General features: G+C 40.2%; 4 protein-coding genes across 4 annotated transcripts in view; 3 read left to right on the plus strand and 1 right to left on the minus strand.

Moving 5' to 3' along the window:
* The first annotated feature begins 8,085 nt into the window (after window positions 1-8,085).
* Window positions 8,086-16,445, plus strand: LOC139460880 (uncharacterized). The gene is made up of 4 exons (XM_071242354.1): window positions 8,086-8,159; window positions 11,838-11,947; window positions 12,769-12,925; window positions 16,349-16,445. Exons 1-4 carry the CDS (start codon window positions 8,086-8,088, stop codon window positions 16,443-16,445), a joined length of 438 nt encoding a protein of 145 aa, XP_071098455.1.
* An 11,555-nt stretch (window positions 16,446-28,000) lies between these two features.
* Window positions 28,001-29,224, plus strand: LOC139460335 (zinc finger CCHC domain-containing protein 18-like). The gene has a single exon (XM_071241828.1). The coding sequence runs from the start codon at window positions 28,001-28,003 to the stop codon at window positions 29,222-29,224; it is 1,224 nt and encodes a 407-aa protein (XP_071097929.1).
* An 8,223-nt stretch (window positions 29,225-37,447) lies between these two features.
* Window positions 37,448-46,860, minus strand: LOC139460878 (uncharacterized). The gene is made up of 4 exons (XM_071242353.1): window positions 46,787-46,860; window positions 42,175-42,284; window positions 40,902-41,058; window positions 37,448-37,544 (listed from the first exon to the last, which is right to left on the minus strand). The coding sequence occupies exons 1-4, from the start codon at window positions 46,858-46,860 to the stop codon at window positions 37,448-37,450; spliced, it is 438 nt and encodes a 145-aa protein (XP_071098454.1).
* A 25,174-nt stretch (window positions 46,861-72,034) lies between these two features.
* The window catches only part of LOC139460671 (uncharacterized), a 2,235-nt gene continuing 2,180 nt past the window's right edge, over window positions 72,035-72,089 (plus strand). The window contains exon 1 of the mRNA XM_071242151.1: window positions 72,035-72,089. This exon is cut by the window's right edge and continues 18 nt beyond it. Coding sequence (XP_071098252.1) covers window positions 72,035-72,089 — 55 coding nt within the window.

Below are 72,089 nucleotides of genomic sequence, written 5' to 3' on the forward strand. Positions count from 1 at the left end.
TACTTACATACTACACACTGAACGTTGATGTGATACTTACATACTACACACTGAACGTTGATGTGATACTTACATACTACACACTGAACGTTGATGTGATACTTACATACTACACACTGAACGTTGATGTGATACTTACATACTACACACTGAACGTTGATGTGATACTTACATACTACACACTGAACGTTGATGTGATACTTACATACTACACACTGAACGTTGATGTGATACTTACATACTACACACTGAACGTTGATGTGATACTTACATACTACACACTGAACGTTGCTGGTGTTTGTGAAGAATACGGTTTTGCAACGGGGACAGCATTCTTCACGGGTATCCAGTGCTCGGTGAGTGTCGGGATAACTGGGATCACACAGATATCTATATATCATCTATATTCAACAGCTTTTCAACAAAGTGATATCCATAACAAATTCAGTTTGTTATTGTTTTCTTTTTTGTTATTTTGGTGTTCAATGAAATATGTGTTCACGTTACATCCTAAGAAACTGCGCGTACGTGAGTTTCATGTACCCTGAACCACAAATAGTTCAACAGCTTGCACACGAACTATAGGCTGAGTAAAGATAGGATCCGTACTCTCATTTCGCCATTGGTTTGAGTATTGCCAGGCAGTAATTGACGCTTGTTTTGAGCCCACAAGATACTGCTGTTCTTGACCATTGTTATGTTCCGAGTCATGTCTTCATGTTGGACATTTGTCCATTATTTATCTGCAGTTCCGTCATTCGTCAAGTTTTCACATGATCAGTAAATGTGTGTTACAATCCGGTTTTGCGTTTCTTTCGTTAGAAGTGTACATTGTAATCAATAGTCACTTGTCTTCGTTGCCAAGCTAAAACAAGACAACGAGAACATGTTTTAAATATCTGTTTGGTATTTGTTTTGGTTACTTAGTAATTATTAATTACCGTAGACATTGAAGCTGTCATTTGCAATAAGAGGAAGACGAGCCAGCAGTTAAAATGATCAAATGCGCTTCAATATGTGTTTTTTATGTTATGTTTTCTGTTTATGCTAATATTGAGCAAAAGTATCTTTCGGTTGTGCGTGATTCTGTGAAGTGGAAAGATGGTATACACTTTTATGTAAAGAACAGGTTGATGTGTACTGTGGTTTGTTGCCAAACAGTCAGTAGCTGCGGATGTTTATTTTCTAAAGCTGGACATTGTCAGTGTCAACCTGAAACAGGAATGTTCCCTCCAAATCTGCAGGATGGCGATTATGAATTATGGATGGCACCCGTCAGCACCAGTAAGATATTTACTTTTTTCCTATTCTCTACTGTTTCTCCTTTCTTATATATTTGGTATGGAAACTAGATGTTTTCAGCTACAGCTATATAACCAGAAATTTCTTTAATTAAAACTAAGAGCCTAAATAATATTTTTTTAAACATCTTGCAACAATGTATTTTCCATTTTTTTAACAGCATGAAGAAAAATTAATTACTCCAAGCATTTCTCCCACCAAATTTATATTTGGATTAAATCTCAGGGCCAACACCAGAATATCAAATGTTCGGTCTCCTATGCTGTCAATATGGTTTTGGGGTGGTTTTGGCTATTGACTTTAAAGGATCGAATCTGCACCAGACAAACCACTCACTTATGTTATGACCAACGTCCATCGTGATCTCTACGTCTGACCACCCAATCCTCAGAAGGGTGACCGTCGTATGTCTATAATTATTACTGTGAGACTGGGTCTCGTAGACTATGTGATAGTACCTCTATAATTGTTGTAATCAAAGTTTTACTCGAATTTAATTGTTTCTCTGATGTTTAAGGTCACACTCAGCAATATTTCATTAACTGGTCAATCTTAGGTGGCATTAACTAGGGATTCAAATACGCCACTGTTATATAATTATTCAAAGAAACTTCGATACTGTTAAGTACTTGAGGATTGACTGTGTGTTTGTTTCGGTTCATTGAGGTATGAATCGAAAAACCGATGTGCAAACTGTATGAATCCGCGTAGCGGATTCTTACCAAAGTTTGCACATCGGTTTTTCGATTCATACCTCAAAGAACCGAAAAGAATACACATTCAATGCTTATAATTAAATTCGACAACCTAAAACATGTTTTATCTACAATAGTTTAACCAAAAACAGTTAAATATATCAAAGCAGACAAAAATGACAAGATTGATAAATATTCCAGGTGTATGAATACATACTGTGACGTGACATGAATCAGGTGATCGTTTAATTTATGCACATAACTTCAGTTGACAAGCCTACACAGTCAGTAGCCAATCAACGGAGAGTAGGGTCAAAACAATGTTCATTGGACCTGTCAATTAAGGCAAGAGGCGAGAAGAACTGCAACAGTCAGAATGTAACGAGACGGAGGAAATATGCCCAGGAGAAGGCGGCTGTTTCAAATGACATGGTCAGTTACCGCCAGATTCAAATATTACTTCCATGTAAACGGGAAAACACAGTTGGAAAAATGCTAGTTAGAAATGAAACCCAAAGACATGAAAGTTTAACCGAGGCGAGCGAGCCTGCACGTTTGCTGTTTCATTCATCCTCGGCTTTCGGGTTCAAAGGGTAGTTTGGACGATGAATATGCATGAGTGTCGCTAAATGGCATGTGCATGACGATACATGTGAGAAGAAAGGGAAGTCCCTCGATGGAATATTGGAATTCCCTGACATTCCGCAGTAATAAACGCAGTGCGCCTCGGTGGGCGTGGCTTATTTTTTTTACATTCATTGGGAAATGAATGCAATAACATGTGACCAATTCAGTTCATCAGAATGCAGGAATTTCAATGAACACAACCAAATTTGATTATAGCCTGATAAAATAATTTGTATCCTATCACATTGAAAATATCACATTGTGACGTCATAATATAGTAACGTCATAATAGAATCTGTAACTGTAATTACTTCTCCCTGAGAAAAAAACTGAGACATGTTGGAGAAAAATTCATGTGACTATTTTGTGTATTTCTTTGTAGATGTGCTACTGTATACCAGTGCAGCTCACCTCTTTATTCTCATATATACTAGTATATATATATGTATATATATATAGGTGTAAATACATTACGGCATGAGTGCACAAATACACATTAAGCTACATGGGGCAGTTTTGAAAATTATACTTTTGATGAAAGTTTAGGTTTCAAAAGCCTAGTAAACATCTGTTCTTTTTTTATTCGTAAATGTTTGTCATTGTTAAACAACTTATAAAACGGAAATACAGTAAAATGGCCACTCCCGCAAAATCAATGAATGTGGAACGATTGTAAATTATATCTATATCATAATCTATCTCATTATCGGTAAAAAGAATGTATTTATCAAGAGAGAAGACAACTATAAAAGTTTTATCCGAGGGACAAACAAGTTGATTAAATTGTGATATTTTCTATTTGAGACAGATATGCAGTAGACGCTATCACATCAGTAAGATATGTAGGACAATGAGATAGTAAATAAGCAGCCCTTCAAACACATGTTTTATGTTTTCTTTATTCAAATAAATGGCACTGCTGCCTAACTCCTGACCATGGTGTAACCAAAGTTAACTTTACTTGACCAATGTTAACACATGTAAATAAATTGAGTTTATAAAGCGGTTTACCGAAGCTGCACGTACCTACTAAACACCTGAGATACGGTACTCTGGTAAGGAGCCTCCAAGTGACATCATCGAAGAAGCTATTGCGTCCTTTTGATTGATTCAGTCATGAATAAGATCATGTTAATAAATAGTTTATGTATCAGGGAAATGTGATTTCCATTTGTTGATAAACATACTTTAAAATTAACATTTTGATTCTGATTCATCAAGCTACGGCGTGTCAATCACAGTGTGCAATTATTTATCCCTGATTATCACTGATTAACTCAGGTTGTTGATTTTGCGTCTCTAGTTGGTGCTCTAAGGGTTGATTTCAACTTTTGCCCGAAATGTCTTAACCTCAGTTGACTCATATACGGATGAACGTTCTTTTTTCAGAAACAGCCGATAAACCAATCCCTTGTGTTGTAGAGTTTGAAGGTAATATGTATTGGTACAAAGATGGACGATCAGACTTTGAAGCAAAAACATGGCTCACAAGTGATCATGTGGGGCACACCGAATACATTCAGTCAATGAAAACCTTCTACTGGGTTACACAACATGGTCAAAAAGGAATCCATTCTGCCCTCCTGTCATTCGGCAAGATTGGGCCAGAGAAACAGATACTGCTAAGACGTAAGTCGAAGGAGAGCATCTTCTGCAACATTTGTGGGTACCCCATAGAGAACGGATGGTTTATAGAAAATGTGATAATCTCTTTTATTACCCATGTGGTGAAGATGCAGGTGGTAAGATACTAAATCCGTACGTCACACGTGTGTCGTACAAGGTTGACCTTGTTTTATTCGTTTTGATTGGATAACCGTGACCTCTGTCACACCGGGACTACTTTTTTCATTCATAAAAAAATCGCAAGACGTCATTCATTTTGCAACTGGAAGGTAGAACTGAAGAAATTAATGAGAACGAGAGATATTTACAAACACTTTATTAAACCAGTCCCCATGAGCGTGACGCACCCGACCACTTTCGCAACTATCAATTGGATTTAACGTAAAAGGATAAGCGTGGTGAAATGAAGTCTGTTTAAACTATCTGAACAGATTTCTAGACTTACTTGGGATGATCCGATTGTGCCATCAGTGTCCCCTTCGAAGCGTATTTTGTGGCGCTGTTTCGGGAGGTGTTGTTCATGAATGAACGTACACGACTGCACGACCAGATCATTAAAAGTGAACAGTTCTGATAAAAATCATTCGAAAACTTCGTGGCAGTGTGCCTGACTTCTGATTTTGTGGCCCCAAACATCCCAAATGTGAACAATAACATTCCCTATCTCTTGCGTAAAACGCTGTGACTAGATCATGGTTGTCTTTTCTTATTCCGATGGTGACCTTGCCCTTCGATCGTTCGAAGCTGTCATTTACATGCAAGCAGACTTGAGTTTTTGTTGATTTTTACATCTTCAGTATAGGGTGGTACAGTTAACATGAATGTCTTTGGCGAACACTCTGATTTCCCTCTTCCAAAATGGTACGAACATGATATAAATACAGCTGATAGATCAAGGAAACCGAACCATTTTGATTGAACAGACGGGACACCGGCAGTGCGAGTGACCGACTGTTAGATCTAGTCCGATATTCAAAGCCCGGCGCTAATGTGACTTTTCAATTTTTCTTATAGGTGTCCTTCGTACTAACACCATGGCGCTTGAATTACCATAAGTTAAAGAATTTATTCCAAAAGTATCTTGAGCGTCGGTGCTGTTTTGTTTGCAAACACAACTGCAGGCGCATGTTGTTAATGCGTATGCATAGAAATGTCAACAATGCCCATATTTGGGCATACATCAATATTCCTGCACAACCAGATTTTGCAACCGGTTTCAGTTTGGTCTGTCGACGAACGAAAGTTGTTATGTATTTACACTTAAATATATATTAAACGTGGGTAATAAATAAAATACCACACTCATTCTCGTTAGGTACCATTTTTACGAAACTCGTGAACTTTCTATGGTATCTGACCTCGGTTTCGCTCGGTCAGATACCATTGAAACTCCACTTGTTTCGTAAAAATGGTATCTGACGAGAATGAGTGTAGTATTCTCTATTAGTGAGTGAGTATGGTTTTACGCCGCTTTTAGCAATATTCCAGCAATATCACGGCGGGGGACACCAGAAAAGTGCTTCACACATTGTATATTCTCTTTCAGCTTTATATCATCTTTCAGAAAAAATCAAAACAATGTGGTTTTGTTGGTCAGTTGAATTGTATCTCAACCACCATAGAACAAATGGCAAATTGCAGGTTCCATGCCAGTCGATAGTATTACCTGTATGATGTGATGCGTTGATAACGTGAAACGTTGTTTCTTTCTGCCAGCGGGGGCACGAGTGGCCCAGCCGTCTAACGCGCCACAATTTGGTGTGCAGAGTTGCGTCCCTTGGGCTCGCCAGAACTTTATGATTGTGGGTTCGAATCACAGTTCACCCCGATTATGTTTCTAGGTTTGTCAGCACCATATCTGTGCTCGTGGGTTTCACCAAAGTGGTAAACGTCTGAGACCTGCATCACTTCGGGCTTTCCTCCATATTAAGCTGACACAGTGTGATATAACTGGAATAATGTTAAAAGCGGCGTTAAACCCAACTCACTCACTCATTCTTTCATCCAGCTATGCAGTACCTTTTTCTGCATGATTCTTCAACAGCATGGACTAGGTCACACAAAAGCCACTGGTATTAGACAAATTTAGGAGTAAATTTAAAGCAAAATGCACAGCTATGCAGTGCATTAAATTTCTAGTTACAGCAATGTACTTTGAAACTACTTGGACTTCTATGTGCGTATATCAGGGGACAATACTTTGAAGATACTTCAAGTCCCTTAAATGACACTGCCTTCATCAAACGAGTTATCGATGAAATCACACCGAGCTAAAACATATTTATTCAAAATTTACTTGTCAAACTTAATTGCTTAAAAAAACTCATATTAAAAGTAGAATTACGCTGAAAAAAACCCTTGAAACTTGTCCAAATGAATCCCTTGTCTTTGTCTGTCTTATATTTTCAGCAAACATTCGGTGGATCAGTGTTTCATTTCTCCAACCCTATATTTTCTATTTCTGAGTGTACTTTCGTTGACTCAGAGATAAATACTCTTTTATCAAGTGGAGCTATGAACTATGTCTACACATACGTTGTCTCCGACAAGAGAAACGACAATTTGAGACTATTTCACAATTTGTAGTACTTAAATGCTTCCTGTCACTCACCGGGGCGGTCTGGTAGCCTGGTGGTTAAAGCAACTATTGTAGTTGTAGAAAAGCAACTATTCACATGCAATCAATGCTATAGGACAATGGCAGTGCTGTTATTGCTTTATTTGGCATTAAGAATGACACACAGCTCTCAGGTTTTCAAGGGAGTTTGTCACTTTCTCATGACAAGAAGCAGTGGCATGTCTCTCCATTTTTACCACACATTGATAAAACTGCTTCAGTGCACCCGGCTCTTAAAGCTGTGTTTCTAACATTATCAAAGTCCTGTGATGCCCTGGATAGCATCAGCATTTCGCTCGAGTTATTGAGGATGGTGTTCGAGATACAGGATTGTCACAGTTTTGCTACACTGCAAAATCCTGCAACCGGTGCAACTGTTGCCGTTGATAAGGGTGTTGATGCACATGGTGTACAGAAGACTGTCCCCTGGGTTGGTTAGTAATTATATTCATACAAACTTTGAACGTTATCATTGATACTTGATTATCACAGCATATGTATACATTGACAGGAACGCAGGTCAGTTCTTTTAAATTCGACCTCACCAGACGAATCCTGATTTGGACTTCAGACACGGAAGTCAGTCGATCCAATTTGCAAGGATTGAATTCAAAATCTCTGCACCATGTTGCCGTTGATAAGGGTGTTGATGCACATGTTGTACAGAAGACTGTCCGCTGGGAGTAGGCCGATGTATTTTACAAAGATTATGTACAATCCAAACTCTGTTCACATATGTGTATTGTTTGTTTTAAGATTGTATTTGTTGTTGGGCAGTTGCTAATCGTAACTGTGTCTCCACTGTCAGTTTGTTTTCACTGTGTGGCATTAATAGAACTGATGTTTCTTTGTTGTAAAAATGTTTGTTAGGGCACGTTCATGATTTTCTGCTGCTTTTTATGGTGGCACATATTTCAAATGTTTGAAATTTCCATGCATTTAATTCCAAGTGATATGTCATGATGTAATTTATCAAATATATATTGATAATGTTATGTCCTTCAGACCTGTGATCTTTGACGGAATAAAACAATAAATGATTCTGAATATTTCACAGTCAAGAGACCAACAACTAAGTTTTCAACATGATCATTGATGCTTGATTGATTGTCACAGCATATGCATACATTGACAGGAGCAAGAGTCGAGTACTTTAAGTTCGACCTTCCCGGACGCATACTGATTTCGGTTGCAAGCAAGGAACTTTCTCGCTCAACTATGAAAGGAGGGAAAATACAATCTCTACACCACCACAGTTACATTTGGCAGTTGGAAATTGATGAAAGAAACAGGTAACAAAAATACTCAACCTCTCTTGTTATTCAGAATCACCCATTTACCTTTTTTCTTTCACTGTTGTAAAGATACTTATACGCATTCAACAATACGAAAGTGTAAGCATCCGGACAGATCCCACGCAAAGTTTATGCGTCTGCACAATGTCATTAGATTTTCTACCAAATTAACAGCCCAAATTCCGGTATTTCAGTATAAAACATCAAATATATCATTATACAATCTACGCCTTATTCCTGTTTACATGAAATGTTCAATTGCCCAAAAATACCATTCCAACAACATCGACTGATTTCTGTTTCGTACACTTAGGAAAAGCCAGGGCCATTTTGGGGAATGTGACTTTTCAACACTCAAGAGCAACCTTACGTCTTGACGTGACATCAATTGCGTGGATCGATGCTCATGATGTCAATCAGTAGATTGTCTGGTCCAGACTTGATTATTTACAGACCGCTGGAATATAGCTGGAATATTGCTGAGTGCGGCGTTAAACAACAAACAAACAAACATCAATAAGAAATGTTCCAGCAATGTATGATAGCAAGAAGAAAATATAGTTGCATGTAGCAATAGCGGCTCAAAGTAACACACAAGCACAAACGTACGCACAGCCTTGGAATTTTTGTGGAACTCTCTACATATGCATACACAAATTGAACATAATAGGGCAACTGAGTAGACGAGAAGCGGTGCTTTCACAATGGTGGCCATTGACGACACAAAAAATGACGCGCTTCACGAATGCGCACCAGTGACTGAAATGAGTGAATGGAGTTTACTGCCGTACTTGCGGAAAATTAAAACGCAGCCAAAGACAGGAATCCCAGCCCCGCTTAGGACAGGAAGGGTTGAGGCGGGCGTGCCCGAGTCACGAGCACCATTTCTGCGAATATAAAACTGGTATCCAGTCTTAAGTCCCTTAGGGATAGTACATGGAAAGCAATGTTTTGTCTGATTAAAAAAAATCAAGACATTTAAATTTACCTTTGGACTGTGTATTATCAGCTTTCCATACGATGGTATTACCAATATTAACTAATGGTTCAGAAATCTGGGGCTTTAAAATTTAGAAATTATAGAAAGAATACACCTCAAATTCCTCAGACCTATCACAGGATTAAGAAATTCAACTCCTCTTTATATGATATGTGGCGAATTAGGTAGGCTTCCATTCAGAATAATAATTTGTAAACGAATGATATCTTTCTGGCAAAACTAACATATCAATCTGGTGTGTATAAACTTTCACAGCTGTTATATCAATATTGGGCACCTAATAGGAACACTATTGCATCAACAGATCCCTGGGTCAGATGTGTGCTGGATATACTAGCCAGTATTGGATTATCTTATGTATTCAACAATCCGTCAATTTGCACAACAAAGTGGCTAGTGTCAGAGAAAGAGCAAATACTTAAAGATCAATTTCTGAAAGAAGTGACGTTACTTCTATTTCTGAGAGATTATATCATTAACATTTTTAGGACACTCCGGTTCTCGATAAATATCTTCTATTGCCAAAACGAATATCAATTCCAATACTACGATTTCGAACCTGTAATCATAATTTACCTAATGAAAAATATTCCCAAGGAAAATAAAACCTGTAAATTATGTAATTCTCTATCTATTGCTAATAAGTTTCACTACATATTCAGATGTAATTTTTTTGAAAAGAGAGAGGAAAACATTTCATATTATACAGAATGGCCAAATATTATAAAATTTGTAAAACTCTTATCAACAACAAACACACAGGATCTAAATAATTTATCGAGATTTATTGTAAAAATGTCCATTATTATTAAAAATGATCGGTAATCACATGTTGTTATTAGCTGCCAACTTGTCTGCTATTTGTACATATATAGAATTATTTCTTGTAATTTGCTCTTATCCCTCCTTTTGTGTTTTTTGAGAATAAACTGATTGATTGGTGAGGCGGGCGTGCCCGAGCACATCTTCGCTTGAGATGGCCGCGCCGACTCCGCCCAAGGCTTGATCCATATTCGAATGCTCAAAGGGTTTGCCTGTGCCAATGCCGTCAAAAGTAAGGCGACAGTACAGTAGTGTTCCAGGGTGTTCTAAACCCATATCCGACCTCGTTTGTGTTCAATTTGTCAAATGGGTTGTTCTCACCAACGCTGTCGGTAACCCCAGATCTGCTAAGGGCGGGCGTTGAAACGGGCGGGGATCGCCGCTACGAACTTGGCCTGTGCCGGAGTGTCCCATTTCCGATTTCGTCAGTATTCGAATCCTCAAGGGTTTGCTTGTACCAACGCCGTCAAATAGGCGTGTGCCGTAGTGTCCCAGGGGGTTTCATACCAATTTCCGACCTTGTCGATGTTCGAGTCCTCAAATGAGTTTTCTTGTACAAACGCCGTCTAAAGTAAGGCACCGCTTGCAGCTCATCACCCATACGAAATTGGCATGTGCCGATTAACCAGGATGAAAGGTACTGGTCACGTTTATTACAATAATTACAATAATGAGACAATAATTTCACAAATAGATTTTAGTCCATGATTCAGGTGTGATATATGAGCCGATACGATGTGTTTTTGTTTTAATTCATGTCAAAGTCAAGACAAAAGTTACTCGTGAAAACGCCAACATTACACCTGGAAGCACCAGAACCAAAACTGTTTTACGAGTATTTATTTCACGATTTAATGTACATGAAAATATACAATATTATAAAAAAAGGTTTAAACATATTCTTGTCAAAATATTTGAAAATGACTATCTGGCTTTCATTCTCAGGTGAGTTAGGTCATGTCAAGCTTTGTCCATTTTCCATCACCCATTAACTTGAGCATGTAATATAACGTTCTTGTTTTCTATCAGTGTTGATTATGAAGAGCTTTATGTTAAAGCTGCTTATTTCAAAATTTGGCTGAAGAGTACATGACGTATCAGACTATCCCTAAACTCAGTTCGATGACTTTGAATGTCGTCGTTTTCAGTAGCTCTGAAATACAGTGATGATCATTGTGGTAAAAACATTGTTTGAGTTTATAAGTGAGTGAGTGAGTATTGTTTTACGCCGCTTTTAGCAATATTCCAGCAATATCATGGCGGGGGACACAAGCAATGGGCTCCACACATTGTACCCATGTCGGGAATCGAACATAGGTCTTCGGCGTGACAAGCGAACGCTTTAACCACTAGGCTACCCGACCGCCCCGACTTTATAAGTAAATCGTGATCAATATGACAAAATAAGAAAAGAAGCTTTTCCAATAACAATTTACTCTAAACGAGCATGTTAAGCCCATATTTTATTTATTTATTAGAATCACCCCGTTCGAAAGGACAGTAATCCCAAAACTAGAACACTCTATTTATTTTTAAAAAGTAGCAACATCGTGTGAAATAAATCTTTATTTTTGTAGCAGCTGGTATCATAACAAATAACATGTAGTAAACAACATAAGTTTTGTCAGTGTAAAGGTTATTTGAACTGCTCGACAGTTCAGGAGGGTATGTTTGAGAGGGTTTAGCAACTACATGTAACTACCTGCCAACTGTCAACCTAGGTTAAGTGCGTCAGGCAATAAATACATACATTTCACAGGTATTTTGACCTTTACGCCAAATTTTAATCTGTTTGGGCGGATAATCTAGACTTGTTATTCTCTTGCATTGACAATTTATATTTTGTATTTCAGATTAATATATTTTGCAGATCTGCATGTGATGTTTGTGATTGATTACGATGGCAAGGGTCTCAAGGAAATACATAATAGACAGCCTGGAGACATGTTTTACAATGAAGCCGGTAGGTTGGATGCTGGGTTGCTTAATGGTATAAGTCTCTGCCTGTATAGCATCATGATTTAAGTCGAAATAAGAAATTAAATAGTTTAACAAAAATAAGCTTTCCTCTCCGCTTCATTCTATAAGTGTCTTATTTTATTTCATGCGGAAAACACATTAATGATACAAAGCTGATCTGGAAGTTTGATAAATCCAGCATGTATTAATTTTGATGACACATACCCCTCCCCAAAAAAACCAAACCAAACCAAAACAAACAACAACAACAACAACAACAACAACAAACAAACAACAACAACAACAAACAAACAAACAACAACAACAACAAACAAACAAACAAACAACAAACAACAACAACAACAACAAACAACAACAACAACAACAACAAAAAACAAACAAACAACAAACAACAACAACGGTTTTTATGAACTCAGCTGCTTGTTCTTATTCCCCTACCTTCATAGATTACGAGCTGTGAAGGTTCCGGGGTAGAATAGGTCTTCAGCAACCAATGCTTGCCGTAAAAGGTGACTATGCTTGTCATAAAAGGCGACTAACTGGATCGGGTGGTCAGGCTCGCTGACTTGGTTGATGCATGTCATCGATCCCAAATGCGTGCGTGGATCGATGCTCATGATATTAATCACTGGATTGTCTGGTCCAGACTCGATTATTTACAGACCGCCGTCATATAGCTGGAATATTGCTGAGTGCAGCGTTAAACAACAAACCAACCAACCAACCATCATAGATTACACAGTTAATACTAGAACCATTTCATATTGATCCACTTTTCAAACACAAATATGTATTTATGTGCAGATAAACGACTTTATTTGGTCGACTGCGACACGAAGACTCTCATAAGCCAGAGGCAACATCCACTTGGTGACCAACATGCTATTCAGAAGATTGACGAAGACACCTTCTTTCTCACCATTCACAACCAAATTCTTTATCTCAATGAATATGCCGAGAGGTACGTATGCTGCTTGTCACGAATTGATGTTTGTTTGTTTGTTGTTTAACGCGGCACTCAGCAATATTCCAGCTATATGACGGCGGTCTGTAAACTAATCGAGTCTGGACCAGACAATCCAGTGATTGACATCATGCGCATCGATCCATGCAATTGGATTCGATGACATGTATCAACCAAGTAAGCCAGCCTGACCACCCGATCCTGTTAGTCGCCTTTTACGACAAACATAGTCGCCTTTTATGGCAAACATGGATTGCTGAAGACCTATTCTACCCCGAAATCTTCACGGGTCGTCACGTATTGAAGCCACACAGATATATTACATTTCTAAGCATTTATTACATCACTTAAAATACGTGTAAACCCCAAAAACTATGCTTATTCCAAAATAGATACTACTACTTACTAAGTAGACAAACTATACTAGCTAAACATCTATTTCTAGCTTATTTCCAAAATTACTAATATCGTTCTACTGACAATAATACCCGTGAAGATCCGGGGTACAATAGGTCTTAAGCAACCCATATTGCCGTAAAAGGTGACTATGCTTGTCGTAAAAGGCGACAAACGGTATCGGGTGGTCAGGCTCGCTGACTTGGTTGATAATATCATTGTGTCCCAATTGTGTGGATCGGTGCTCATGATGTCAATCACTGGATTATCTGGTCCAGACTCGATTATTTACAGATCGCCGTCATATAGCTGGAATATTGCTGAGTTAAACAACAAAAAAACAAACAAACTAACAATAATACTGCTATATTTCCACTACTACTGCTACTACTACCACTGCTGCTACTACAACTACTACTACCACTGCTGCTACTTCTACTGCTACTGCTACTACTACTACTGCTACTACTACAACTACTACTGCTACTGCTACTTCACTAATAACAATAATAAAACTGTAACCCCTAATACCAACAATAATACACTGACACACACAGTGAATAATGAATATTCCAAGTTTGTTTATATACTAGCGCAAAAAGGAACTGTGCTTCCTATAAAGTTCAATAAATGCACATTTATTTTGAAATTAAATAATGCTCCTTTCAGTTCATATTCATTAGGACATCTCCTCGACTTTACTTTGTGATTCACAATTTGTATGTTTGTGTGTTTGTCGGAGCATGATACATATTTTTCAATATGAACAGCACACAATAATTGTTCAGCTATCAGGTGCTCATAAAACACTTTTGTTTAACCGTAAATAAAACTTACCCAGTGCAACGGCTTGTGAACATCAACGTCTACGGGAAGGTATGAGACATAATTTTAATTTCATCGAAACATAATTTAATCTCTTTGGAGACGTAATCTACAGTAGCGCAACACTCTTCAAAGCTTTTCAAAGGCCGGTCATCCACGTGTGACGACACGTCAACAAGACAAACATATTCGGTTGGTGCATCAAAAGATAACCGTCACATTCACGGGTCTGATAATTTGAGGCCGATTAGTCTGAGGGAGCACAACATCCGGCCTAGATGTCCCGCGACAAGCCCAATGTTGTTTCTATGTCACCGAGAGGGACGCCTAGTTCCATGCAGACAGCATGAAGTTCAGAAGACAAAACTGTATGCTGTTCGCCCGCCTCCGTGGTCTAGTGGTAGAGCGTCCGCCTGGACGATCCCCGGACGCGTCATACCAAAAGACGTTAAAATATGGCACTTGTTTTTACCCTGTCTGGTGCTCGGCATTAAGGGGCTAAAACACGGACTGGTCGGCTCGGAGTCAGTATACTATGTCTAAGTGGGGTATTCATGTTTAACTGCAGCATGGTATCTCAGTGTGCTAGCACTATAAATCGGCATCAGTCCGGACTAGTACAAGCAGCCACACACACACACGTGCATGCACGTCGCTATATAAGTGCAATAATTTTGGACGCGCCGTTAAACCCCATTTCACCTCACCTCACCTGTATGCTGTTCACAGATGAGTCCAGGTTTCATCTGGTAAGCTCCGGTGGTCGTGCAAGGTTCTATATGCGTACAGGAGAACGTTTTAGCGACGCTTGCGTTACTCAGCGTCGTCAGTTTAAGGGTGGACGTGTAACGGTATGACATGGCTTCGTAAGTCATGGGAGAACACAACTCATCATTGTTAATTGCTGTTTGAGTGATGTACACCACCAGGACGACATGTTTGAGATCATGTTCTCGCCTGAGTGCAGATGAAGGGACGTAATGCCCGCCCACATGTTTTCGAGGCAGCATGACATTGGTTTACTGTTAGTAGTGACATTGTTAATGAGTTGCTCTACGCCCCTCTCTTAGGGCGTGTCGCTCTGTCTCCAGTCAGCAGGTATGGGTTGTGACGTGGTGACCTTCACATCAAAGCGATGCTTTCCCCAAGGAGCAGAAGGGGCCTGTGTTATCCCGGAGATAGTTATGCTGTATGATATCCATCCATCAGTCCATGCATCCATCCATCCGACCACCCATTGTTCATCAATCCATTCCAACAACCATCCGACCATCCATTGCTCATCAATCCATTCCAACAACCATCCGACCATCCATTGCTCATCAATCCATTCCAACAACCAACCGACCATCCATTGCTCATCAATCCATTCCAACAACCATCCGACCATCCATTGCTCATCAATCCATTCCAACAACCATCCGACCATCCATTGCTCATCAATCCATTCCAACAACCATCCGACCACCCATTGCTCATCAATCCATTCCAACAACCACCGGCTTTCAGCCGGTTCCTGGCGGTTCTGGTGCTGAAACGACGATTGGGCAACCGCAGATGTTTCAGACGAGTACTTGTTAAAAAGTGTTCTCAGCGTATGAGACGAAGAAGGTCTCTGTCTTCGCGATGTGTCGTCACAGGGGGTCTTCCGGATCTGGGACGGTCCTGTACATCACCGGTCTGAGGATGTTTCTCGACTAAAGGGCTTACGACAGTGTGATGATAGCCCAAATTCCGACCAATGGCATTACAGGAGATTCCAGCGTAATGCATGCTGATTATTTGCCATCTTGTGGCGTTTGATAATCGCCTTCGTGCCATGGTCACACAATGTCATGGAATAGCTGTTTACAAGCGAACTACAACCGAAAGCAATTTTAACGTTTGAATATACTGCTTTTAGACATACTCGGGCATACCATGCATGGCACGTAAGCTTTTGTCACACATGACTGATTACATCATCTCGAGAAAACATATTTCTTCCCGTAATTATATCTTTCATGACTTACAAATATTTGGACCAAACAATAATGCAAAATTAGAGTGTGCTTAACTGTTTTCTTTGTGTATAGAATTAATTGAATCCTATTATTCTCCCAGTAATAAGAGACGATTATACAGACTGTTGTTTCATTGATGACATATAATATGTCTTTAAATGTATCAATGATGTATGTCTTGTCACTATCTTTACAGAGGGTTCACTGTCATAACGATGGAGGGAAAGAGGCTGCCTTCATTTGCAGCAGATGTTGTACCCACAGATGACGATGCTCATCTTGTCTTTCTTTAATTGAAAATCGCTGCCTATGTTCGTATCCCAAGCATAGCAAGGACGATCTTTTTTTGATCTGTAGGCTTTGGTACTCCGTCGAAAACATCAACCATTTCTCATCAACGCCAACATTTGTTCCAACACTGCAGTCAAAGAAATCACTGAACTATATACATTTATTTACACAAATAGATGTAAATACAGAGTGAACATATAATAACAACAACAACATACATACGGCTTTTCTTCTCGGATAATCAGTTTGGAATAACATACTGCAAAAAATGATATTATTTGGTGGTACTATAACCCCCTCTATCGCCAGCTTTCTCCCAATTCAATTTACCTTCAAACTCTGCCCAAGCTATAATTATTTATGTTGTGTACCTTTAAAAGGAAAATGCGCCTGAAATGATTGGTGTCTGATATAGTACCTTTTATATAAGAGAATGTATAATTGCATCACGCCCTGATTGTGGATACTGTTCTGATTCTAGGACGTAAAAGGCGACTAACGGTTGGTTGGTTGGTTTGTTGTTTAACGCTGCACTCAGCAATATTCCAGCTATATGACGGCGGTCTGTAAATAATCGAGTCTGGACCAGACAATCCAGTGTTTAATTTCATGAGCATCGATCCACGCCAAATTTAGGACATGATTAAAGAATATCATCAAATAATCCAATAACAAAGATATATCCTGTTTTAGAGTGCCGTGAAACCGATCACTGGTTTAGAGGTACTCCGATAATGACGGTTCATTTTGCGAAAGAGGTGGTCACACTTTCATTTTATCAGGTAAAAATAACAACAGGAAACATTATAAATTCCATTTTTTTTCACAGTTCCTTTTCTCATTTTGCAAATAGATTGGCATTCTTGTTGATACTTGTGCATCACTAATCATAGGAAACGTTTTTCTCTTATCTTCCTTTGCATGTATATATTGTGTTGGAATAACAATTATTTGTCAATGAAATGGTTGATAGGCACAAAGTCAAGCAAGACTGATAACAGTATGAAGATCATGTCGATATATATGTCAGTATAATAAAGAAGGTTGTTCTCCATAAACGTTTTGTCCACTTTTATTCAGTGTCTGTGAAATGTCGACTGAAGATACTGGGGTACTGAAATAGCATATACCGAGTACCTATAGGAAATTACTACGTCATTCATTTCAAGAACTTAGGTCCCGAAAATAAAGTCTAACTATAACAGTATGGCTTATCTCCTTCGCAAAAAAACGAATATTTGCATACTGCATCCATTGAAGCTAAGGTCCCAGGCAGTGTATCGTTTAGTAATTAAAGACTGTGAGTTCAAATTATTTTATGAACTGAGTCTTTTCATTATCTCAGCTAATAATTAGTAATCTAATATTATCTCCCTCTTTATATCAGTAGTGGGCACTTCCTCTTCCTACACGTCTTATTGGTAACCCCGCAGTAAAAAGTGTTTTGGTGCCTAAATATATTTGTATCCTAAACGTGTTTGAAATACCGTATTCGATATAATAAGCGCCCAGGGCGCTCTCAAAATTAGATATAGGGGGCTCTTATCAGAATATTATTTTGGTGAAAAACAACAGAGTTGAAAGATCATAAATTTCGAAGTTTATGCTGACAGCCTGAAATGTTTATATACGACAGATATATTTTTCCAGAATTTAATTTCCCATAATTAAGAATGCATATAACACACGTATTATACACGAATAAATAAGTCTTGTGTACATTGATCAATCGGAAGGGATGCTAATTGGGATTGTTAACTAGCCAATATATTGACAAATATCGCCGTGGGCGCTTATTACGTCGAATACAGTAGTTTAGAATGAAAATGTTTCAGATTTTCTTATCAAAGCAAAATTATACAATACTCAGATAATCACCTTCATATAATCTCTCTATGTGATTTGGATGGACGATATTATCTAATAAGTAAATGTGATTTAAATGGTATCACACAAGGATAGGCACTTCTCTTCTGACTTATGCTTGATTTTATTGCACTGTGATAATATTTCCCAAAAGGTGAGGTGAGGTGAAATGAGGTTTAACGTCGCGTCCAAGATTATTGCACTTATATAGCGACGTGCATGTACGTGTGTGTGTTTGTGTGGCTGCTTGTACTAGTCCGGACTGATGCCGATTTATAGTGCTAGCTCACTGAGATACCATGCCGCAGTTTAACATGAATACCCCACTCAGACACAGTATACTGACTCCGAGCCGACCAGTCCTTGTTTTAGCCCCTTGATGCCGAGCGCCAGACAGGGTAACAACAAGTACCATCTTTTTACGTCTTTTGGTATGACGCGGTCAGGATCGAGCCCCGGACCTTCCGCTCTCCGAGCGGACGCTCTACCACTAGACCACGGAGGCGGTTCCCAAAAGCCCTGTATGAGTTTAATATAACGATTGTTGTTGATCTGCTGTAATTGAACGTGACTCGTACTGACTCGGGAAAGGGACGGGATTCCTAATAAATAAATGCGACAAAACCTGTTCCATTATCAATACAAATTTCTGCCAAAAGCAGAGTCGACCTACGATTCCGACTATGTCATGAGCAGGTGATTATGAATCACTATCAAACAGTGATGATACCAGGTGTTCGCGAAAAGGTGGGTGTACCCTGCTCCACCGGTAGCAGCCGTCACACACACATGCAAAGGCAAGTCAATTTGTACAACTGAAAAAACAATAGAAATCTCTGCCTACAGCAGAATCGACCTACGGTTCCAACTTAAACATGTGTTTGTGAATCCTTATAAAAAATGATGACACCAGGTGTTCGCAAGTCAATTGTTCATCTGAAAAAACACGGGAACATATGGTACAAGTCAAAATAGGGAATTGCATCGGACATCATTATTGCATCTGATGCTTCAAATATTTTAAAAGTCTTCCACATGTCTACCATGAAACGTTTTGAAAGCTGTAACCTTGATCAAACAATTTCTGAGCAAAACCCGCCTGACGCTCTTTGTAATCTTGGCAGATAGATGATGCTCGATTGTATCTCAAAAGTTGTGAAATGTAGACACCAAAGGCAGGAGCTGTTAGAATATGCCTCGACATGAAGGGACAGTTGACTATTGGAAACTTGAAGTCATCCCTCTTGTGATAAAGTCTTGTGGAGGGTGTTTCGTCACTCTGAATCTTTATGCTTTGAAATAGGTGAGGCGGTCTCACTGGTCTCCTTTATTTCTAATTCAGTTGGGTAAATCAGTGGAAGGGAAGTGTCTATTTGATGGTTATTGAAAAATATCAAAGCGTCGATATACCTGAAGCTAAAGTTAAACTTCTTAACCAAATTACCTTGATTTTGACTTGGCCAATCCGAAACAGAATTTCCCATTCATATACATAACAAAACCGATGTGCAAGAAAATGAACACAATTGGTGCCCATGGGGATGCCTTCTTCTTGACTAAATGTCTTATCCCATTTTTTACATAGATAATATCAATGAGGGAGTCCAGCGTTTCACATATTGTTTCCTCAGTGAACTTCAGATGACATTTGCTTTCATTTTTGACAAATTGTCCTGGACATCTGAAGATAGATACGTAACTGTATTTGGTGTCACTGCGTTTTGTAACAAAAGCCCCATGGGTCAGGGAATGCAGTTTTTCCTTCAGTTGAAAATCAAATGTCTTGACAGAATAGAACTTGGATTATGGTTAGTCTTTGATACAGGGATTTGGTGGTACTTTCGAAGGACCCAGGAATATATCTCTCTTTGTTAACTTTTATTGAGCTTTGGAATCCAGTACAAAAGAGGAATGGAGACGTCTTCAGGTTTTAGAGTCAAGTCAAAAACTGATAGTACTGATGCATGGTTTTGTCAGATTGTTTCCTCAGATAACATACTGGCCTTTTATGTGGCATTATTTGTATCAAGTTCTTTGATCAAACAATTAATGCTGTGATGTTTACATATAATGGTTATGCTTTTTGAGGCCTACTCTGTGGGAACAACTACAAACTTTTCATGTAGGGCAGCCAGACTTTGGATGACAGCCCTCTGGAACCATCTACCCGAGGCAAGGGAGTTAACTGACTATAAAAGTCCAGTTTCCACCCTTGCCGAACTGGACTGGGCTCGATCGTAGCGCCTACAGTGGACTATTGATTGGACTCGCATAGACAAAGTATAACTCTATAATACCAGCCTAGTTCGGCAAGGGTGGAAACTGGACTTTTAAAGTCAGTTCACCCACTTGCCTCGGGAAGATGTCTGGGACAGGAAAGCCTCATTCCAATTCCGTTTTCTCTTTTTAAGTTTGTGTATTTTGCCAAAGGCAACATCACGCACTGACTTACCCACTCTAAAAGACATTCAACAGGTTCGTCTTCGCTTTAGGCCCATTTTTGGGCATTTGCTTTGACGGCATCCATAATAAATTTAAAGTTGTGATCCCAATTGGTAGGAGGTTTCTCACGATATTGAAGGTTGTTATTGTGAACAAGAGAGAAGTCACCTGTGATTATATGACATTCAGGTTGATAGCAGTATGATGGATCTTGGCAGCCACAATCAAGGGAATTTACATCATGAGCTGCGAACTCAAGGTTCTGCAACACGTTCCTACAATTGAGCAACCTGGATGAAATGGTGTTCGTATAAGAAAATGAAATTATTGGTCATTCCTGAAATTTGAAATATTGCGGGACATTTTGGTAAACTGATTTTTATCTGAGAATGTTACTTAAATTTAAGGCATAAATTCCCTTGTTTGCAAATTTTAAATTCATGAACATGTGGTCTTTGTTGGTTTAGTGGATTCTGTTTCTGGTTTGGAAGATCCGTGGTAGAATGGGTCTTCAGCAACACATGCTTGCCGTAAAAGGCGACTATGCTTGTCATAAAAGGCGACTAACGGAATCGGGTGTCAGGCTCGCTGACTTGGTTGATGCATGTCATCGATCCCAATTGCGTGGATCGATGCTCATGATGTCAATCACTGGATTGTCTGGTCCAGACTCGATTATTTACAGACCGCCGTCATAAAGCTGGAATATTGCTGAGTGCGGCGTTAAACAATAAACTAACCAACCAACCATCTGAAGTTTACTATAAAACAATATGTGAAAAGAACACAAGTGTCAAAACGTGTGGTGTCAGACTGGGCAAGTGACTCTAGTTCAAATGTGCCTCTGTTCACCCAGCAGGGAATGGGTACCCGATATGTGAGGTGGGTGTCAAAACCTTCTTGCGCCCCTGAGCAGCGTGGGTTGTATACTCCCCGGGAAGTTGAGAATGATTACTGATGCACTGGTCGGGGATCAAATCAAACCGTATTTGAGCAGATACTAGTACCAGGATACCTACGGTATATATAAGTGAATATAAGGAAGAGAATTTATGGATGGCAACTTCTTTATTATGAGGAACACACTGTCTCGGAGTATATGATGACTCCTTCATGAGGTTCATTCACCTGATGAAGGAGTACGCATCTACTCCGAAACGTTGTGTTCCACATAATAAAGAAGTTGACATCCATAAATTCTCTCCCTTATGTTTATCCCTTCTAAATGCCTTTCAAAGACATATAAGTGTATAGTATAAAATTAATTTAAAATTTTAAATATGTGATTGGAGGATTCCATTGGTATCATCTATGTAAAGTTTTGTGATAAAAGATTTAGTCAAGAAGTAGGGATCCCCATAGGTGGCTGAAGTTAGCAGCGGGTTCGTTATTCGTTATTCGTTTTTTCGAATAACGAAAAACAAGCCAGCACAGGGTTCGTTATTCAAAGGCTGTATATCAAACTACAGTAATGTGGTCAAATACACTGAAACTCGTTTAATAAATGACAGCAGGTTCGTCTTACATCATCATTCAAAAGCTGTTTAGTTATTCAGTACTTTTGAATACCGAAATACAAACCAGCAACGGGTTCGTTATTCAGACTTGGTATAACAAATACATTGTATAATATACCGTATTTCCAGTGGGTTCGTTATTCGTTTTTCGTTTTTAGAATAACGAAAAACAAGCCAGCACCGGGTTCGTTATTCAAAGGCTGTATATTAAACAACTACAGTAATGTGGTCAAATACCGGGTTCGTTATTTAGTTTATGTCCAACAATTCTATTAATAATAAGATAGTCTATGGTCTATCTCCCAACAACTGTTAAGCTATTCAGTACTTTTGAATAAGGAAAACTAACCAGCACCGGGTTCGTTATTCAGTTCATGTCCAAGAAAATATATAAATAAATGGAATAAAGAATCTGCTACTGCTTTTTATGTATGTACTTATTTACAATAAAGACTTAAATTGTGGGAAAGTAGAAGTAGCCCTCATTAAATATTGACTTTGTTTAGGACAAATTAACAAATATAGGAAAATTTAATTGTATAATGAGTGTGGCCTCTGCTCGTAGACCCTGCCACTGTATCTTCAACCACACCACTTATATCCGTTCCCACAGAATACAACGTTTTTGGTCAGTGTCCATCATTACCCACTATAGAACAGAGTCTTACAATATATCTATGTTTTCATGAATTACATGACTGGTCAGTAAATGGTGATGACATATCACACAACTGCAGTAAGATGTCTTACTACTCTCCGAATGTCTGATACTATGACATTAGATTTGTTTGGGTTTGTAACTTTGATCGTTGACTACGACCTGGAATGGATCCCATGATTGTATTCATCATATAGGTGACAAGTTAACCTCACGTTTGTTTGCACAGTTCTAGACAGCCACTTGCACAGTGCAGTAAACTTAGATTATAGTTCAGTAGAGTTCAAGACGTCAGTAAACATAAGTGTACATTGCATGTCTGTATAGATACATTGCCATTTAGTTTCACCGCAGTCAGATGGATCAGCTTTGCATTGTGACGTATATAACGTTCTGTCCACAGTAAATTTACCTATAGAATGAACATAACTGCTATCTGACGAACGCCTTTTTATAGAAAATACTGTCTGGGTAACTCACTACATTTAACTGTAATGAAAATGATCATACAAGAGTGTAAGTGGTATTGTAACCCTTTCCTACAAATAAATTGAATACAGTTTGATCTATCCCCTTTTAGTTCGTTATTATTCATCCATAAACTGCCGGAAAGATCCGACTGAATGTTTTGACAAAAGATGAGTGGTGCTGTTTAGATTCCAGTTGCTGGACAGCACTTAGTAACTAAAGACTGCTTGAACATAAATTAGACTACCTCACATTTGACAATTTGTTGGACATGAACTGAAAACTAAAATGTTGCAGTTTAATTTTTCGTTATTCAAAAGAGATGAACCCACTGGCAATACGGTATCTTATATTTGTTATACCAAGTCTGAATAACGAACCCGGTGCTGGTTTGTTTTTCGTTATTCAAAAGTACTGAATAACTGAACAGCTTTTGGATGATGATGTAAGACGAACCTGCTGTCATTTATTAAACGAGTTTCAGTGTATTTGACCACATTACTGTAGTTTAATATACAGCCTTTGAATAACGAATCCGTTGCTGGCTTGTTTTTCGTTCTTCGAAAAAACGGATAACGAATAACGAACCCGTTGCTAACTTCAGGCCCCTGATCTCCATAGGCATCAGTTGTGTTACCCTTCCTACCGATCTGTTTCCTTTAGCACATGAGTCGGAATTTCTACTCGGATTGGCCAAGTCAAAACAAGGTAGTTTAGTCAAGAAATTAAACTTAAGCTTCAGGTACATCGATGATCTGATATCGTTTCATAATCACATCAAATAGCCAATTCCCTTCCAGCAGAGAAGTCTTTATGCATATTGAAAGAGTTTTGTCGCCTTATTCTAATTGTGCTATTACTGAAGAGACGAAAAACACTTCATATTCCACTGTACCAAATATTGGTTGGTTGGTTCGTTTGTTGTTTTACGCCGCACTCAAGCTATCTGACTGCCTCTTACGACAAGCATAGTCGCATTTTACGGCAAGCATGGGTTGCTGAAGACCTATTGTACCCCGGATCTTCACAGGCCTTGAGATACAATTGAGCCTGCTCATTCTACCAAGATTTCAAAGAGCGTCATACGACTCTTTCTCAGAAATCTTTTGAACAATGTTTGGACTTTCAAGGCCTCCATGAAGCTTTCGAAAAGTTTCATGGTGGACATGTGGAAGACATTTCCAAATTTGATGAACAGTTGACTTGCATGTGTTTGTGACTGGTGGGGCAGGTTGCGGCCACTTGGTATCGTCATTATTTGATAGTGATTCATAAACACATTACGGGTCACGTCAGAACGACCTTTCGCGAATTTTGACCGACCAAGGAAATGACATATTTTGACGTATTCTCGATTAAAAAAAATAAAACTGATAAGAAGAACATTCTGGAATGGCTTATAGATGGCCGAGATTGTATGGACATAATAAAAAAACAACGTATCTGTCGTTCGGAATACCCCGTGTTAAATATTTCGTGGTTGCATAATTAGAAAACACATTCCGACAGTCACCTTTATGAAGCGACGCTCTGATTGGTTGGTTGAAAGGTCGTTCTGACGTGACCCTGAAGGGGATGTTCTCAGATCTTTGTTTAGCGATAGCGAGAACTAAGATCTGATTTTAATGAGATTGGGTTTAACGGCACCCCAATAACATGTTTTTATTGCCTTATATGATGATCTAGTATGTAATCATGCTCTAGTATCAGGACAGTATCCAAAATCATGATGTCTGCATAAGATTGGAAAATATCAGACCCCAATCATTTCAGGCGAATTTGCCTTTTTAATGTACAAAAAAAGAAAAAGAACCTATAGCTTGGGCAGAGTTTGAAGGCTAAATGCGGGAGGAGAAAGCTCGCAAGTGAAGGGGTTACAGTACTGTGGCCAAGTCATGTTTTAAGTATTTGTACATATAAGTTAGATATTTTAGATGTTTCATTTTAGCTTTAAACTTTACATACAGTACCCTACAAACAAACCTTTAGAGTTATACAAGCCCTCAATACAATAAGCCTATCCCTGCACCCTGCATTTAACAATAGCCACCTTACTGGGTCAGGCCAGGTTCTGACCCATGCGTATGCACACTGCACAAGTTTCTTTTGTCTGTCTGCTTTAGTTTCTGTGGTCAGCTTACTATCTATTGTGTATGTAGATTTAAAGGTTTCTGTCCGGCATATCCGGTTGGCAGTTGTACACAATTATTCAAGGAGGTCACTTAGATTTGTATTAGATCGTTTTCCTTCATATCAGCCCCTTGCTGATTGTGGATGTTGAACATTGTACATTCAGGGAACTCGATGTTTGTGTATGGAGGATTTCATTATCCAGGTTAGTTTCTATGGGCTTAGTATTTCATCTATTGTATATATGGTCTTGTACATATTGTATTACTTAAGAGGTGTTAAATTAATGCATCAGTGTATAAGTAAACCTAGCTGGTAGTTAAAGTAAAGTAGGTATTTCAACTATCATTACAGTTGGTTGTATGTAGAATTTATTTAATTTCAATCTAAAATGTATCATATTGCATCTTTACAGTATGTTATCTTCTTAAATACTGCATTACTAGTATACACTTTACTAAACTAAATTATTATTTAAACATGTTCTTAAACCTATAACTGTCTGAACGTGGTATGAAATAAGAACGTATGTATGGGAGATCGGTTGTTTTTATATCTTATTTTATATGGCCATTATTAGTATTGTCAAGGTTGTATTTCAACTTGTTATAGAATGATGTGACCGTAAACAACATTGAACGTGACTGCGAACCACTGAGATAAGCTCATTGCCACACAGTGGTAAGTAGGGAGCATAATTATATATATATGGTTCAAACTAATAACTAGTATATGGTTATTCTTCTAAATTAATGTTTTGTGTGAATTTAATGTATTCTCAAAGTATTTACAAATGGAAATTTTATATAGTTATTCAGAAATAGTTTACAACCTGCTATTTATATTTAAGGATTTATTCATGCTAGTGCTAATGTGCTAGCTGATAAGATGAAGTCTTGTAATTGTGTTTAATCTCCATGTTCTGCTACAAAAATACTTATGATGTTTGCATCATATTTTCAGGGTTTAATATGATTAGTATCTACTCTCGGAATAAAGATGGTTGTCATGTGAACTGACGAGTAGCGTCGTGTTGTGTGTGCCCCACCAACATCCACCCCTTACCCGCTACTACATTTTGGAGCCCCCAGTGAGGAGTGACAACCAGAGAGTGACACCCGTCCCCTGGAGACAGACACCGTGAGAGACACCATGTTATGTGGTGATATGTGAGCCAGTGACTATATGATTTTTGTGACATCTGACTGTATTCGGTGCTAGTGCCACTGACTATGATATAAGTGGGAGTATATTGGTGCTTGTGCCATTCAGTGACTCTGATCTGCAAGACTACAAGTGGGACTACCATGCATTAGCCCAAGTGACTTTGGGCCAGAGTCTTTGTGCTACAGACTTTCGTGTGATTTATAGGCCTCATATGTTCATGTAATTTATATTTTGATAACTATTTTGATAACTAGATCATTGCCATAAATACATATTTGACCTGTTTTCATTTCGCGCCGTTGCCATGATTTGTTGTCGCGCTGATGTTGCGATAATATTGTTGCAGGCCTTTGGTTTTCCAGATTTTGTCGCGACTGTTTAGCCTTATATTGTCGCAGTACTGCCACGACTCGCTATTGTCGCGGTAATTTATTATGTAACCAAGCGTTCATCTTGAAGTGTTTTTTTTGTCACTTCATTTGATTTTGATTGATTGATATCATGTGATTGAGTTTGCATGGTGTGAGTTTGTGTTTATTAATAAACAGGGAATCAATAAAGTATATAATTACTTACTATTAAATAAATTTTAGTAATGTAGGATTTACGTCCAGTAGATAATTTCAATTACGTGTTAAGGTGCATAGTCTAATGCTTTATTATCATAAATATAGATATTAGTATTTAGTTGTTAGTACTTAGCATTTAGTTTAAAGGGGTTGATATCTCGTTCGACTAGGTTTTAGTGTGTTGATCCTTTCTTCGGTTAATTGGTTTAAGTAGTTTGTCTTTATTGCAGTTGGATTTCTTCAGTGTTCTCCTGTTTCACCTATCATTTGCGCTTGCGTTGCACCTGCATAAGTTAAGCATGAAATTTGTACTAACCTGAGCACTTAGCCTACACATAATTGATCATACATAAATTCCCCAGTATCCTATTGCAAATATCAATGTATACACTGTATAGTGTACCCAGTATATTTACCTGAAGTATATATTATACTTGTATACTCGCCTGAAGTATACAACATACCTGACTCAAGTAGATAGTATACATACCTGCAGTATATACTCTAGCTGTTTTTGTGTTCCTTCTTAGTTGTGTTACTACTCAATTTTTGTGCTTTTTACCAGTCGACAACAAGTATGTCTTCCTAAACAAGTTTACTGCTTATTCTTCCGCCAACATGTATATTACTTAGGGCACAATTTTGTGTTTGACTTTGCTGAGTCATCATCAGATAGTACATTTGGTGAGAAGTGTTACCATTTTTCATTTTCTATCTACTAGTTTGTTTACTTATTCATTATGGAGCCAGATGGTATGACTGAAGAGGAGATAGACCAGCTTGTGTCTACTCTCAATACACTCAAGATGCGCCCCAAGTTGGGTTCCCCAGAAGACTTTATGGCCTGGATGCGTGAGTGTTCTGGTACTTCACAGGTAAAGACCGAATCTAAGCATTCAGAATTACCATTTGAGACAGGCACTCATGAGACCCCTGGAGTTCTTACTGGTACAGAGACGGTTCTAAAGGTGGCAGAGGTACCTCGCCTACCATTTTTTTCTGGGGAAGGTAACAAGGATGCCAGTTATGACATTTGGCGATATGAAGTGAAGTGTCTATATCAGGATAAGTTACACTCGGAGGACAACATCAAGCAAGCCATCAGGAGATCACTGAAGGGACCTGCTGCCAGAGTATTACTTAGGTTAGGCCCACACGTTGATGGAAGCTCTATTTTAGCCAAAATGGACAGCGTCTTTGGCGATGTGGATGCGACGGAGACACTTTTAGCAAAGTTCTATTCCGCCAAACAGACCAAGACTGAGTCAGTAGCTACCTGGGCTGTGCGTCTAGAAGACCTCTTGGGACAGGCCATAGATGCCGGAGAAGTGGAAGCTAACAAGCAAGACCGAATGCTTAAATCCATGCTATGGACAGGACTTCTGCCTGACTTAAAGGACATTTCCGGCCACAAGTACGACCAGAGCCTCACCTTCAGCGATCTTCTAATCAGCCTCAGAAGAATAGAACAGGAATTAAAGACACGTGAAGGGCCCCTGTCTTTTACTCCCAATTCTACTGTTACTAAGAAGAATCCTATTCCTGGTATGGCGGCTGTCTCCAAGGAGAACAAGGAATTGGCAGAGATCAAGGGGATGATCAGAAAACTTTCAGGTGAAGTAGCTGATCTCAAGAAGAAGTGCGACAATACCTCTCAAGCACAGACACGACCCGCCATTGATTTTGCAGGTGCCTGGTATCCACCATTTCAGGGAGTCCAAGAGATGCCACGGCACCCTCAGGGTCCTCCAGTTCGGTTTTCATCCCCTGCTTCTATTCAGGCTCAAAACAACAATGCACGGGGACAGCAAGCCTTTCATCCAAGGACAGTTCGGCCAAGGCAGGGGTGGACAACTGATGCATATGGACAGCCTACCCCCATCTGCTACCGCTGTGGACAACCTGGACACGTCAGCTACAAGTGTACAGTTAGGATGGACCACAGTTGGAATCCGTTAAACTGAGGAGAATCCATAAGGTGGGACATGTTATGGATTTCAGTGTACAGGGTCCCAAAGATGATGATATAACTGGCCTTGTGGGTACTGCATCAGAAGTGGAAGTTGCCGTTCATGGAGTGAACACTAAAGCCCTACTGGATACCGGAGCTACAGTTTCAACCATGAGCGAGTCCTTCCATCGAGATCACCTGTCCCACCTCCCTATACAGCCACTTGAAGGTATCCTGCATGTAGAGTGTGCTGATGGTAAGCCATTACCATATCTTGGATATGTAGAGACACCGCTTCAGGTAACTGGTATGTCACCAGCTGACCAGCAAGGATTATTTCTTGTTGTCCCTGACAGTGACTACAATGAGACTGTACCTATTCTTATGGGCACAAACATTTTGAATGCGCTTATGGTTAATTGTAAGGAGCATCATGGGAACAGATTTTTACAGTGTGCTAATCTCTTTACCCCGTGGTACCTTGCCTTCAGATGTCTCGTACTTAGGGAGAAGGAGCTAGTCAAGCGCCACAATAGGTTAGCTTTAGTGAAGAGCGCCGAGTTCAAGAGATTTATCATCCCACCAAATAGTGAAGTAAAGATTCATGGATATCTTGATAAACCTCTTGAGTACCACTCGACTTGTGCTGTACTGCAGGCAACGAAGACTTCCACAATACCAGATGACCTTGACATTGCCCCAAGTCTAGTCTCCTACAACAGTAAACAGAAGATGGGAGTTGATGTTTACATCTGTAATGTCACCACCAGGACCGTTTCTATACCACCCAATGCAATACTTTGTGAAGTACAGCCAGTCACCATTGAAGACATACCCCAGACATCTACCACTAGTGATGGACCATTGATTGAGAAGATGGACTTTGAAGAAGCTGCTGTGACTCCTGATGAACTGGCCAGAGGCAAAGATGTTATTAGACAGCACTTGGACATCTTCTCAACTGGGGATACAGATGTTGGTTATACTGACAGGGTGGTGCATAGGATTAAGCTGACTGATGAGCATCCCTTCAAACAGCGACACAGACGGATCCCACCACCGATGTATCAGGAAGTGAGAGACCATCTTCAACAACTTTTACTGAGTGGGATCATTCGTAAATCCTATTCACCATGGTCGTCTAATGTTGTGCTCGCAAGGAAGAAGAATGGCAAACTTAGAATGTGTGTGGACTTCCGCCAGCTCAACAACAGGACTATCAAGGACAGCTATTCTTTGCCGAGAGTGGAAGAGATGTTTGATGCTCTGGTTGGATCCAAATTCTTCACGACTTTGGATATGAAGAGTGGGTATCACCAGGTGGAGTTAGCTGAAGAACATAAAGAGAGAACAGCTTTCACAGTAGGACCACTCGGATTTTACGAGTACACCAGGATGCCCTTTGGTTTGTGTAACAGTCCAGCAACGTACCAGAGATTAATGAACGAGTGTTTTGATGGGCTTCATCTCAAGATCTGTCTAATCTACATAGATGACATCATTATCTTCTCCGACACATATGAAGAACACTTGGATCGACTTGACCGAGTTTTCGAGAGAATCAGAGAGTGTGGCCTGAAGTTAACACCAGATAAATGTTCTTTCTTCAAGGAGAAGATAAAGTTTCTTGGACATGTTGTGTCATCGAAAGGAGTTGAAGCAGATCCAGATAAAGTACAACGTATCAAGGATTGGCCACGTCCTATAACACCAGAGCAAGTTCGCCAGTTCTTGGGCTTCGCTGGGTATTATCGTAAATTTGTGAAGGACTTTGCCAGAATTGCTCAACCACTCTCAAGCCTCATGCCAGCTCCCAAGGAATGCAAGAGGACCAAGAAGAAGACATACGTTTGTAAGCCATGGTCTTGGGGTCCAGAACAAGAGTCAGCTTTTCAGACATTGAAGGATGTTCTTTCATCACCACCAGTCCTAGGATACCCAGACTACACGAGGAGTTTTGAACTTCATACAGATGCTAGTACTCACGGACTTGGCGCAGTTCTATACCAGAAGACAGACGACGGGAAGAAGCAAGTGATTTGTTATGGAAGTCGCGGGTTGAGTAAGTCAGAGAGGAATTACTCTGCACACCGGTTGGAGTTCTTGGCCCTCAAGTGGGCAGTGACTGAGAAATTCCGGGATTACTTGTACGGCAATACCTTCACTGTATTTACTGACAACAACCCACTGACTTACGCGCTCACCACTGCCAAACTCGATGCTACTGGCCATCGTTGGTTAGCTGCACTTGCAGCTTATAACTTCGACATTATGTATCGCCCAGGTCAGAGTAATGCAGATGCAGATGGATTGTCCAGGCTTCCAGGATTGTCAAGAAAGGAAGAGGAAGGATCACAGGTTCCTATAGAATCTGTCAAAGCTGTTTGTAATGTAATCCATTCTCAACCCTTTGTAGAAACCCTGTGCCTATCAGCTGAGGTCATAGATATCGAATTAGACCAAGGACAAGACATCCGCCTCATGACTGACAGAGACTGGAGGAAAACACAGTATCAAGATCCGACTCTCAGGCCATGGATAGCCAATGTGCGAGCTGGTCTCAAACCAAAAAAAAACATGATTCCATCAACAAAGACGGATGCAACTCTGTTCAAGGCTTTTGACAGACTCATCCTGAAGAATGGAGTCCTTTATCGACAGGTCACCATAGGAGAAGAAAAGAGACTACAGCTGGTTCTCCCTGCCTCCTGTGTAGAAAGAGCCATGATAGGATGCCATAACGAAGTGGGACACCCTGGAAGAGACCGCACTCTATCACTTCTGCGAGACCGATTTTTCTGGCCAGGGATGTCCAAAGATACTGAAGCGTGGGTACGTGCTTGTGGAAGATACCTCAGAAGGAAGTCTCCTACCAACGCCAGAGCACCTCTTGTGAGCATCAACACCAGCCAACCTCTGGAGTTAGTGTGCATGGACTTCCTTTCACTGGAATCATCCCAAGGCTACGAGAATGTGTTGGTAATTACAGACCACTTTACCAGGTATGCCATGGCCATTCCCACACGGAACCAGACAGCCAAGACAACTGCAGAGGCTTTCTACACCCACTTTGTTCAACACTATGGAATGCCACAGCGTCTCCACACCGACCAAGGAGCAAACTTTGAGGGCAAGCTCGTGAAGGAATTATGTGACTTACTGAACATCAAGAAGTCAAGGACCACTCCATACCACCCTATGGGCAACGGCATGTGTGAGAGATTTAATAGGACCCTCTGTGACATGCTTGGCACCCTATCGCCTGACAAGAAACGGGACTGGAAGAATTATGTGGGACCTTTAGTTCATGCTTATAACTGCATCCGCCACGAGACCACTGGCCAGACACCCTTCTTCCTTATGTTTGGACGTGAACCCAGATTACCAATCGACCTTGCTTTTGGACTGGAGCTCAACAGAGAGAAGAAATCAGTGTTTCAGTACACCAAGGCCCTTAGGGAACGACTCCGGAGTGCTTATGAGCAGGCAGCCAAGACCACACAAGATGCTCAAGGTCGACAGAAGGCAGGTTATGACCTGAAGGTTAGAGGCGGAACCATAGAGGTCGGAGACAGAGTGCTGGTCAAAGCTTTGGCTTTCGATGGACGACATAAACTAGCAGACCGATGGGAAGAGGATGTTAATGTAGTTCTGGAACAGCCAAATTTAGACATTCCTGTGTTTGTGGTCCAGAAGGAATTTGGTGAAGGACGGAAGAGGACCTTGCACCGGAACCATCTCCTGCCCATTGGAGCCATTTCACAGTCAAAGGATGCCAAGGTCAAGCAGAGGCCAACTCCAGCTCCTAGACGAAGGACATCAACTGTGTTATCCCCAGCATACACTCAAGACGCGACATCAGAGATGTCTACTGGAAATGAAGATATCATGGAGATAGGAACATTTACAGTGCCTGTTCAGACGTCCCAAGATACAGCAGACGTTCATGGCTCCACAGTGATGAACGCAGAATCTGCAGAGAGGGATGAGGAATCTACCCAAGCAAAGACTGGTGACGACCAAGAACTTCTTGAGGTAGAGGGATCTTCTTCTGGTGGCGACGGTCACTCGTCAGTGTTGTCAGAGGAACAGCAGGACACAGAAGAGACCCGTGAAGAAGAAATACAGGAACTTGATGAGGACGAAACTGAACAGGAGGAACCTGGGGCTCAGACCGCTTCAGGGATAGATGACGAAACATCTGCTGCTGCAACTGCATCGATATTTCCAACTGCATCTGCACCTAGACGTTCAGGAAGAGACTCAAAGAAGCCTTCTTGGATGACATCAGGGGAGTACTTGATGAGTCACAGAGTGACAGGTTCAGAGGCTACTATGGACAGAAGATCTAGAGCAATCCAGGAACTTGCAGCTAGTGGTGTTTTAAAGCATATTAGTGAGGCTTTTATTTCTATTCTGGATGGAACTTCCAAATGACGAGGACGTCATTTCTGGGGGAGGGGAAGTATGTGGCCAAGTCATGTTTTAAGTATTTGTACATATAAGTTAGATATTTTAGATGTTTCATTTTAGCTTTAAACTTTACATACAGTACCCTACAAACAAACCTTTAGAGTTATACAAGCCCTCAATACAATAAGCCTATCCCTGCACCCTGCATTTAACAATAGCCACCTTACTGGGTCAGGCCAGGTTCTGACCCATGCGTATGCACACTGCACAAGTTTCTTTTGTCTGTCTGCTTTAGTTTCTGTGGTCAGCTTACTATCTATTGTGTATGTAGATTTAAAGGTTTCTGTCCGGCATATCCGGTTGGCAGTTGTACACAATTATTCAAGGAGGTCACTTAGATTTGTATTAGATCGTTTTCCTTCATATCAGCCCCTTGCTGATTGTGGATGTTGAACATTGTATATTCAGGGAACTCGATGTTTGTGTATGGAGGATTTCATTATCCAGGTTAGTTTCTATGGGCTTAGTATTTCATCTATTGTATATATGGTCTTGTACATATTGTATTACTTAAGAGGTGTTAAATTAATGCATCAGTGTATAAGTAAACCTAGCTGGTAGTTAAAGTAAAGTAGGTATTTCAACTATCATTACAGTTGGTTGTATGTAGAATTTATTTAATTTCAATCTAAAATGTATCATATTGCATCTTTACAGTATGTTATCTTCTTAAATACTGCATTACTAGTATACACTTTACTAAACTAAATTATTATTTAAACATGTTCTTAAACCTATAACTGTCTGAACGTGGTATGAAATAAGAACGTATGTATGGGAGATCGGTTGTTTTTATATCTTATTTTATATGGCCATTATTAGTATTGTCAAGGTTGTATTTCAACTTGTTATAGAATGATGTGACCGTAAACAACATTGAACGTGACTGCGAACCACTGAGATAAGCTCATTGCCACACAGTGGTAAGTAGGGAGCATAATTATATATATATGGTTCAAACTAATAACTAGTATATGGTTATTCTTCTAAATTAATGTTTTGTGTGAATTTAATGTATTCTCAAAGTATTTACAAATGGAAATTTTATATAGTTATTCAGAAATAGTTTACAACCTGCTATTTATATTTAAGGATTTATTCATGCTAGTGCTAATGTGCTAGCTGATAAGATGAAGTCTTGTAATTGTGTTTAATCTCCATGTTCTGCTACAAAAATACTTATGATGTTTGCATCATATTTTCAGGGTTTAATATGATTAGTATCTACTCTCGGAATAAAGATGGTTGTCATGTGAACTGACGAGTAGCGTCGTGTTGTGTGTGCCCCACCAACATCCACCCCTTACCCGCTACTACAGTACCACCGATAATGTCTTTATTTTGCAGGCTGTTATTCAAAAGTTTTATCCAAGATGTATGTATGCAATTTTTGTATAATTTTCCAAAGCCTTTGACTAAGTACAGCACTTTCTACTGTATTTTGTATTTTTTTAAAATAGTATATCAGGTAAAGTATATAATGTTTTGAAGGCAATGTATTCACAGCTACGTTCTTGTGTAAATTGCAAGTTATAGTTAAAGTGATTTCTTTGACTGCAGTGTTGCAAACAAGACACGGTTGTATGGTAAGCCCTGCAATATTTGCTTTGTTTTTAAATGACGTTATTGAAATGATCGAACCGTCTGACTGCAGAGGTACTAGTACACATGTTGGTAATCTTCCAGAAGAAAATTCACCACCATAATATTTGCTGATGACACAGTAAATGCTGCAGACAGCGTGTATAGATCACAGCAACAAATCGATGTCTACAATTATTACAACAAGCTAAGAAAGACACATTTTGACATTTAAGTTTTTTTTAGCTAAATTAGCTCAATGTACACACATCAATGTTCTTGTTCGTGTATTGAAAGGGTACTATTATATTTTTTGTAAACAAATCTTAGGCATTTCTTGTTATATAATAAATGATGCTTTGCTCGGTGAATAAGGAATGTACCCGTTATGTCTGCTGTATGTTATGAAATGTATATCCTACCGGATACAGGTACCCAAAAATGTGTTCTAATATGTTGCGTTCATTTGATAATGCCATAAGGCAGACATGGGTCGGTATTGTTAGAAATATTGTGTTTGAACCCCGCAAATATTTTTAGTTTCTTTTTTTTTTCTCAACGATTGAATGAAGTATCAAAATTGGCTTTGTAATCTATATGGGAAAGTAAAAATAAGTTTTTATGAAAAGTGTTAATATGTGCAACACCTAGAACAGTATCTAAGTAATAATAAGAGTCGGTTATTTAAGATATACTTCAGTAAAAACCGTTGTGGAAATCATGATATACGTATTGAGTATGGACGATGAGAAATATTTTGTACGAAGAAAGATTAGGTTTATATTGTGAACATATTTGTTTGAAGAAAGTTATCGAAGATGAAGAACATTTTCTGCTGATCTGTTTTTTTTGTATGAAAATTGAAGGAATCAGCCTTGTGAAAGGACTTTTTAAAGTTATAAATATCATGAAAATTTGAGACAACCAACATGCATGGAAATTAGATGCATACATATTTCATTGTTTCAATGTGAGAAAACAATGGATTGGAAATACAATGATATGAATATATACCATTTGTTGATGATATATCTTGATAGTAATGTATTGAATGTACAGAGGCAGACCTTTCATCAATACAGTAAAACTACGGTTATCTTTTTGTCCCAGTATTTGTTGTATATATGCTGTATATATGCTTATAACGAACTACGGTTATAACGAACTAAAATAAGTGATCCCTTTGAGTTCGTTATAACCGTAGTTTACGGTATATTATTTGTAAATTGTTTGTGAATTATGAGACTTATGGTCTACATGTCTAAAAAAGCCCTAAAACAACATGCAACATGAAGCTAAACATGTGAAGTTTTGCCAAACATAGTTTGATTCCGTCATGCGCTCAGTAAATGATTTCCTCCAAAACATTGATTTTAAATAACGTTTATGTTACAATGTCGATAGATATTTAGTTTTGTAAGATTTTGCGCGTTTTAATGATCAATGAATGTTGGAACATTTAATTTCAGCAAGACGCCCTCAGTCTCCTAAATATACCAACACATTAGGATTTTAAAGTTACAGGTCATATTCTTCTTATTATTTGTTGTTTAACGCCGCACTCAGCAATATTCCAGATATCTGACGGCGGTCTGTAAATAATCGAGTCTGGACCAGACAATAATGGCTTTATTACACAAGTAATAGATTTAGGCAATTTTGGTTATACTTTGTTACAATGTAATGGTTCTCACGTCATATCCACAGCCTTCACACGATACTCCGTATGCTCAGTTAAAATCTGATAGCAATTCAATGCAGTGCGTCGATGAAGTCTGTGTTAACAAATACTCAGCGTGCACAGGGAACTTCATTGGTCTGTGGTTAAGTTGATACCATTGCCAAAATTACGTCACTGACGTGGTTGCTGCACACAAACGAGCGAATGCTGGCAATATCATACAGTTATATTACCGAATCATTGATAGAAACATTTAGGAGCGTATGAAACATAGGATAAATCTAAACCTTGCAATACACGATGTATATGTTCAAGCTATTAATTCTCAATTTGCAATGGATGGACAAATGTTGGCATTTCAAATACTGATCGACAAATAACTTTTGTTGAACTGTGGGACATGGTTGATGTTTTCGCCGAAGTACCAAAGTCTACAGATCAAAACCAGATGTCACTGGCTGTGCTTGGGATATAAACAAAGGCTGCTTTTTACAACAGTTACTAAAGAAAGGCAAGATAAGCATCATCATCTGTGGGTACAACATCTGTTGCGAGTGAAGGCAGCCTCTCTCCCTCCAATGTCATGAGAGTGAACCCTCTGAAAACATAGAGACAAGACATACATTATTGATGGCTTACCCTTTTCGCAACACCTGGTGTCATCACTGATTTTCAGTGGTAAATTCAGATAATTCTCACAGCTATTTGGACCTTTACGCCAAATTTTAATCTTTTTTGACGGATAATCCTGACTGGTTATTATCTTGCATTGGCAATCTATTTTCAACTTCCCCTAGATGTTGAGCAATATACCAGCAGCTCCATCCTTTTGGGGTCTACAGTTCAATTGGTTACGCAGATGTGACTCTTGGATCGGTTTTGCTCTTGTTGCTGTTATTTTGTATTAAACTTTTCTGGCAGTGTCACATATAAGTTTGTTAATTAGATGTTAGATAGAGGTATTATTGTACGTTTGAATTAGTATACTAGTATTAAGCATGGAATTGCACTCTGGGTGGCGTTATGTTCGCATTTATTAGTATCATGTAGGATTTCGTATAAAGAGGATTTAATTTTAAGCCATGTATTGTATATTTTACAATATATGTATATGCATATCTGTTAATCAACAGCTATTTAACAAAAATGAAGAGTACAAATATAGTTTTCTCCAGTAAAACGTAAATCAGAGTAAAGTGCATTAAAAGATGGATGGTCGGATGGATGGACGGACGTATGGTTGTTCGGATGGACGGATGGACGAACGAATGGTTGTTGGAAAGGATGATGGATGGATGATGGTCGGATGGATGGACGGATGGTTGTTCGGCTAGAGGGATGGACGGACGGACGGCTGGTTGTGGGAATGGATGGATTGATGGTTGATGGTCGGATTGATGGACGGACGGCTGGTTGTTCGGATTGATGGATGGACGGACGGGTGTTTTTTTAGATGGATGGGTGGTCGAATGGACGGACGGGTGGTTTTGGGAATTGATGGATGTATGGTTAATGGTCGGATGGATGGGCGGATGGTTGTTCGGATGGATGGATGGTTGGATGAGTGGACAGGTGGTTGTTCGGATGGATGGTTGATGGTCGGAAGGATGGACGGACGGCTGGTTGTTCGGATTGATAGATGGACGGACGGATGGTTGTTCAGATGGATGGGTGGTAGAATGGACGGACGGGTGGTTGTCGGAATGGATGGATGGATGGTTGATGGTCGGATGAGTGGACAGGTGGTTGTTCGGATGGATGGTTGATGGTCGGATGGATGGACGGACGGCTGGTTCGGATTGATGGATGGACGGACGGTGGTTGTTCAGATGGACGGGTTGTCGAATGGACGGACGGATGGTTGTTGGAATGGATGGATGGATGATGGTCGGATTGATGGACGGATGGTTGTTCGGATGGATGGATGGATGGATGGTCGGATGAGTGGACGGCTGGTCGAATGGACGGCGGATGGCTGTTAGAATGGATGGATGGATGGATGATTGATGGTCGGATGAGTGGACGGATGGTTGTTCGGATGGATGGACGGATGCATGGATGAGTATCTCCGGGATGTGTACAGCGTAGAATGAACACAGCAGTGACATCCATATAACACAGGCCCCTTCTGCCCCGTGGGGAAAACATCACCACTTCAAAACCCATACCCGCTAACAGGAGACAGAGCGACACACCCTAAAAGAGGGGCGTGGCGCTACTGATACACAATGTCCTTACAGTACAGCAATGTTTTGCTGCCTCAAAAAGTCTGTTACAACACGTATCATACATGGGCGGGCATTATCCCGCTTCAACGTGACGTGATGTCCCTGCATTTGTACAAAGGGTAGAACATTTTGATGCAATTCCATACCATTACATTTCCACCCCAAACTGACAACGTTGAGTGATGCAAAGGTCGGTGAAACGTTCTCCTGGGCGCACGCATATAGAACCATGCACGACCATCAGAGCTAATGAAACCATCTGTGAACAGTATACTGTACCAGTGTTTGGACCCTCATATGCTGTCTACATCTAACTAGGCGTGCCTGACGGTGACATAGAAGCAAAATTGGGCGTTTCGCTGTACTTCGGGGCCGGATGTTGTGCTCCTTCATCTTGTTATGTACGGTGCTGCCACTAATTGGTCTAAACCGAGAAATTGTCAGAGCCGTGAATGTGGCTGTTTGTTATTGATTCTGTAAATTCATCAACCGAATATGGTTGTCTTGATGATGTGTCGTCACACGTGGATGTCCGGCCTGTGAAAGGCCAAGAGTATTGCCCTGCTGTAGATAACGTCTCCAAAGAGATTAAATTATGTTTCGATGACATTTTATGCCATTCCAGTTTGGAGCATAAGTTAAGTAATATTTACCGTTAAACAAAAGGTTTTTATGAGTACATGATAACTAAACAGTCATTGTGTGTTGTACACAATCAAAGGGGGCACGGGTTGCCCAGTCGTCTAAGGCCCCGCGATTCGCTATGCAGAGTTGTGTCCCTTGGGCACGCCAGAAACCTATGATTGTGGGTTCGAATCCCGGTCCGCCCCGATTATGTTTCTATGTTTGGCAGCACCATACCCGTGATCGTGGATTTTACCGAAGTGGTAAAAGTCTGAGACCTGCATCACTTCGGGCTTTCCTCCCATATTAAGCTGTCACGCCGTGATATAACTGGAATAATGTTAAAAGCGGCGTTAAATCCAACTCACTCACTCACTCACAATAACAAACTGCAAGTATGAGTATTATGCTCCAAAAAAACCACACACACATACAAATTGTGCTGTGCATGAAAATGCATGTGCAAATTGTGAATCCCGGACTTAAAGTCGATGAAATGTATTCATAAATATGTATTGAAAGTATTATTTATTTTTAGAATAAACACATTTTATTGAACTTTATATAAAGCATCGTTACTTTTTCCGCTAGTATATAAGTAAATACATTATATTCACTATTTGTTAGTGTTTTAGTATTTGTATTAGTAAAAGGCGACTATGCTTGTCGTTAGAGGCGACTAACGGGATCGGGGAGTCGGACTTGGTTGATGCATGTCATTTTATACCAATTGCGTGGATCAATGATCATGATGTCAATCAGTGGATTGTCTCGTCCAGACTCAATTATTTACAGACCGCCGTCATATAGCTGGAATATTGCTGAGTGCGGCGTTAAACAAAAAAACAAAAACAACAACAACAAACAAACAAAACAAAGTAGAAATATACCAGCATTATTGTTAGTAGTAGGATATTAGTAATTGTAGAAGTAACATGTAAAAAGATGTTAAGCTAGTTTAGTTCGTTAGTTCAGTTAGTTGTATTATTTATTTCGGAATAAGCATAATTCTTTGGGTTTAAACGTATCTACAGTGAGGGAATGAATTTACAAAAACGTAACACATGTGTGAGGCTTCCATTTGTGACAAGCAGCATATGTACCTCTCGGCATATTCGTTGAGATAAAGAATTTGGTTGTGAATGGTGAGAGAGAAGGTATCTTTGTCAATCTTCTGAATAGCATGTTGGTCACCCAGTGGATCTTGCCTCTGGCTTATGAGAGTCTTCGTGTCGGAGTCGACCCAATAAAGTCGTTTATCTGCACATGAATACATATGTATGTTTGAAAGGTGGATCAATATGAAATGGTTTTCTGATTAACCGTGAAATCTATGAAGGTGAGGTGAGGTGAAATGTGGTTTAACGTCGCGTCCAAGATTATTGCACTTATATAGCGACGTGCATGTACGTGTATGTGTTTGTGTGGCTGCTTGTACTAGTCCGGACTGATGCCGATTTATAGTGCTAGCTCACTGAGATACCATGCTGCAGTTTAACATGAATACCCCACTCAGACACAGTATACTGACTCCGAGCCGACCAGTCCTTGTTTTAGCCCCTTATTGCCGAGCGCCAGACAGGGTAACAACAAGTATACCATCTTTTAACGTCTTTTGGTATGACACGATCAGGGATCGAACCCCGGACCTTCCGCTCTCCGGGCGGACGCTCTACCAGTAGACCACGGAGGCGGTCCGAAATCTATGAAGGGTGGGGAATAAGAAAAAAACATCTGACTTAACAAAACCTGTTGTTATTCTTGGGTTCATCAAATACTTGTTGGATTTATCATAATACCAGATCAGCTTTGTATCATTAACGTTTTTCCGCATGACCCTTAACGAAGCATTATGCATATGTCATGTATCTTAATAATTAGAGGGGGCACGGGTGGCCCAGTCGTCTAAGGCGCCGCGATTCGCTGTGCCGAGTTGCCTCCCTTAGGCACGCCAGAAACCTATGACTGTGGGTTCGAATCCCGGTTCGCCCCGATTATGTTTCTAGGTTTGTCAGCACCATACCCGTGCTCGTGGGTTTCACCGAAGTGGTAAACGTCTAAGACCTGCATCACTTCGGGCTTTCCTCCCACATTAAGCTGACACGCCGTGATATAACTGGAATAATGTTAAAAGCGGCGTTAAACCCAACTCACTCACTCACTAATAATTAGGGCATATGCAATTATTTACCTCAGACAAGCTCTGACAATATTAACGAAACGTATTGTTATTGTAAGAAAAGCAAACAAGACACCTATAGAATCGTTGGTTGAAGCGGAAATGAAAGTTTATCTTGAATAGACTATTCAATTTCTAACTTCCATTTAAAACATGATGATATACGGAGAGGGTGAGCATCCTAACATCCAACCTACCGGCTTCATTGTAAAAAATGGCTCCAGGTTGTCTATTATGTATTTTCTTGAGACCTTTGCCATCGTAATCAATCACAAACATCACATGCAGATCAGCAAAATATATTAATCTGAAAAACAAAACATAAATTGTCAATGCAAGAGAATAACAAGTAAAGATTCTGTACCAAAACAGTTTAAAATTTGGCGTGTATTTTAAAATAGCTGTGAAAAGAATGTGAATGGACCACTAAAAATCATAAGTGACACCTGGTGTTCACCAAAAAACGTAAGCATGACCTACTCACCGGTAGCACCCGCCAATCACACTATTTGTACAAAAAAAAGGACCCGTGAAGATTCCGGGGTAGAATAGGTCTTCAGAAACCCATCCTTGCCGTAAAAGGAGACTATGCTTGTCGTAAAAAGCGACTTACGGGATCGGGTGGTGAGGCTCGCTGACTTGGTTGATGCATCGACAGGTAGTTACATGTAGTTGCTAAACCCTCTCAAACAAACCCTGTTGAACTGTCGAGCAGTTCAAGCAACCTTTACACTGACAAAACTAGTGTTATTGACTATGTTATTTGTTATGATATCAGCTGCCAGAATTTATTTTTAACTTCTTACGTTTTCATATTTACTTGTAAACTTAATGCTTTTAGCACATGGTCATCACTGTATTTCAGAGCTACTGAAATTGTCAACAGTCGAGGTCATGGACTGAGTTTGGGAATAGTCTGAGACGCTATGTAATCTATTTCAAATTAAGCAGCTTTAACATATATCTCTTCTTAAGCAACACTGGTAGAAAACGAGAACATTATCTTTCATGCTAACGTTAATTGGTGGTGTGATAGAAAATGGAAAATGCTTGATAGATCAAGACTTGTTGAAACCTTTTTTTTATGATGGCCTAAATAAGATATAATGTGAAATATATTGGACACGTAAACAACAAAATAAGACAATTTTGGTTTTGGTTGGTTGATTTGTTGTTTAACGCCACACTCAGCAATATCCAGCTATATGACGGCGGTCTGTAAATAATCGAGCCACGCAATTGGGATCGATGGCATGCATCAACCTATAGATGCATGTCATCTTTTTGTCAGCGAGCCTGACCACCCGACAAGCATAGTCACCTTTTACGGCAAGCATGGGTTGCTGAAGACCTACTCTACCCCGGAATCTTCACGGGTCTTGGTTCTGGTGCTTCCAGGTGAAATGCAGACATTTTGCTGTCGGCTCATGTATCACAACTGAATCAGGGACTAAAATCTAAATGTGGAATTATTGTCACCTGAAACCATCATACGTAGCCTTCAAGAAGATGTAATATACGTGACTAGTGCGTGTCATTCTTACAGAAAGATATCATAAGTGTGGCAACCATGCATTAATTATACTGCCGAATACACCCTCACCTGTGTCTGTGTCACGAGGAGGGTGTATTCGGCAGTATTCGTTACAATATGCGTTAGATTAAAATCAAAATGCGAGAAAGAGGATTAGGTTGATCTTGGCTGGTTAGGCCCATCATCAGCTCAGGACCCTTGCCGCCTCTACACGCAGCCCATGGGACTTCTCCCAGCGCTACCTAGTCAAACCATCCGAGAACTTTTCAGAGATGACTCCCCAACACTGCAGCCTTCTGCATTACCCAGATTGTCAGAAGGGCTGTTTTTCTGGTAACAAACCCGGTTACTCCTTAGGCACCGAGAACAATTTTGGATTCGCACAACTTGGTACTTGGGATGCAAGCGTGACATTTCGAAAGCGAGGTCAGCATATTTGCCATGTTTTTCCCGAATCACGAAAGTGTCAAAAGGGACAGAAAATATAAATGATTTCATTGGATTTTTCAAAAAGGACAAGATCACTTTCGTTGGCCTGGATACGTCCAAGGCTGTACACGGGCCTACTCTGAAGAATGTTGTATTTATTACGCCATCTACATATTCTGGGTCGAACCATGGTTGGACCTCTGTGTTAAAACCACACAAGCATGGCGGAAACGGTAATAATCGCCATCATGTTGCTTAAGATACTGTGTTTGTGCCAAAGCTGGGCATCCACTGACAATGTATTTGACAGTCTCATTAAATTCATTTCATAATATGCATTTCATATATACTTTTGATGCAAAATCACACATTGACGGTTTCGATTGGGAAGTGACTTGTCTTGAGCAGGAAACAGACATCCTTCTGTGTCACTTTTCAGGCAAGCTGACTTCACCCAAGCGAAGGACTCTGTAGGGTTGTTGATCTTCTCAACACACTGTACATTAACTCGATGGATTGGTGGTTCAGATAGCCTCTGGGCCTCTGAGTCTGGGCCTATTTTGTATGTCACTTCGCTTGGTAGACACTCATTTTTGTCCAGCAGTACAGAACCATCAAGAGAATCATCACTGACACTGGGAATATGCAGCATCAGCATTAGCCATCTTCCCACTTCTTCTGCGTGAGATCTCTGATCTAACATCAAATGACAGGTTTACAATCACTCTATGATATAAGAAGTGGTGTCACAGGTTTGTTGAGTGCCGCCTTTTGCCCCTTTGCAGCAGCATTAGCCATCGTATTACCAACAATTCCATCATGGCTGGGTAACCAACAAAAGACGATGTCATATTGGCCAGTAGCAAGGTTATGTAGTTCTATGATGTCAAGTAAAAGTACTCATTTAATCAATTTATTAAATAAATTTTGAAGTTTATGTTTTGTTATAATTAAATGATATTTTAGTCTTGGAAGAACTGAGATTGTTAGTGGTTTTACCCTTGATGGGGGATGAAGTAGTGTAAAATGATTGTACCCCAGAGAGGGGATGTTAGACCACGTCATTCAGAGTAATCTTTGCCACCACATTTTTAATCGTAGAATATAACTTTGGATAAATTTGTCCATAATCGCCAACAGCTGAAGGCATGATGTAAATCCGGCTGGGGTCCATGCAGGTAGGAAAGTACTGTAAGTCCCAATGGACCCCAGCATGGTGATCTCCCTTCAGGGGCTGCAGATCTATAGCCCTTTTGTATATTATACTGTTACATATAGTGTTTATGGTTGTATGCTGGTTTTAAATATTAATCTATGATATTCTAGTTCTTTTACTGTACATCGATGACAGGATTCTATTTAGTCTAAATATATGTACTAATAATGTATAACTTCTCGTCACGATATGGCTGAAATATTGCCTATGTGACGTAAAGCATTAACTCACTGATCCATACTCCTCTGAAACTATTAAATTAAATGATTCCAAACTTTCTGAGACTTGTCACCGTACCTTACACATCAAACATCCGTTTTTGGATAGTTGCGGACATATTGGATTTTTGTTAATAAATCATATCTGGTAACGGTCTTCACAGGAAGAAATTATGGTGCCACATGGACCTAATTTTATGTTTGTGACTGCATTTTAAATGTAACACTGCCTTGCGTTCTATAAGATTTTAGTAAATACCCAGATTTGAGTACACATAGTGAAGGAAGCGCCTCATATATATATACACACACACGATAAATCCCCATTCACTAGCTTTCCAAAGACCTAAGAGCAATAACCTTCTTTTCCCAAATGTCTTCAGCATTGTGTATTCTACCCTTAAAGATTAGAATTGGTCTTCAGCAACCCATGCTTGCCTTAAGAGGCGACTAACAGGATCGTTAATTTGGTTGATGCATTTCGTCTTTCGTTTTCAAATTGCCAATTGCTAAGGTGCCGTACTTTTGACTACACTGTATTTGAGGTTTCGAACATGGTCGAGGTCGGAAATGGGTTAAGAATGCCTCTAAACACCTCGCCACACGCCAATGTCGTATTGGCGATGTACCACAAGCGTGTCTTACTTTTGACAGCGTTGGTACAGAAAACCATTTGAGGATTCGAACTTGGACGATGTCTGAAATGGGTTTGAAACCCCCAAGGACAATCCGGTACACGCCAATTTTGCATAGGAGATATGGGGCTGGGGTTCCTGTCTTTTGATGCGTTTGAGTCTTCCACAAGTACGGCAGTAAACTCTAGTCATTCATTCCAGTCACTTAAGCTAGTGATATTGAAACTGTCGTTTTTTGTGTCGTCTACGGCCACACCATTGTGACCACTTCCCGTCCGATCAGTTGCCCGATTTTTGTGTGCATATCTGGAGAGTTCCACAAAAATTCCAAGGACGTGCGTACGTTTTTGCGTACGTTTTTGCGTACGTTTGTGCGTGTGTGTTACTAGGAGCCCGCCATTTTCTTCTTGCCATCATACATTTCTGGAACGTCTCTTATTGATGTCGACACATTCCTCAAAATGGCCCGTGTACGAAAGTGTACGAAACAAAAATCAGTCGATGTATTTTTAGGCAATTGAACATTTCATGTAAACAGGAATAAGGCGTAGATTATAAACTGATATATTTGATGTTTTATACTGAAATACCGGAATTTGAGATGTTACTGCGGTATAAAATCCAATGACGTAGCGCAGACGCATAAACTTTGGGTAGGGTCTGTCCGGATGTTTACACATTCATATGGTTGATGCGTATAAGTATAAGTATCTTTGCGACATGTAAAAAGGCAAATGGGTGATTCTAAATAACATAAAGTGGTTGAGTATTTCTTACCTGTTTCTTTCATCAATTTCCAACTGCCAAATGTAACTGTGGTGGTGTAGAGATTGTGTTTTCCCTCCTTTCATAGTTGAGCGAGAAAGTTCCTTGCGTGTAGCCGAAATCAGTATGCGTCCGGGAAGGTCGAACTTAAAGTACTCGACTCTTGCTCCTGTCAATGTATGCATATGCTGTGACAATCAATCAAGCATCAATGATCATGTTGAAAACTTAGTTGTTGGTCTCTTGACTGTGAAATATTCAGAATCATTTATTGTTTTATTCCGTCAAAGATCACTGGTCTGAAGGACATAACATTGTCAATATAAATTTGATAAATTATATCATGACATATCACATGGAATTAAATTTGATAAATTACCTCATGACATATCACATGGAATTAAATACATGGAAATAAAAACATTTGAAATATGTGCCACCATAAAAAGCAGCAGAAAATTCTGAACTTGCCCTAACAAACATTTTTACGACTAAGAAACATCAGTTCTATTAATGCCACACAGTGAAAACAGACTGACAATGGAGACACAGTTACGATAAGCAACTGCCCAACAACAAATACAATCTTAAAACACACAATACACATATGTGAACAGAATTTGGATTGTACATAATCTTTGTAAAATACATCGGCTTACTCCCAGCGGACAGTCTTCTGTACAGCATGTGCATCAACACCCTTATCAACGGCAACATGGTGCAGTGATTTTGAATTCAATCCTTGCAAATTGGATCGACTGACTTCCGTGTCTGAAGTCCAAATCAGTATTCGTCTGGTGAGGTCGAACTTAATAGAACTGACCTGCGTTCCTGTCAATGTATACATATGCTGTGATAATCAAGTATCAATGATAACGTTCAAAGTTTGTATGAATATAATTACTTGATGGTCTCTTGACTGGGAAATATTCAGAATCAGTTATTGTTTCATTCCGTCAAAAATCATAGGCCTATTGGACATAACAATATCAATACATCTTCCATATTTGATACACTTACATCGTGAGTGACCAGTCATGGCATAACACATTAATGAATTGAATTACGTTTATTGAAATTTCAAATACAAACTTTAAAATATGTGCCACCAGAAAGAGCAGCAGAAAATCCTAAAGTTGCCCAAACAAACATTTTTGACGATTAAGAAACATCAGTACCAGAACTGTAATTAGACAAAGAAATTGCTTGAAATTGGCAGTGAAAACAGAACTGTCAATGGAGAATCAGCTGGTTTAAGCAAATGTCCTAAAAAACTTTCAATCTTCAAATACTAGTAAGCAATACACATATTTGGACAGACTTGTGTATTGTAGATAACGTCTGTAAAATAGATCTTATGTAAAATACGTGCATCAACACCTTGCACTGGGATGGCCTGAAGGATTTTGCAGTGTAGCGAAACTTGGGACTCTCCTGCATCTCGAGTACCGTCCTCCATTACTCGAGCGATATGCTGATTCTATCCAGGACATGATAGGGCTTTGGTAATGTTAGAAACACAGCTTTAAGAGCCGGTTGCACTGAAGCAGCTATATCAATGTGATGTCAAAATGGAGAGATGTGCCACAGCTTCTTGTCATGAGAATGTGAAAAGCTCCTTTGAAAACCAGAGAGCCGTGTGTCATTCTTAATGCCAAATAAAGCAATCACGACACTGCCATTGTCCTATAGCTGGATTTCATTGCATGTGGATAGTTGCTTTTCTACATCCTTGTGACAGGGTCGTACACAATGGCTCAAGGTGCAATGTCAGAAGGTCATAGCATGAGACTGATACCGAATGAAAACACACATTTAATACGTGTAAGCTCCTAATACTGAGACCACAATTTTTAGGCCATGCTGAGAACATTGTACGGAAAGCAGGAACAGACATTACTTCAGAACACTGTATACTTCGGGTGGTGCTAGACTGTAACAATGCATCACGGAGCAGCGTTACAATGGGATCAAGTACCAAATTTACCAAGCTATATGCTGCAGACATATGCGCGAGTGCAGCTGAAGCTGTACTGAGTATTGTGAAATATCAACCCATTTCTTTGTTGACGAAAACTTTGTAACTTCGAAATGAAGAAACCCATTCTAATGACTTGAGCTTTCCAAAGATTGGTCTAACTGAGATAGCATTATCGGATGGTTCTGGTCCTGTCATAGGCATTGTTCCATCTTACACAAAGACATGTTCTTTGGTCTGTGGGTGAGGACCCGTGAAGATCCGGGGTAGAATTCAGTAACCCATGCATGCCATATAAGTCCACTAATCTTGTCAGGCGACTAACGGGATCGGGTGGTCAGGCTTGCTGACTTGGTTGATGTAGGTCATCGATCCCAATTGCTTGGATCAATGCTCATTATATCAATCACTGGATTGTCTGGTCAAGACTCTATTATTTACAGACCACCATCATATAGTTGGAATATTGTTGTGTGTGGCGTTAAACAACAAACCAACCAACTTTGGGTGAGAGAGGCCTAGAGGAACCATGCCATGGCAGTATAGCAATGTCATGTTTCCTCAAAAAGTCTGACACTACGCGTGTGACGTGTGAGCAGGCATTATCATGCTGCAACGTCCCTGTATTTGCACATGGAGTATAACTTGTTTTGGAACGATGCTGTCCCGGTATGTTACACCATTCAAATTGCCGTTAAGAATGGTGAGTTGTGTCCTCCCATGAGTTGGGATGCCACTCACTCACTCACACCTCCACCCCCAACCATGACTCATCTGTGAAAAGTATACTGTCCCGGTCTTGTCTTCTGAATTTCATATGCTGTCTACATCAAACAAGGCGTACCTGGCGGTGACGTGGAAGTATAATTGGGCGTATCGCTGTAAAGTCGGGGCTGGATCCGGATGATGTGTTCCCTCAAACGTTTGCGTACGGTTCAGCCACTAATTTGTCTCAATCCAGCATGTGTGCAAGCAGTGGCAGTTTGCTATCGATTCCGTAGATGCACCAACCGAATATGGTTGTCTTGCTGACGTGACGTAACACGTGGATGACCAGCATGTGCCAGGTCATGAGTGTTGCCCATCTGTAGGTTACGTCTCCCAAGAGATTCTATTCTGTTTCGATGAACATTAAAATGTCTTGCATCTTCGTATGCGGCATTCCTGTTTGCAGTATACCCTGTGCGCGTGTACCTTGATTTTAGCAAGCCATGGCACTGTATGTGTGTTAACTACGGTTAAACAACACTGTTTTAATAAGCACGTGATAGCTTAACAATCAAGTGTGTGAGTATCATCCTCCCAACAAACACGCAAACATCCAAATTGTGCGCTGTGCATGAACATGCAGGTGCAAATTGTCGATCACGAACTTAAAGTCGAGGAAATGTCCTCATAAATATGTATTGAAAGATGCATTAATGACTTCAGAAAAAAATTAATTTTACTGAATTTTACATTAAGTAAAGTTTCGCCGGCATCAGAAACTTGCACATTTCTGGTGTCCCCCGCCGTGATATTGCTGGAATACTGCTTAAAAATGCGGTGTAAAAACATACTCACTCACTCATAGACTTGCACCAACTCCTGAGCGTAAAACGACGAATGTTGATATAAACTATATACACATTCTCCACCATTGGTTATACATGTATAGGTTGTTATGTTCTTGCTGGTGATCGGGGAGGCTGGACTGCAAACTGTCGTCATCGTTCTTGCGACAAAATTGTGGCCGGCTTGACACTGTTTTTGTCTGCTATTCTTGGAATGATTGCACATGAGCAACAGTCAAGGCCCAATTACACAAAACAACCTTAGCTAATGTTAACCACTCGGGTTAGAATTAGGGTTACCTTTGTCTGAAGTTACGCCCGTTTCACAAAGTTACAGTAGCTTGATCTTTATTTGGTGTGTCAACCTTTATAGCGCTAAAGTTCCATTAACAAGGCGGTATGACATACAAGCTGAAACCATTACTCGATACACTGTTAAAACACGAAAATTTAGGATTTCCTTGCCTATTTCTCACACAATTTGTGAGTGCCGAAATTTTAGATCGATTCGTATAACCTACAAATGTAATTTCTAAACATGAACGGTTATGAAACTACCGCGAACTTCCACTATATTGTAACCTAACTTTCTTAATAGCATGCAACGTGCTGTTTAAATATATGTGTAACGGATGTTTTTATTAATCCTAGATAAAATTATACAGCGCAATATATTCTGGAAAAACAAGTTAGAGCAGTACGAAAAACAAATTAGAGCACTACCAATCACATAAATCCATTGGCGGAAAGAATCTCAAGTTGAAACGACTCGACTCGATTATTTACAAACCGCCGTCATATAGCTGGAATATTGCTGAGTGCGGCGTTAAACAACAAACCAAACCACAATATAATATAGATATATATCTACCTATTCTTATCTTACGTCATCACGCCCTTATTGTATACTTCCATTGTTAATTTAAACATGAGTGAGTGAGAGAGTTTGGTTTAACGCCGCTTTTAACAGTATTCCAGTTATAAATTTTGCACATATGTGTATGATAAAAAGAAAGTATTACATTTTCTATAAACCCATCAGTTCTCTATGGGGTACCCACAAATGTTGCAGAAGATGCTCTACTTCGACTTACGTCTTAGCAGTATCTGTGTCTCTGGCCCAATCTTGCCGAATGACAGGAGGGCAGAATGGATTCCTTTTTCACCATATGGTGTAACCCAGTAGAAAGTTCTCGTTGACTGAATGTATTCGGTGTACATTACATTATCCCCTGTGAACCATGTTTTTACTTCAAAGTCTGATCGTCCATCTTTGTACCAGTACATATTACCTTCAAACACTACAGCACAGGGGATGGGATTATCGGCTGTTTCTGAAACAAAAACCGAAAACAAATTTGTGCCTTTTCAAACTATACGTTAAAAATAACCCTTAGTGAGGAAGAGAATATATGGATGCAACTTCTTTATTATGAGGAACACGTTTCGGAGTATATGCTTACTCCTTCATCAGATGAATGAATGCCATGAGGCAGAGAGCATATATTGACTTGAACGCAAAAGAAACGCAAGTCGAGTATGCAGTATACAGTACATTTCCCTGCCAGATGCATACGGTAATACACATATACTATTCTTCTACAAGATGGAATTTTACAGAGGCAAACTGGCCTTTGTTTCAAACACTGTGCTTGAATATACTCAAACCCGAATGTTTCACTGATGTTACCGATCCTATTCGCTTTTTTTCGGACGTTTTAAATGTAACTGCTGACGAATGTATTCCACATATAATTAAACCATGGTTTAACACCGAATGTAAACACGCTAGAACAACAAGGAAAGGGCAGAGAAATATTTTCGCCGCCAGCCAACTGTCCACAAATTATATCAATTTTAAATTTAAAAATTAATAAATTCCCGTACACAAATATATAAGGTTTGGAATATGGTGCTAAGGATAAAGGTAAAGGATCAACATCTAGTGTTCACCATCTTAAGGAGGGTGACACACTGTTAACCGATAAACGTGATATAGCAAACAAATTAGGAGAAACTTTAGCTAAACATTCTTCCTCATCAAATTATGAACCAAAATTTAAAAAAAAAATATAGACCAACAAGAAAAAAAGAAAATTAATTTTAATTCTGATAATGATGATTATAACCGTTACGAATTTTTTCCATCCATGAGCTGCATACCGCCCAAGAGAAAGCTCATGATACTTCCACGGATGCTGATAATATTCACTATCAGTTACTCCACATTTACCTGAGTTATGGTCTCGTGGTAGAGCATCCGCCCGGAGAGCGGAAGATCCGGGGTTCGATCCCCGCCCGCGTCATACAAAAAGACGTTAAAAGATTGTACTTGTTGTTACCCTGTCTGGCGCTCGGCATTAAGGGGCTAAAACAAGGACTGGTCGGCTCGGAGTCAGTATACTGTGTCTGATTGGGGTATTCATGTTAAACTGCGGCATGGTATCTCAGTGAGCTAGCACTATAAATCGGCATCAGTCCGGACTAGTACAAGCAGCTACACACACACACGTGCATGCACGTCGCTATATAAGTGCAATAATCTTCGGCGCGACGTTAAACCCAATTTCACCTCACCTCACCTGAGTTATGCTTAGAAACACTATCAATCGGGGACAACGGGGAATTTCCCTTCATCATGGCGAAGTACTGTTGTAACACAAATACCGAAACATGGTCGTGATCATACTGATCAATCTAATTACAGGCCTATATCGCAAACTTTCTGTGTATGTAAGACCATGGAAAGAATGGTAAATAACCGACTTATATTGTATTTTGAAACAAATAATATTTTAACAAATATTCAATGTGGTTTTAGAAAAGAAGTGAAGTACCGTTGACCATTTGGTTAGACTGGAAACATTTGTGAAAAATTCTTTTATTAATCAACAACATGCCGGATCAATATGTTTCGATTTAGAACCTGGAAACATGGAATTTTTAAAGATCGTTATGAAATGGGATTTAACAGATACAAATTTCCAGGTTCGTGTGAGATTTATCATGTCTCATTTTTACGATCAAGATCAAGGTGTCCCGCAAGGTAGTATATTATCGGTAACGTTGTTTATCATAAAAAATAATAGTTTATCTATGGTTTTAAATGACTCTGTTCTGGGGTGTTTTTGGTTGGTGATTTTAATGTATCGTCTCGAGGTAAAAATATGCACACGAGTGAGAGACAGTTGTACCTTTGAATAAAATCAATGTTTGGGCAGAACAGAACGGATTTAATTTTTCTAAGTCTGAAAGAAATTGAATTCATTTCTGTCGAAAATATAAACTACATAGCGACCCAGATTTACATCCAACTGGAACTCCAATTAAAGTGGCAAAAGAAGCTAATTTTTTAGGAATAATTTTTTATCATCACCTTACTTTCTTACCACAATTTTAAATATTCTAAAGCTAAATGTCTGAAGGCACTATATTTATTGAAGATTGTTTCTAATTTCAAGTGGAGAGGAGATCAAATGACCCTCTTTCGCTTAAATGGATCACTTGTCCGTTCGAATTCTGTACTCGATTATGGCTCCATCATCTGTGGTGGAGCTTGTAAAAGTAACCTTAAATTACTCGATCCAATACACCATCTAACGCTTTGTCTATGATCTTTCAGAACTTTTCCCATTGACAATCTATACGTTGAGGCCGATGAGCCATCCCTTAAACTACGCCTTATTAAAGTTTATATATCTTTACAGTACATCACAAAGTTATATTCTAATCAGTCTAACCGTGCATACAACAGCGAGTTTAATCCTCTCTATGAGAATCTGTATAGTAAGAAGTCCTCTCTTATTCCGTCTCTTGGAATAGTGATTAAACCTGTCAATTCTGCTGCTGATATTACACTTTCAAATTGAAAATCCTCAGAACAGTGTGTGCTTATTGTGTTATATTTTCATACTATAAATTCGTATTTCCAAACAAAACAGTCTTGATATTAACGCCCTTAACACAAAAATGCTGATCTAATATCATAATAATTCAGACATTGGAATAAATAGTGAAACCTGTCTTCGTTATGATGACCACAACTGCAAATAGGGTCATCATGGATAAATCTATAAAACCCGTGTTCGGTTATATCGCTTCAGCCCAATCTTGATTTACAGTGAATAATTTAATATACATATAATCAACCGATTTAACTACTCAGTGCACATTACATTGAGCAATATATTGTGATTTTCTAAATTCTGTGAAACATTTTGGTCATCGAACCTATTCCAATCCAAAATTGCAGAAGGCACAATTGTTTTATTGTTCAGTGCAACAAAGAGGATTCTTTAGGAGGTTGGAGCAGAGACCACAGATGGACGCCCCTCCCCAACAGTTTCTCATAAACCATCAGAGCTACGGTCTGGCATGTAACTGATACACCCCGACACCCTGCTGTTAACCTCCCTGTACCGCTGCAGTTGCGCAATAGATGCGCAGACATTCACGACTGGCCATTCTGGTAACAACCTAAACAATATTACATAATATCCGGGGCTAGAGTTAATTCCCTTAGCCGAGATTTCTCCGACTACGAACAGTGATAATCCAATGAAATATTTTATATCATATTTCTCATTAGCATATGCGAGTTGGCTGCAAATAATTTGCTGAAGATGTGTGTCTTCCGGGACATTTATCTTAATTTACATTCGCCACAGCCATGGACGACTTCATTCACTGAGACGATTTCGTCTTGGACCTAGATATACCACTTGAAGAATTCCCACCCTACTACAAGAGGTTTGTTTGGGACGACATTTGGTATGAATAGAATGCCAAGCCACTAGTAATACCTCCCAAAAAGTTTCACTCAAACTAAAAGATAGGAAATGAGTGAGTGAGTATGGTTTTACGCCGCTTTAAGCAATATTCCAGCAACATCACGGCGGGGGACACCAGAAATGGGCTTCACACATTGTACCAATGTCGGGAACCGAACCCGGGTCCTTGGCGTGACGAGCGAACGCTTTAACCACTAGGCTACCCAACCGCCCCCTAAATTAAATGTAGTTACCAGTTGTCATCACTACACTTGCAAGGGCTCCCAAAATAATTATTTAGTCATCGTGCTGTTACATAATTACAAAGGACAAGGTTGCTGCATGTCACCGATCCCAATTGCGTGGATCGATGCTAATGATATGAATCACTGGATGGTCTGGTCCAGACTCATAATTTACAGACCGCCGTCATATAGCTGGAATATTGCTGAGTGCGGCGTTAAACAGCAAACAAACAAACCAACAACCAGTTGTCATCACTACACTTGCAAGGGCTGCCAAAATAATTGTTTAGTGATCGTGCTGATACATAATTACAAAGGACATTCCGGAACTATGGTACTGCTCAACATCAACCTGTTAATTTACTGGGAATATTGCGGCCCGTGAAGATCTGGGGTAGAAACGGTCCTTAGCAACCCATGCTTGCCGTAAAAGGCGACTGTGCTTGTCGTGAGAGACGACTAACGGGATCGGGTGGTCAGGCTCGCTGACTTGGTTGATGCATGTCATCGATCCCAATTGCGTGGATCGATGCTCATGATGTCAATCACTGGATTGTCTGGTCCAGACTCGATTATTTAGAGACCGTCGTCATATAGCTGGAATATTGCCGAATGCGGCGTTAAACATCAAACCAAACTGGGAATATTGCTGCTGGTACAACTTTACTGCAGTTGAATACCGCCTCGTCATTTAGCAGAAGACGAGTCGGCATTGTTTGGCCTGGTAGATTGTGTTTATGTTTGGCGTGTTAATTCATGATTACACTGCATTCGAGACATGCCAGGTAACACAGATGTACATGGTGTGGCCTTGTATCATTTGAATTATTGTGATTTCATCATGTTTGACAAGCTGTTGTGGCCAAGTGTCCGTTCGGTGTTCAGGGAAGGGTCGGGAGATTATTTTAGATTTTGTTTAACTCCCTGGATGCCGAGATGCCACAAATATCGATATTGAAACTGTATACGTTTATTGTTAAAAATGGATGATAAATGAGGCGAAACGGATCGCCCTATCTAACCTATAACTTAGTCCTTCGATTCCAACATTCTCCTGAATGTGTAAGTGTAATTTGACTAATGTTACACCATTATTAATGCAGCACTAGCCTTATCATCAAATGTAATGAAAAAACAAGAAAATAACACCTATCTATTTGACGTCATGGCTGGATTAATGTCTTGAAAATTGAAAATGTCGGAGAAAGACGACACTGGTATTTTGATTAATATATATCTTCCCTAATTCGTTCATGGTATGGGAAATCTCTATGTGTAAAACTGAATTTGAGGCTTTTTCGACACAAAAATAAAAGGACTGCTTTCACCAAATAAATAATGTATTAAATATATAAACAATTAGATAGTTTATCGTGTATCTTAACTGGACAAGACACGCACCAGTTTGGCGTCAATTTACGTAAGGAAATACCCAAAAATATATTTCAAAACAACCAAAATTATATTCAATATTGGACATATACTTACTATATACATTATTATGTTATTATTTCTCTTCATCTCGTCGTAGAATTACACAATAAAAGATGCGAGAAAGCACTATTGGTATTGATTTATTAGGATAATCGTATAAGGTTAAACCAACTGGGTACATGGCATGGGTTTTATTTTTTAACTTTTTACAATTCCTGGAGAAATAAAGTAAACAGTTTAATATCCTGTGATCACAATATTGAAAAAAGAAGGAACCCATTGATTATATAATGCAAAACGAGAGGAGTAATTCGTAAATTGTTCGTGGCTTAGGCGCACATGGCGAATCGTTAGATATCACTGTTCTGTGTATCAAACGACAAAAACAAAAACAACAATTCCAAGATCAAGAGAATTCTTTCGGAGATGTGTGCATATATTTTAACGAAACATATTATCCATTTTGTTAAAGTAATATATTCAGTTTCAGTTATAAAATGAAACGGCTATTCGCGGACATTGGTCATATGAACTTATAATATTGATATTACACATCCCAAAAAATACGTACATGCTGCAGTTACATTTACATTTCATCTTGTAATACTTGTCCACGAATGATATCCTTTTGAACGTTGACAAATATCCAAGGTGAAATTAATTGTGTGAAAAAATGTATAAAAGATATGCAAAATCTACATCATAAGTGAAACTGTAAACAGCATGATGCAATGATCGTGTGCAATCTCATTCAAGGACCTTCACCTCAAAGAAATCACGAAATGTGTACAACAATGTTGACGTATGACATCACTTCCGGTGGCAGACTTTTACAAAATGGCGTGTTTACTGTCAACAGTACGCGGGATTTTACGAGGGGATTTTTCCTTGATTCAGGGATCGTATGTACATAAATGTGACATGTAAGTAATTAGAAACATTCTGACAATATATGTACTGTTGTTTGTTGTTATATGTTTCATTGAAACCAACGGAAAGAGTCAGAAATGCCGATAAATACCGTTATCGTTGTGCGTGATTTTGCGCCAGTCATGGCGTCACACAGGACGGTAACTTTGACCATTTCTGTTGAAAATATCAAATCATTGCAATGTACCTATTTTAAATTCCCTAATTCTTTTTACGATTCTGTTCCCATGCATATTCTGCAAAGGTTGAGTCAATATCTTGAACGAATAGACGATGGATAGCTCAAAATTGGAGAAAATGCTACAAACACTGTGTAAAAGTTTGCTTTGTTTACATTTCAAACAAGTGCAGTTTTCCGAGCACAGCGTTCGTTTTCACACCTAACTTATTTTGCTTGATTTAATCTAGGCAATTTGTATTGGTGGCAAAGACCATTAGTCATTTGATTCTAAAATGTATGAGGAATTCAAGGATGTACGTATCGCAGCTAAGTTTTAAATATACGTGATGGTACAGGCGTCTCATAACCTGTGTACATGAAACGTGATTTTTTAAACACTATCCAATATGGCGGAAAGTTCACTTCGGCGTTCGTGTTTGCGTATTTTCCAAAACATTCTAAACGAGTCTAGGGTTATCGGCGACGTTTTGGAATGATAATTGGTGATTTCATAAAGGGCAGATACCCGTGATCACTAATATTCTATTTATGAAATTAATGTCTCCGAGTTATTATCCGAATTTAGATTTCAAAACATGCTGTAAATAGTAATGTGTAAAAAATGGCGACATTTACGATGTACCTAATTTTCAGAGGTCATGTTCAGTACTTTCGCTTGGACTCATGCCAGTGGTCTCTGAGTGGATGATATAGAACAACTGTGTTTGGTTAAACTATTGTAGATAAAACATTGTTTTACGTTGTCGAATTTAATTATGAGCATTGACTGTTCATTATTTTCGGTTCATTGAGGTATGAATCGAAAACCCGATGTGCCAACTTTTGTAAGAATCCGCTCTTGGTCGGCTGGAATTGAACTGTGTGTCATTCCGAACTTGAAAAATGTTGACAATTGAATGACGAGTTATTGGTTTGTGCTTGCCTTTTTAGAACCACTACCACAAGTTACGAGTGCAATAACTTGCACGTGCATTTTGCTTTACCGTTTTCCACCATGACATTTTTTAACAAGTGTGAAAACAATGCCGTTAAAGACATTGCAAATCGACAATGGCTGCGTTTTGGCGCACTGTTTGTCGAATATCAGGCCACCAACATTTTCTTATTACATGTATCCAATTTATATACCAGATTTTTTGTGTAGTCGGGTTCAATGAACTACATACTACTTGTGCGTTTCTTTTTTTTGAAGAGTGTATAAACCCTGTCTCTGTAGCCAATGTTGGCCGTGTTACTTCTTTCATCGTCATGCCAGACCCCAATGTGCAGTAAACACATTGTAGGTAAAATGCACATGCAGATAGCTTACAACGGATTGTATGAAGTTTTTATTGTTTTTTTAATGTTTTTTTACGTTTATTATAGTTTGTTTCAATGTGAGAAGTATCAAATATACCCCTCTCAGTGTTACCATGTAAATGCAAACGATATAACTACTTTGTTAAGTGTTGTCATGACATCATCAAACATTCAGTCAGTGCTAATTGCTTGATTTGGAAGTCAAAATCACTGTAGCCAAAAACACCCATAAGGGCTCTGATATGAAACGAAGGCCACGTTTTTATGGATCGATCTATATGAAGGCTGTCGATGTCTTGACATGATGGCTTTTGTTTGAAATGGCGTAATTTAAAAGAGGTGTCAATCGTAATTTCAGATCCGAGCTTTCATCAGTGTCATTGTAGAATTGTAAACAACATTATGACCGTCATTACAAGGACCTTGGCATTGATGGAACATCGACTAATCTAACATACACGGAGACATTTTAAAAACAAAACACGATTTTGCACCGAAGTAACAAAACTGACAGCACAACACATTTAATGTCAAAAGAATGAATTATCATAAGACAGTGATAACTCATGAATGACAGAGAGGAACAGTGATCATAAAAATGACCAATCACACCACGAAACAGTTTGTGATAACCATTCGCCCGATCGCATGCTGGAGAAAACCCGTGAAATGACTCACACAGCCGTCTCACAACCACTGCTGGAATATTCCTCCACTCCTCTTGAAAACACTGAACGGGGCGGTGGCTGATATTCTGCATGTGTTCAGTGGGGTATCAGTTCGGTGATACTGATGGCCAGTTCGTGACATTGGCCCCTGCTTGCTAGAGTAAGTTTCTGATCCTGTCAGTATGAGGTCCAGCTTTGTCATCCTTACGCAGCAGCTGTTGATGTTGACGTCATTGACGGCGCATATGTAGTAGCAATGATCTCAATATGTTCTTCACATATCGTCGCGCTGTCAAAACTACATGCGCAATATTGATATCACTCCAGACGTAAATATTTATTGCTGCTGAAATGCTGCTGCAAACAGATTTGACGGTCCTCATGAGCTGTTATTGGGGATCTTTGGTCAGGTTATGGGCGTTCATGGACACTTCCTATCTGCTAAAATTGGTCCTCATGAGTTGTTATTGGGGATCTTTGGTCAGGTTATGGGCGTTCATCGACACTTCCTATCTGCTTACATTGGTCCTCATGAGCTGTTATTGGGGATCTTTGGTCAGGTTATGGGCGTTCATTGACACTTCCTATCAGCTAACATTGGTCCTCATGAGCTGTTATTGGTGATCTTTGGTCAGGTTATGGGCGTTCATCGACACTTCCTATCTGCTAACATTGGTCCTCATGAGCTGTTATTGGGGATCTTTGGTCAGGTTATGGGCGTTCATTGACACTTCCTATCTGCTAACATTGGTCCTCATGAGCTGTTATTGGGGATCTTTGGTCAGGTTATGGGCGTTCATTGACACTTCCTATCAGCTAACATTGGTCCTCATGACCTGTTATTGGGGATCTTTGGTCAGGTTATGGGCGTTCATTGACATTTCCTATCAGCTAACATTGGTCGTCATGAGCTGTCATTGGGGATCTTCGGTCAGGTTATGGGCGTTCATCGACACTTCCTATCTGCTAAAATTGGTCCTCATGAGCTTTTATTGTGGATCTTTGGTCAGGTTATGGGCGTTCATCGACACTTCCTATCAGCTAACATTGGTCCTCATGAGCTGTTATTGGGGATCTTTGGTCAGGTTATGGGCGTTCATTGACACTTCCTATCAGCTAACATTGGTCCTCATGACCTGTCATTGGGGATCTTCGGTCAGGTTATGGGCGTTCATCGACACGTCCTATCAGCTAACATTGGTCCTCATGACCTGTTATTGGGGATCTTTGGTAGGTTATGGGCGTTCATCGACACTTCCTATCAGCTAACATTGGTCCTCATGAGCTGTTATTGGGGATCTTTGGTCAGGTTATGGGCGTTCATCGACACTTCCTATCTGCTAGAATTGGTCCTCATGAGCTGTTATTGGGGATCTTTGGTCAGGTTATGGGCGTTCATGGACACTTCCTATCTTTTAACATTGGTCCTCATGAGCTGTTATTGGGGATCTTTGGTCAGGTTATGGGCGTTCATCGACACTTCCTATCAGCTAACATTGGTCCTCATGAGCTGTTATTGGGGATCTTCGGTCAGGTTATGGGCGTTCATCGACACTTCCTATCAGTTAACATTGGTCCTCATGAGCTGTTATTGGGGATCTTTGGTCAGGTTATGGGCGTTCATCGACACTTCCTATCTGCTAACATTGGTCCTCAAGAGCTGTTATTGTGGATCTTTGGTCAGGTTATTGGCGTTCATTGACACTTCCTATCAGCTAACATTGGTCCTCATGAGCTGTTATTGGGGATCTTTGGTCAGATAATGGGCGTTCATGGACACTTCCTATAGCTAACATTGGTCCTCATGAGCTGTTATTGGGGATATTTGGTCAGGTTATGGGCGTTCATGGACAACGTGACAACCAATTGTTGAGGGATGAACCTGAAACGCTTTGCGTTAAGTTCCCCCTCCAAACCTCCTTGTCGATCTGCTATCGAGAGTCCTGGCATCAACTGAGGATTCCTGTGGCAGTTTAAGAGCCCAAATATGCGACTGACAGTATATAGTGGGTTCCCCGGTAGGATGAGATGGTAATGTGGCTGTTAACCTTCTACCGCCTCACAGGAAGCTTGGGTTGTATACTCCCCAGGGAGCTGAGAATGAAAATCGAGTGCTCACTGATCCATTGACCGGGGTAATAATAGTGTAGCGCAATGATCATCCACTTGGTGAATGGAATCTGGCTCATTATAAATACACTCAACTACTGTCTCAACTATTAACATTAATCATGACACCAACCAAGCACGCGGATCCCCATAAGAAAATTGCATTCTTTATTCAACGGGGCTTTTGGTTCCAAAAAAGTAGTTCGGAAATGTTATCACAAGTTAATGTCTGTGGTCATTTTGTAAATTTTTTTCACATTTGATAGGAAATTCAGAAAAGTATTTGGAATGTCCGTCGGTGCTACTTGTACCATGTGTCTACATTTCCCCGTGACTTCTGTACGTAAGAGCCCTTATAAGTTATTCAAATTTCGACCGCCTCCGTGGTCTAATGGTAGAGCATCCACCCGGAGAGCGGAAGGTCCGGAGTTCGATCATCAGCCGCGTCATATCAAAAGACATTAAAATAGGGCACTTGTTGTTACCCTGTCTGGCGCTCGGCATTAAGGGTCTAAAACAAGGACTGGTAGGCTCAGAGTCAGTATACTGTGTGGGGTATTCATGTTAAACAGCGGCATTGTATCTCAGTGAGCTAGCACTATAAATCGGCATCAGTCCGGACTAGTACAAGCAGCCATACACACATACGTACACGAGCATGCACGTCGCTACATAAGTGCAATAAGCTTGGACGCGACGTTAAACCCCATTTCACCTTACCTCACCTATTCAAATTTCATGGAAAGACACAAATGTTTCAGCTTTTCAATCAAGGCTTCACTGTCAAAAGCCTGCTCAAGTCTTTCCTGAAACTGCGTGGTGGACATTTAGAGGAATATGACTAAATATGACACATTGCTTGTCAACATGATGCTCTCTCGCACTATATGACCACTACAAATATTGTTACACCTCTATACTAGACCCGGGGTAGAATAGGTCTTCAGCAACCCATGCTTGCCGTAAAAGGCGACTATGCTAGTCGCGACTAACGGGGTCGGTGATCAGGCTCACTGACTTGGTTGATGCACGTCATCGTTTCCCATTTGCGTGGATCGATGCTCATGATGTCAATCACTGGATTGTCTGGTCCAGACTCGTTTATTTACAGACCGCCGTCATATAGCTGGAATATTGCTGAGTGCGGCGTTAAACAACAAACCAACCAACCAAATCGTACGAATAAATATTCCACTGCAGAAGATCTAGAGAGTTGCAAATTGTGCGTCAGATGTTGGTTATCCATTAATTATCAAATACAAGACAGCTGCGCGAAAAATCGCATAGAACAATGAAGAACGAAGCGTGGTTTATTTCACGACAAAATATTATTCTATCATGGCGTCATTTCTGGAGATTCGAACATGTGCTCGCAACTTGATGACGTCGAAAATTGGATAACGTTAATTTTTAGAGGGAAATGTCAAGTGAGTTGCTGCCCATAAATGTAGCTGGGCAATGCAGAAAAACGCAATGGCTTCCAAATGTGAGGGAGATATGACAATTAGTATTAGGAGAAAAGTTACAGATAATCGACGTGAAAATTGTGAGAAGCGTGTACCTTTTACTAACTTCCTGAAAGAGGCTGTACATACTGTTAACATCTCATATAAAAGAGATCGGCTATTGGACGTTGTTTATCCTACAATAAAACACAGCAGGGAGAATAAAGAACTCGGGGCTGCGATAAACAACTCCCACTCGTCGTTTATTTCTTAATTAACATGTATGTTTCAAAGACTTACCTTTCTTTTCCCTGTCACCCTTGGAGTACGTGAGGCACATCTGGTCAAAGAACGTGTTGATTCTGCAAGCATCTCCCAGCTCCTGAAGTTGCCTGCATGCAATGTCTCTACTCCTTCCCGGTGTTGTTGGGTCGGACACAGCATCAACAGCTCGAAATGACACATACCAACAGAGCACAACCACAGCACAGAGTGAATGTTGCATTGTATCACTGCTCTCAAACAGATGTTAGTGTGCTCAGTCGTACAGCTACTGCATCCATGCTCTGCGCTTGAGTCTGAAAATTCTTCGTATATTGTATTAAATATTGAGAGGGATTATATGTCAACTGATAGCTGCAGTTTTGAGATAGTCACTTTCTCACACATCTATGTACTGCACTTTAGTCCGAAATATTCATCGTACTTCGTATTAAATATTGAGAGGGATTATATGTCAACTGATAGCTGCAGTTTGAGATAGTCACTAACTATGTTCTGTGCTTCAGTACAATTTGGAATGTCTATTGTTCGAGATACGCTTTACCAGTGTTTTGAAAACGATCCAGGTTGTCGATCAGCCCAGTTAACAGTTCGATCGTGTTTTGCTGTCAATGTTTATGTGAGTGAGTGGGTGAGTTAGTATGGCTTTACGCCGCTTTTAGCAATATTCCAGCAATATCACGGCGGGGGACACCAGAAAAGGGCTTCACAAATTGAATCGAACCCGAGTGTCAATGTTCCAAATGTATAATACCAGCTGTAAACTAGATACATATGACTATGGCAAATAGTCAGACACCGTTACCCTTTAAGCTTATAGGGTGCACAGGTGGCCCAGTCGTCTAAGGCGCGATTCGCTGTGCAGAGTTGCGTCCCTTGGGCACGCCAGAAACCTATGATTGTGGGTTCGAATCCCGGTTCGCCCCGATTATGTTTCTAGGTTTGTCAGCACCATACCCTTGCTCGTGGGTTTCACCGAAGAGGTAAATGTCTGAGACCGTTAAACCCATCTCACTCACTCACTTTAAGCTTATACTGCAGGAAACAAAATAAGAATAGCAAACATGGCAAGGGACTGCGTTACGACGTAAATTGTAATAATTCGGTAAATTGTAATAAACTGTGGTAAAATGTCATAACACTGCGGTAAAATGTAATACTGCGTTAAATTGTTAGAAGTGAAGTGCGGTAAATTGTAATGAAAAACTGGGTCAAACTGTATTAACTTAAACTGCGGTAAAGTGATGGTGGAGTACGTCATTGGACTGTTGAGTTAACGGTGGTGTAGGGGATGGGACTGTTGAGTTAACGGTGGAGTACGTGATTGGACTGTTGCGTTAAAGGTGGAGTACGTGATTGGACTGTTGAGTTAACGGTGGTGTAGGGGATGGGACTGTTGGGTTAACGGTGGTGTAGGGGATGAGACTGTTGAGTTAACGGTGATGTAGGGGATAGCACTGTTGAGTTAACGGTGGTGTAGGGGATAGGACTGTTGAGTTAACGGTGGTGTAGGGGATAGGACTGTTGAGTTAACGGTGGTGTAGGGGATAGCACTGTTGAGTTAACGGTGATGTAGGGGATAGGACTGTTGGGTTAACGGTGGTGTAGGGGATAGGACTGTTGGGTTAACGGTTGTGTAGGGAATAGGACTGTTGAGTTAACGGCGGTGTAGGGGATAGGACTGTTGAGTTAACGGTGGTGTAAGGGATGAGACTGTTGAGTCAACGGTGGTGTAGGGGATGGGACTGTTGGGTTAACGGTGGTGTAGGGGATGAGACTGGTGGTTTAACGGCGGTGTAGGGGATAGGACTGTTGAGTTAACGGTGGTGTAGGGGATGGGACTGTTGGGTCAGCGGTGGTGTAGGGGATGGGACTGTTGAGTTAACGGTGGAGTACGTGATTTGACTGTTGAGTTAACGGTGGTGTAGGGGGTGAGACTGTTGGATTAACGGTGATGTAGGTGATGAGACTGTTGGATTAACGGTGATGTAGGTGATGAGACTGTTGGGTTAACGGTGGTGCAGGTGATGAGACTGTTGGGCTAACGAGGGTGCAGGTGATGAGACTGTTAACTTAACGGCGGTGCAGGTGATGAGACTGTTGGGTTAACGGCGGTGCAGGTGATGGGACTGATGGGTTAACCGTGGTGTAAGGTATGGGACTGTTGAGTTAACGGTACTTGATGGGACTGTTGGGTTGATGGTGATTTAGGGGATGTGACTGTTGGGTTGATGGTGATTTCGGGGATGGGACTGTTGGGTTGATGGTGATTTAGGGGATGTGACTGTTGGGTTGATGGTGATTTAGGGGATGTGACTGTTGGGTTGATGGTGATTTAGGGGATGTGACTGTTGGGTTGATGGTGATTTAGGGGATGGGACTGTTGGGTTGATGGTGATTTAGGGGATGTGACTGTTGGGTTGATGGTGATTTAGGGGATGTGACTGTTGGGCTGATGGTGATTTAGGGGATGGGACTGTTGGGTTGATGGTGATTTAGGGGATGTGACTGTTGGGTTGATGGTGATTTAGGGGATGTGACTGTTGGGTTGATGGTGATTTAGGGGATGGGACTGTTGGGTTGATGGTGATTTAGGGGGTGTGACTGTTGGGTTGATGGTGATTTAGGGGATGTGACTGTTGGAAGAAAAATGGTTTCTTGTGAGGAAGTGAGTGTTGAAATGATATTGATGTAGGGATGTGAATGTTAATCTGATAGTAGTTTAGGGGATGGAATTCTCGCAATAATGGTTTGTTTAGAAGATGGGTATGTTGGGTTGATGGTGGTGTAGGGGATGGATTTCTCGCAATAATGGTTTGTTCAAAAGATGGGTATGTTGGGTTGATGGTGGTGTAGGGGATGGAATTCTCGCAATAATGGTTTGTTCAGAAGATGGGTATGTTGGGTTGATGGTGGTGTAGGGGATGGAACTCTCGCAATAATGGTTTGTTCAAAAGATGGGTATGTTGGGTTTATGGTGGTGTAGGGGATGGAACTCTCGCAATAATGGTTTGTTCAGAAGATGGGTATGTTGGGTTGATGGTGGTGCAGGGGATGGAACTCTCGCAATAATGGTTTGTTCAGAAGATGGGTGTGTTGGGTTGATGGTGGTGCAGGGGATGGAGCTCTCACAATAATGGTTTGTTCAGAAGATGGGTATGTTGGGTTGATGGTGGTGCAGGGGATGGAACTCTCGCAATAATGGTTTGTTCAGAAGATGGGTATGTTGGGTTGATGGTGGTGTAGGGGATGGAACTCTCGCAATAATGGTTTGTTTAGAAGATGGGTATGTTGGGTTGATGGTGGTGTAGGGGATGGAACTCTCGCAATAATGGTTTGTTCAGAAGATGGGTATGTTGGGTTGATGGTAGTTTAGGGGATGGAATTCTCGCAATAATGGTTTGTTCAGAAGATGGGTATGTTGGGTTGATGGTGGTGCAGGGGATGGAACTCTCGCAATAATGGTTTGTTCAGAAGATGGGTATGTTGGGTTGATGGTGGTGTAGGGGATGGAACTCTCGCAATAATGGTTTGTTCAGAAGATGGGTATGTTGGGTTGATGGTGGTGTTGGGGATGGAACTCTCGCAATAATGGTTTGTTCAGAAGATGGGTATGTTGGGTTGATGGTAGTTTAGGGGATGGAACTCTCGCAATAATGGTTTGTTCAGAAGATGGGTATGTTGGGTTGATGGTGGTGCAGGGGATGGAGCTCTCGCAATAATGGTTTGTTCAAAAGATGGGTATGTTGGGTTGATGGTGGTGTAGGGGATGGAATTCTCGCAATAATGGTTTGTTCAAAAGATGGGTATCTTGGGTTTATGGTGGTGTAGGGGATGGAACTCTCGCAATAATGGTTTGTTCAGAAGATGGGTGTGTTGGGTTGATGGTGGTGTAGGGGATGGAACTCTCGCAATAATGGTTTGTTTAGAAGATGGGTATGTTGGGTTGATGGTGGTGCAGGGGATGGAGCTCTCGCAATAATGGTTTGTTCAGAAGATGTGAATGTTAATTTGATGGTGGTGCAGGGGATGGAACTCTCGCAATAATTGTTTGTTCAGAAGATGGGTGTGTTGGGTTGATGGTGGTGTAGGGGTTGGACCTCTCGCAATAATGGTTTGTTTAGAAGATGGGTATGTTGGGTTGATGGTGGTGTAGGGGATGGAATTCTCGCAATAATGGTTTGTTCAAAAGATGGGTATCTTGGGTTTATGGTGGTGTAGGGGATGGAACTCTCGCAATAATGGTTTGTTCAGAAGATGGGTATGTTGGGTTGATGGTGGAATAGGGATGGAACTCTCGCAATAATGGTTTGTTCAGAAGATGGGTATGTTGGGTTGATGGTGGTGTAGGGGATGGAACTCTCGCAATAATGGTTTGTTCAGAAGATGGGTGTGTTGGGTTTATGGTGGTGTAGGGGATGGAACTCTCGCAATAATGGTTTGTTCAGAAGATGGGTATGTTGGGTTGATGGTGGTGCAGGGGATGGAACTCTCGCAATAAGGGGTTGTTCAGAAGATGGGTATGTTGGGTTGATGGTGGTGCAGGGGATGGAACTCTCGCAAAAAGGGTTTGTTCAGAGGATGGGTATGTTGGGTTGATGGTGGTGTAGGGGATGGAACTCTCGCAATAATAGTTTGTTTAGAAGATGGGTATGTTGGGTTGATGGTGGTGTAGGGGATGGAACTCTCGTAATAATGGTTTGTTCAGAAGATGGGTATGTTGGGTTGATGGTGGTGTAGGGGATGGAACTCTTGCAATAAGGGGTTGTTCAGAAGATGGGTATGTTGGGTTGATGGTGGTGTAGGGGATGGAACTCTCGTAATAATGGTTTGTTCAGAAGATGTGAATGTTAATTTGATGGTGGTGCAGGGGATGGAACTCTCGCAATAATTGTTTGTTCAGAAGATGGGTGTGTTGGGTTGATGGTGGTGTAGGGGTTGGACCTCTCGCAATAATGGTTTGTTTAGAAGATGGGTATGTTGGGTTGATGGTGGTGTAGGGGATGGAATTCTCGCAATAATGGTTTGTTCAAAAGATGGGTATCTTGGGTTTATGGTGGTGTAGGGGATGGAACTCTCGCAATAATGGTTTGTTCAGAAGATGGGTATGTTGGGTTGATGGTGGAATAGGGATGGAACTCTCGCAATAATGGTTTGTTCAGAAGATGGGTATGTTGGGTTGATGGTGGTGTAGGGGATGGAACTCTCGCAATAATGGTTTGTTCAGAAGATGGGTATGTTGGGTTGATGGTGGTGTTGGGGATGGAACTCTCGCAATAATGGTTTGTTCAGAAGATTGGTGTGTTGGGTTGATGGTGGTGTAAGGGATGGAACTCTCGTAATAATGGTTTGCTCAGAAGATGGGTATGTTGGGTTGATGGTGGTGTAGGGGATGGAACTCTTGCAATAATGGTTTGTTCAGAAGATGGGTATGTTGGGTTGATGGTGGAATAGGGATGGAAATGATAGTTTGATGGTGGTGTAGGGGATGGGAGTTATAAGCGTTATACGAAAATGTCAAAGGTTGTGTGCTGATATTGCTACAGCAAATGGAATATTTACACCTAACGTCTAACTACTTTTTATGCAATGTGACAATTGTCATATCACGAGACACACTCATCGAAGGTTTTACAAAATATAAACAAATGTATTCTAACACTCTGAGAATTCCCAAGCAAGAATACATACATAAGCGTTCTTTCTGATCATTTAGACTATTTCAGCATTTCAGTATACATTGAGAAACGTCAGGGAGTTTGACTGCATGATTGTTCACGAATATTCTTGCGACCCCTCCGAATGAACAAAACGAAGACATTTCCAAACTATCGTAGTATCGACTCGATCCGTGTCTATGCTGAGAGTGACAGTCTACAGCAATCTATGAATTTTCCTTAGTGTCTATTTGACACATCTTAAATCACCTTTCAATGATCGACCAGTTGATCAATGACGACTAAAACATGTAACCGCCACAGATTCATTAAAAACTTCCGAAATCTCTCCCGTCCCATTTATCGTGTCGGCGATTTCGACGTCTTGCACTTGATGTAAATGTATTACGACGCGCTGTCACTTTGACTGACTTACCGAGGTAGTTCTTAACAGACCTTTCTCATCTAATGAGAATATTATTTGAGTACATTTGTTTACAGAAACTACAAAAGTTGTCCCCGTTGAGCATACATAAGCTCATGTTACCTCTCGTTTTGATGAACTAATTTATCCGCGATACAGCTGGTTGTTGTATGGCTGTCAGTGTAAAAATAAAGTCACACAAACTAAATATAATTGTGTATAGATCTAGGCCTACGTCATTTAAGGTAAATATAGTGAGCTCCGACGTTCATACAGTTTCGCCATCACTCTACGAATGTTCATACTCCAATGAACTCACATAAAGTGAAAGTCAATTCTGAAATCCTCAATCAAACAAAGCAAAATGGCGTTTTTTTGCGTCATAGTAGAATGGACAAAAATCGTTGTGCCAATCTGGCAATATAAATACCACGTTGACTTTTAACTCAGTATAACCCTCCAGTCACTGTTTTGATTGGTCTGTGCTGGAGTAAGTACAGGCTGCTGTGATAGCAGCAATGTTGTCACGTTAACAGCGTTCAATAACCTTTCATATTCTTGTATGTTTTCTGTTACCAGTAAGACTTGATTCTGAGAAATCTTGGTGATATCATATCTATGGTTATGCTCATAAAGTAATATTTCACACATAATAAATGAAACGTATTCAACGTGAAGACGATATATGCACACATATGGTGGAATTCTTAGTGTGAAAGGATAATAACATGCATTAAAAAGGATATTATTATGTAAACATGTTTAAAATGTTTTCTTGGGTAAGCATTTAGATCTATAGACTGCCATTTGATAACCAATTAATAAACATTTTATAACACTTGTATTCTTGCTAATGAACACATTTGTATCGTAGGCAACATAATTTCAATTTCATGTCGCATCAGTACTATCTCAGCCTCAACAAGGACCGCCTCCGTGGTCTAATGGTAGAGCGTCCGCCCGGAGAGCGGAAGGTCCGGGGTTCGATCATACCAAAAGACTTTAAAAGATGGTACTTGTTGTTACCCTGTCTTGCGCTCGGCATTAAGGGGCTAAAACAAGGACTGGTCGGCTCGGAGTCAGTATACTGTGTCTGAGTGGGGTATTCATGTTAAACTGCGGCATGGTATCTCAGTGAGCTAGCACTATAAATCGGCATCAGTCCGGACTAGTACAAGCAGCCACACAAACACACACACGTACATGCACGTCGCTATATAAGTGCAATAATCTTGGACGCGACGTTAAACCCAATTTCACCTCACCTCAGCCTTAACAAAAAGGGCCCCATGATGTGTGTATTGTGTCCTTAAATTGCGCCCTCACTACCACTTGTAACGTTCATAAACTATACAAACTTTACTGTATTGCCCAACCTAGTTCCCTGGGTATGCTGCGCTGGCGCTACACTGACCCAGGCAATGACTGCACAATGGCCGCCTCCACAGGACGAACAAACATGGCGGACACGAAATGTGGCCTCAGACCACAGTTATCCCCCCTAAGTTTTACCATGAACCGGAAGGAAAATAGGAGAATATAGAGCCCTGTTTAAATGGGCTGTTCAGCATGTGGCAATCTTTTTGGAGTGACTTGTGATAGCTTAAATGAAAGATAAGACATTGTAGTTTGCTGTCAACTTTTTGTTAGCCCCAATCTGTGAAGGTATTGATTCCAGCTTCCCTTGATTTGATCCCAAGTTGAAGGCCGTTGTGTGTGTTTCGGCTCGAAACTTCCGGTGAGCATTGTTGACAGTGGTTACTGCGAAAGCAAGGTGGTGAATGCTGGCCGAAACTTTTTCGAACCTACGATTTTATGCATGTTGTTGAAATGAGTGAATGCCAGCATCATAATAAGTCATATGAGTTCCAATATGGTAGAATTATGTATCACTACCCCTGTCGTGCCTCGTTTGCACTTGGACAATATTAATATGGCCAACATCGAAGCCTTTTTCAAGAAATACAGAGAGATATTTGCTCGGCATTGAGCCAAAATTGACCAACATGGCACCTGTCAAAACGGCCCATGTCAAATCTGGTCTAGGGCATGTAAGCCCAGTGGATATGGGGTTTTGAGGTACTATTGCCCCATATCCAACAAGTGGCACACCGTAAATGCCCATAGACTCAGCTACATTGTGCATAGGGAAGATTTCGACATAGGTGATTTGGACATCAGCCATTAATATTTGTGCCATAATTCCAAATGCACCTATGTCGAACATCTGTCTGCTGAGCCGCATAGTGTAAATGCAGACAGAGTAGCCTGTGTGAACAGGGGTGCATGCAAAGGCCATGCGCCATATGCAGATTGCCTTTTGGCTTTGAAGCTGTGAAAA

Source organism: Haliotis cracherodii, unplaced genomic scaffold, assembly GCF_022045235.1.
Source record: "Haliotis cracherodii isolate W230 unplaced genomic scaffold, xgHalCrac1.p SCAF_14, whole genome shotgun sequence".
NCBI classification, from domain to species: Eukaryota; Metazoa; Mollusca; class Gastropoda; order Lepetellida; family Haliotidae; genus Haliotis; species Haliotis cracherodii.

Excerpts from the sequence above, each read along its gene's own strand:
- LOC139460880 (XM_071242354.1), top strand. The coding sequence starts at position 8,086 with ATGAAAGGAGGGAAAATACAATCTCTACACCACCACAGTTACATTTGG. Across the intron at positions 8,160-11,837 it reads GAAATTGATGAAAGAAACAG|ATTAATATATTTTGCAGATC; the intron begins GTAACAAAAATA and ends TTTGTATTTCAG. Across the intron at positions 11,948-12,768 it reads CATGTTTTACAATGAAGCCG|ATAAACGACTTTATTTGGTC; the intron begins GTAGGTTGGATG and ends ATTTATGTGCAG.
- LOC139460335 (XM_071241828.1), top strand. The coding sequence starts at position 28,001 with ATGGAGCCAGATGGTATGACTGAAGAGGAGATAGACCAGCTTGTGTCT.
- LOC139460878 (XM_071242353.1), bottom strand. The coding sequence starts at position 46,860 with ATGAAAGGAGGGAAAACACAATCTCTACACCACCACAGTTACATTTGG. Across the intron at positions 41,059-42,174 it reads CATTTTTTACAATGAAGCCG|ATAAACGACTTTATTGGGTC; the intron begins GTAGGTTGGATG and ends ATTCATGTGCAG. Across the intron at positions 37,545-40,901 it reads CTCAACGAATATGCCGAGAG|AGGGTTCACTCTCATGACAT; the intron begins GTACATATGCTG and ends CTATGTTTTCAG.